Source organism: Juglans microcarpa x Juglans regia, chromosome 5S (assembly GCF_004785595.1).
Source record: "Juglans microcarpa x Juglans regia isolate MS1-56 chromosome 5S, Jm3101_v1.0, whole genome shotgun sequence".
NCBI lineage: Eukaryota > Viridiplantae > Streptophyta > Magnoliopsida > Fagales > Juglandaceae > Juglans > Juglans microcarpa x Juglans regia.
The window spans coordinates 11,955,315-12,027,403 of NC_054603.1; the positions used below are offsets into that span (position 1 = coordinate 11,955,315).

At 36.8% G+C, this 72,089-nt stretch overlaps 1 protein-coding gene and 3 pseudogenes across 1 annotated transcript; all 4 read left to right on the forward strand.

Annotated features, from left to right (window-relative positions):
* The first annotated feature begins 16,401 nt into the window (after positions 1–16,401).
* On the forward strand, positions 16,402–24,965 carry LOC121267099 (annotated as a pseudogene).
* A 1,220-nt stretch (positions 24,966–26,185) lies between these two features.
* LOC121268531 lies at positions 26,186–30,682 on the forward strand (annotated as a pseudogene).
* A 10,104-nt stretch (positions 30,683–40,786) lies between these two features.
* On the forward strand, positions 40,787–51,405 carry LOC121267100 (annotated as a pseudogene).
* A 9,773-nt stretch (positions 51,406–61,178) lies between these two features.
* LOC121268032 (class V chitinase CHIT5b-like) lies at positions 61,179–62,580 on the forward strand. The gene has a single exon (XM_041172134.1). The coding sequence runs from the start codon at positions 61,415–61,417 to the stop codon at positions 62,564–62,566; it is 1,152 nt and encodes a 383-aa protein (XP_041028068.1). The 5' UTR covers positions 61,179–61,414; the 3' UTR covers positions 62,567–62,580.
* Positions 62,581–72,089: the final 9,509 nt, after the last annotated feature.

Below are 72,089 nucleotides of genomic sequence, written 5' to 3' on the forward strand. Positions count from 1 at the left end.
TTATAACCAACATACTGAGTTTAGTATAGAATATTTTGGGTCGAAGTGTGGGCTGTCCGGATTGTTATTTGGCTAGTTAAGTTTGATTAAACTCGTTGAATTATGGTCTAGAGTTTGAGTCTTGAGTTGTTTAAGACCAATGGTGTATTGTTGGACTTTAATATTTAGTTTATATTATCTTATGAATAGGTGGCGAGACGGATAGAGACCGTATTCAAGTCCTAGATAATACGCTGCAGGAGTCAGGTAAGTGGGGTTCCTATGCTAGGTTTTATACAAGTTAATAAGACTGAGGCTGATTTTATGAAAAACTTGCATATTTTGTGTTATGTTGGGAACTTGTGAAAATAAAGATCAATCTCGGTCACTCATCTGCATTATTCATGAAATCTGTGTGAAAAAGGAAAAAAATATGTTTTGGCATGCATTGTGTAGACATGAGCTAAATTCTGTCATGTGTTTTCTGAAATCTGGAAAAAGAGCGATATTGAGGATATGAAAAGTTGTGCATTTATTTAGAAAGATGTTCTGGCTTTTGTGTTCAGCGTGTATAACTGTCTGATTCTGTTTTGGTACTCTGTATTATTTTGTTATAACATCTGAAAACCTTTGGCATGGTGTACTGGTTTTTGTATCTGACTCTGTCTCTACTTTGCTCTGCTCTGCTCTGTTATGCTCTGCTCTGTTTGGGTTGGTACCAACTTCTCTGTCTCTGAGTGCACCCACTTTGGAAACAAAGTGGTTTTATTGTGGTCTTTCCTGTGTGCACACTCGGGACTCCGAGAAGAATAAAGGAAAGATTTCACCTCTGTCTCTGCCTGGTTTGGCCACCGGGGTTAGCACAACCCTACCACGGGGGTGAAACATGGTCTCTGCTCTGTTTGATGCTCTGTTTTGATTTGACGATGATACTCAGTTTATGTTATGCCAAAGTACCATGGGTTTTACTTGTTTTAAAACCATCGCTCTGTTATTTTGAAAATATGTTTTGTTCTGCATGATAACTCTGGAAAAATATTTTGTTCTGGATACTCTCCTTGATAAATGCTCATGTTTGCACGCTACCATATGATTTCTGCTTACTGAGTTGTTGATGACTCACCCCCTATCACTATAATATTTTTCAGATGATGTGGTGAGTCCAAATGAGGACCTGGATTAGAATGCTGTTTGTGTCTAAGCTGAGGAGATGTTGGTAGAAGAAGGACTTATGGTGTTCATAGTTTTAATATCTTTGGGTTTTATATATGTCTTGAGTTTAGTAAGATTTATGAAATATTTAATTGGATTGTTATGATTATCGGGAAGTTATGGACCCCTTTGATTTATCTTTATTGCATTAAAGATTGTGTGGAGTTTGTAATGAGATTATTGAGAAGATTTGAGATTGATTTCATTTATGAAGTTTTTGGAGTTTATTCTTTGGATGTATTGGGAGATATGTTTATGAGTGACAAGTAGAAATTCTCCAAGCCACCCGGGTTTGGGGTGTTACATTGGGTATCAGAGACAGGTTAGAATTCTGCATACTATAAACCTAGGAGGTTTAGATTTCTGTGGGTGCATAGGATTGAATATTGTTGAAGTGAGAAGTCTTAGAATTCGCAGGCTTTGCAAATAACTATGAAGTGTGGTATTTCATAGGTCTATGAACTACATTCATGTTGATTAAGGTTTAGTTTAGTGGCAGAGCCTTCTTAAATACTCAGATGGAGTAAGATGTTAAATTTTGGAGAGATTGACTATTACTACCGTTGTGCGTTCCTCTTTTGTCTCTGTTATAGATATTCTTATATTTTTGAATTCTAATATATATACGTTTTGTTTTTACAAATACCACTAATTTTCTATGTTCTTATAAATTCTATTTTAGAAGCGATTTTTAAAAATTCTAGTTATTTTGTCAGGATGCCACCTCGTCGAAGAGAACGAAGCATGTCGGATCTGAATGCGATCGAGAACGAAAGGGAAGCAAACCCGAGTGCTTCCGACGTATTACGAGCAGCTGCACATCAGTTAATTGATGACCTTGTGCAGAATCCCACGGGTCGCCAGCGTAATTTCAATGAAGGGGGTTGTACTGTTGAGCAATTCAATCGTATGCACCCTCCTTTATTTGATGGGAGGGGCGATCCAACTTTGGCGGAGGATTGGATTCAGGACATTGAGGAGATTTTGCGAGTCCTAACTTGTACTGAGGAGCAAAAAGTGGCGTACGCCACATTCAAGCTTACTGGGGAAGCGAAGAGGTGGTGGATCTCTGAAAGATCTATCAGGGAAGTAGAGGGGACAGAGATAGTCAGTTGGCTGCACTTCAAGCAGATCTTTCTTGAGCGCTTCTTCCCTAGCTCTTTCTGTGAGGACAAGGCTATGGAATTTGCCACCTTGGTTCAGGGAACAATGACGGTACATCAGTATGCTGCTAGGTTTACTGAGTTATCCCGTTTTGCTACTTATTTGATTCCCGATGAGGAAAAGAAGGCACGCAAATTTGAGCAAGGACTGAATGAGAAACTGTATGTGCGTGTGGTGGGTTTCCAGATTCGGAACTTCTCAGAATTGGTGGATAAAGCAACAGTTTTTGAAAGAACCCTTCAAAGAAGCGCTGCAATGCATGAACAGAGGAAAAGGACTACTCCTACTGGGTACCAGTCTGGCATGGATCAGGGACCATGGAAAAAGAGGAATGAAGGTAGTAGTTCGGGAAAAAGGCTGGTTCAGAGTAATCAACAGCCCTACCAGTGTAGGACATGCAATCAAGTGCACTCCGGAGAGTGCAGAAAAGGGGCGGGATTGTGTTTTCGTTGTGGCAAAACAGGACACTACATCAGGGATTGCCCAATGCAAAATAGGAGCAACTAGACATTCATACCGCCACCTCAGAGGAATGAAGTATCGGCCCGGGGCAGCAATCAACGTCCTACTGCACCTGCTCGAGTCTTTGCACTAACACCTGGAGAAGTTGAGGGTAGGAATGATGTGATCACTGGTATGACTCTTTGGTTTTACTTTAAGGATTTATAGTTTCTACTATTTTCTTTTCTTTGATTGATTCTGGTTAAGACTTTGAATATTCTTGGTTCATGGATGAGTTTGAATGTGATCACAGGTACTCTTTCTCTGTTTTCTAATAATGCTTTTGTGTTATTTGACTCGGGAGCAACACATTCTTTTGTTTCCACGGCGTACTCTAGATTTTGCACTTTGGATACTGAAAGGTTGAGGAACAAGTTAGTGGTTGCGACCCCAACAGGAAATTCTGTAGTCTGTAGTGAGATTTTACCTGGATGCCCTCTTTCTATAGAGGGAAGACAGATCCCAGCAGATTTAATAGTTTTCCACATGGTTGGGTTTGATGTAATTTTGGGTATGGATTGGCTGGCTTTCTATCACGCCAGTATTGATTGTGCTAAAAATGAAGTGGTATTCAGACCCCCTAATGAAGGTGAATTTCAGTTCACAGGGTCAAAAGTGAGGTTGACTCCACCCATCATTTCTGCCATTCAGGTTGGAAAACTGTTGCATGATGGTTGTCAGGGATTCCTAGCCTGTGTGGTAAAAGCGCCAAAGGGGGAAGTGATGTTGGAACAGATACCTGTTGTGAGAGATTATCCAGAGGTCTTCCCTGAAGATTTATCAAGACTTCTACCCGAGCGGGAGGTAGAGTTTGCTGTTGAGTTAGTTCCAGGCACGGCACCCCTCTCGAAAGCACCTTATCGCATGGCGCCATCTGAATTAGCGGAACTCAAAGAGCAGTTGCATGATTTGTTAGATAAGGGTTTCATCAGGCCCAGTGTTTCACCTTAGGGAGCTCCAATTCTTTTTGTGAAGAAGAAGGATGGATCGATGAGAATGTGTATCGATTATAGGGAACTTAATCGGGTGACCATAAAGAATAAGTACCCACTACCCGTATAGAGGATTTGTTTGATCAGCTTCAGGGTGCTCAAGTATTTTTGAAGATTGATCTTCCATCAAGTTACCACCAGTTGAAGATCAGAGCTGAAGACGTGGCTAAGACGGCGTTCAGAACCCGTTATGGCCATTATGAGTTTTTGGTCATGCCTTTTGGCCTGACTAACGCCCCAGCCGTATTTATGGACTTGATGAACAGGGTGTTCCATGAGTTTTTGGATAAGTTTGTGGTTGTCTTTATTGATGATATACTGATATACTCCAAAAGCGAGACCGAGCATGAAGAACATTTGAAGTTGGTACTTGGGACACTCAGAGACAAACAGCTGTTTGCTAAGTTGAAGAAGTGTGAATTTTGGCTTGATTCAATCACGTTTCTGGGGCATGTAGTTTCGAAGGATGGTATTTCAGTGGACCCAGGAAAAGTGGACGCCGTGGTTAATTGATCGGCACCGAGGAATGTTCATGAGGTTAGAAGCTTTTTGGGATTGGCGGGGTATTACCGTCGATTCATTGATGGGTTTTCCAAGATAGCAGTTCCTCTCATTGCACTCACTAGGAAAAATAATACGTTTGAATGGACAGCAAAGTGTGAAGAAAGCTTCCAAGAGTTGAAACAGAGATTAGTGTCAGCCCCGGGGTTAACAGTTCCCACAGCTAGAGGCGGATTTGTTGTCTATAGCTATGCTTCTAGGCTTGGTTTGGGGTGTGTACTGATGCAACATGGGAAGGTTATAGCTTATGCCTCACGCCAACTGAAAGTGTATGAGCAGAATTATCCCACTCATGATCTGGAACTCGCGGCAGTCATTTTTGCACTTAAGCTTTGGAGACATTACTTGTATGGAGAAAAGTGCGAAATTTATACGGATCACAAGAGCTTGAAGTATTTATTTACCCAAAAAGAATTAAACATGAGACAAAGGAGGTGGCTTGAGTTGATCAAGGATTATGATTGCACCATTAATTATCACCCAGGCAAAGCTAATGTTGTAGCCGACGCTCTAAGTAGGAAGTCAGTGGGACCGACAATTGCAGCTATTACTACTCAGCATAGGTTGTTGATGGATTTAGAAAGAGCCGGTATTGAAGTCTTTTCTAGTGATACAAGTGCTGTCATGGCCAGTTTACTGGTTCAACCTGCTTTGATAGATAGAATCAAAGATGCTCAGAAAGTGGACTCAGAGTTGGTGAAGCTAAGGGAAGAGATCGGAAGCGGGGACAAACCTGATTTTGTATTTCCAAGGATGGAGTTTTGAGGTTTAGGAGTAGAGTATGCATACCTGCTGAGGATGAACTAAAAAGGTTGATTCTTGAAGAGGCACACCGTTCTTTGTACACTGTTCACCCAGGGAGTACCAAGATGTATCGGGATTTGAGAGAGTCCTTTTGGTGGAATGGCATGAAAAGGGAAATTGCTAAATTCGTAGAACAATGCCTGACTTGCCAACAAGTGAAGGTGGAACATCAGAGACCTACAGGATTATTACAGCCACTTCAGATTCCAGAGTGGAAATGGGAACATATCTCCATGGATTTTGTGACAGGTCTACCAAAGACCGTAAGCGGGCAAGATGCTATATGGGTGATCGTGGACGCTTATCGAAGACCGCCCGTTTTGTGCCCATTAAAGTTTCTGATAAACTAGAGAAACTAGTTGAACTGTATGTGCGAGAGATAGTGAGGTTGCATGGAGTACCGGTATCCATTGTGTCGGGTAGAGATCCTCGTTTTACCTCGAAGTTCTGGCGAAGCTTACAAGAGGCAATGGGTACTCAGCTAAGTTTCAGTACTGCTTTTCATCCTCAGACAGATGGACAGTCAGAAAGAACTATTCAGATTTTAGAAGACATGTTGAGGGCATGCTTGATGGATTTCAAGGGATCTTGGATGCAACATTTACCATTGGTTGAGTTTGCATATAATAATAGCTTCCAGGCTAGCATTGGGATGGCACCTTACGAGGTTTTGTATGGCAGGAGATGTAGGTCTCCATTGTATTGGGATGAAGTAGGTGAAAGGAAACTTCTAGGGCCAGAAATTATTCAGCAGACCACCGAAAAGATAGATATCATTCGGGCTAGAATGAAAGCAGCTCAAAGCCGACAGAAGAGCTATGCAGATAAACGCCGCCGTCAGTTAGAGTTTGCGATGGAAGATAAGGTATTCTTGAGAATTTCACCAATGAAAGGAGTTATGAGATTCGGAAAGAAAGGTAAGTTGAGTCCTAGATACATTGGGCCGTTTGAGATTCTTGATCGGTTTGGACCGGTGGCGTACAGGGTGGCTCTACCACCGGCGTTCTCGGGAGTGCATAATGTGTTCCACGTGTCCATGTTGAGAAAGTATATCCATGACCCCACTCACATCATAGATCATGAACCCTTGCAGATTCAAGAGGACATAACCTACACCGAGGAACCATTTCGGATTCTGGACAGGAAAGAGCAAGTGTTGCGGAATCGAACTATTTCTTTGGTTAAAGTATTGTGGAATAATCATGCTAACAATGAAGCATCTTGGGAATTCGAGGAAGAGATGCGAGTAAAGTACCCTCATTTGTTCGAAGGAAATTATTATAGCTTATAGCAAATTTCGAGGACGGAATTTTTGTAAGGGAGGGTGGATGTAAGGCCCAGTGGGTTGTGAAGCCGGTCTGTGCTTGAGGGCCTAGCCCTTACATTTTCGGTGGGCGAACGACGTTGTTTGGAGGGGTAAGCTTTTCTTTTTCCCTCCCCCGATTTCTTTTCCTTCTCTTTCGGCATTGCAGTTACTCTGTTTAGTTCTTTCTTTTCTTTCTCCGTAACTCTCTCCGTCCCACGTTTCTTTCCTTTTTCCTTTCAGTTTCAACTTCATTTCTTGTTGTTGGCATTAGTTTGAGTTTCCGAATCCCATGCCCTAGACCTCCTCACGTGGATTTCTGTTGCTGCGTTGCTACTGGTTTCCCGAGTGTTGCCGTCTGCTACACTCTGTTTTCCCTCCATTTTCGACTGGTAAGGGTTTCTTTCTCATCCAAGTTTCGGTTTCTCCTTCTGTAGCCGTGCGATTTCTGCTTCTTAGTTTTGGGTTTGGTTTATCTTCATTTTGATGCAGTATCTGTTTTGGCTGTGAGATTGAGTAGCTTTTTGTGAGTTTTTCTGGTTGTTGCGTGGTGAGTATTTCGGGTTGGTGTTTTTTCCTAGGTTTGGATTATTTGAAGTTTCATTGTAGTGGAATTGTTGGACTGGTGGTTGAGAAAATATTTGGAAGTATTAGTTTATACTTTATGTTATGGAGTTTGGAATGGAAAGAAGAGTGCTTTGTGTAGTGTAAACTGGTTATGTTGGCAAAATCTGCGTACTTCGCTCGAGGGGACTGTCGAGCGCTTTTCAAGCGAACAGCCAAATGAGCATTGGCTTGAGCGGACTGTCGAGCGAACCTCTCTGACTTGCATTCGCTCTAGCGGAGTGTCGAGCGAGAGTCGAGCGAACCTCTCTGACTTGCCTTCGCTCGAGCGGTCTGTCGAGCGAACTTGGCTCGAGCCAACTGTCAAGCCAACTTTCAGCAAACATTTCTTTTAGTTCCAAATCAGTCTCCACTTATAACCAACATACTGAGTTTAGTATAGAATATTTTGGGTCGAAGTGTGGGCTGTCCGGATTGTTATTTGGCTAGTTAAGTTTGATTAAACTCGTTGAATTATGGTCTAGAGTTTGAGTCTTGAGTTGTTTAAGACCAATGGTGTATTGTTGGACTTTAATATTTAGTTTATATTATCTTATGAATAGGTGGCGAGACGGATAGAGACCGTATTCAAGTCGTAGATAATACGCTGCAGGAGTCAGGTAAGTGAGGTTCCTATGCTAGGTTTTATACAAGTTAATAAGACTGAGGCTGATTTTATGAACAACTTGCATATTTAGTGTTATGTTGGGAACTTGTGAAAATAAAGATCAACCTCGGTCACTCATCTGCATTATTCATGAAATCTGTGTGAAAAAGGAAAAAAATATGTTTTGGCATGCATTGTGTAGACATGAGCTAAATTCTGTCATGTGTTTTCTGAAATCTGGAAAAATAGCGATATTGAGGATATGAAAAGTTGTGCATTTATTTAGAAAGATGTTTTTGGCTTTTGTGTTCAGCGTGTATAACTGTCTGATTCTGTTTTGGTACTCTGTATTATTTTGTTATAACATCTGAAAACCTTTGGCATGGTGTACTGGTTTTCGTATCTGACTCTGTCTCTGCTTTGCTCTGCTCTGCTCTGTTATGCTCTGCTCTGTTTGGGTTGGTACCAACTTCTCTGTCTCTGAGTGCACCCACTTTGGAAACAAAGTGGTTTTATTGTGGTCTTTCCTGTGTGCACACTCGGGGCTCCGAGAAGAATAAAGGAAAGATTTCACCTCTGTCTCTGCCTGGTTTGGCCACCGGGGTTAGGACAACCCTACCACGGGGGTGAAACATGGTCTCTGCTCTGTTTTGATTTGACGATGATACTCAGTTTATGTTATGCCAAAGTACCATGGGTTTTACTTGTTTTAAAACCATCGCTCTGTTATTTTGAAAATATGTTCTATTCTGCATGATAACTCTGGAAAAATATTTTGTTCTGCATACTCTCCTTGATTAATGCTCATGTTTGCACGCTAGCATTTGATTTCTGCTTACTGAGTTGTTGATGACTCACCCCTTATCACTATAATATTTTTCAGATGATGTGGTGAGTCCAAATGAGGACCTGGATTAGAATGTTGTTTGTGTCTAAGCTGAGGAGATGTTGGTAGAAGAAGGACTTCTGGTGTTCTTAGTTTTAATATCTTTGGGTTTTATTTATGTCTTGAGTTTAGTAAGATTTATGAAATATTTAATTGGATTGTTATGATTATCGGGAAGTTATGGACCCCTTTGATTTATCTTTATTGCATTAAAGATTGTGTGGAGTTTGTAATGAGATTATTGAGAAGATTTGAGATTGATTTCATTTATGAAGTTTTTGGAGTTTATTCTTTGGATGTATTGGGAGATATGTTTATGAGTGACAAGTAGAAATTATCCAAGCCACCCGGGTTTGGGGTGTTATAGTTGTGTCTTTATTTTTTGCCTTTTTTCTTATGATGAAACCCATAATTATAAGTTGCAACTTCTTTCCAATTTCCAGTACCATTAATTTTGCTTGACTGCTTCACACACACACACACACACACATATATATATATATATATATATATAAACTTAATTACTGGAACCTCCAAAGTATCTGCAATAAATTGATTTTCTAGCCTACCAGTATCCAGATTAGATGTTTGCACAAATTCAGCCCAGCCTGTGTTTTTTACTTGCACATTATCTGCATAGTAAAGGCATGCATTTAGGAGGAGTATGTATATTCGACCAACCTGAATTTCATGATATTAACTTGAGTTATTTCTCATTTTTCTTACCTATTTTGTCTCAATATTCTAAATGATTACTGAGGAATTTTGAATTCAAATACAATACAATTGAATTTAATAATCAAGCAATTACATAAGCTTTTATTTAGATATCAGGAGAACTACAGTAGTAAACAGGAGTTCCTTTACTGTATGTCATTTAATATGATTATACAACCTTTGTTTGATGAGTATGTTAATTTAATACATGAATATGCATGCTACACGTGTTTTTTATAAAAAAAGTCCATACAAAGCACCTTTGACAAATGATACACGGTACTAGTAATAACATCCACCTGTCATTCACATTTATATATATATATATAGAATCTATATATCATTAAAATGGTGAATGTGCCTACATATCTTACAAAAGTTAGCTAATTGTTAGGTCCACTACAAAAAGGCATGCATACACGTGTATTCCCCAGCAATGCCAAGTGTTCTGCAACAAGGCTTTAACAAGGACTTTCTAGACTTGTTACACCAATTAGTACAAATGCCCATGCTACTGTCAAGTATTGGAGTCAGTATAGTCACATAAGATCCCAGAGTAACGTACATCACGACCATGCTTTCCTAGATAGAACCAGCTGCACCTGCGTTGGAGGAGGTTCAAGCTAGGTGGGAATTTCATTGTAATTGATGCAATGAAAGTCATAGGAGAAAGAGGTCCTCTTATTTGTAATGCTGAATATTTCTGTTGTACACCTCTTGTTGAACCAGTTTATGACTGCTGAATATTTCTGTTGCACACCTCTTGCTGAACCAGTTGACTGCTGAATAATATTTCTGCTTCACACCTCTTGCTCCTTCATCAGAAATCAACTCTAAGGGTGTATATTCTCAAGGTTAACCATTTTGTCAACAACATCAACTTAGTAGGGCTTTTTTTGGTTGAATGGTTTTCCACAACTTCATATAGTACATTTCCAGCAATGTTTATACTAGTAGGATGTTGTTAAAGTATTATTTTTGTTAAACTATGTATACTGCTATTCAACCTCACAACTTCAGTATTAAGAGTTTATATGAGCTTATTGGAGGAACCAAATTATGTACATGCAGTTATAATGATTCAATCAAAGACAGGGAGAGAGCGAGGAATAGCTACTAGACCAAGGAGACAGGTTTTGCCTCCAACAAGACGACACCCACAGCTTGAATCAGCAGCCTGGACTTTGAGGGATGAAGCTGCCGTGGACTCTGATGACTCCACTCTCCAGATGAAGTACCTTCATCTTTTCCACCTAGTACTCCTGCAGAGGTGAATACAACAGTTGAGGGTAAGTTTCCTTCTTTTCCACATCCAATTTCCTATTCATGATAAACACCTTAGGATAAGATTTATACATAGTGGTCTTACTGTTTGTGTTTCTGGGTTAGTACAAAACACTAGTACATGTGGTAGAGGTGTAGCGAAGGGGACAGAGTTTGAGAGGATTAGAAAGTAAGGGAAGATACCACTTGAGATAAAAGATGGCAAGATAGGCCCATCATGCAACAACAGAACAGTCTACACAACAAGAGTGACATGGATCGTGAATCACAATGCTGAAATGAGGCATGTTAGCTGGAGTGTCGTGGATGAAAAAGAGAAAGAGGAACTTGTTGAACATGTTCGAGTATGGCTTTCCATCTTGAATTATTGATATACATTTTTCAGTACTAGTTGAATAAGTAGTTAAAAAGCTAAATATATATTAGCTAGTCAAACACAATATGCAGTTTTCATGTGTGAAAAATTTCATAGGGATTGAAGTATAAATAGTGCACTAAATTTTAAAACACAAACTATGAATGTTACAAGCTAATCTAAATATATATTAGCTTGTAGAACACAATTTGCCTATGTTGTTAGTACTCTGTGTACAATGTTAACTTGTTGATGATTCTTGCAGCTTGCATGAGTAAATTCACATAATCTTAGAAAGACAGTAAATCCAAAATTCATGGGGATTGAAATATAAACAGTACACTGAATTTTAAAATACAAACTATGAATGTTACAAGCTAATCTAAATATATAATAATTTGTAAAACACAACCTGCCTATGTTGTTAGTACTCTGTGTACAATGTTAGCTTGATGATTCTTGCAACTTGCATGAGTAAATTCACATAATCTTAGAAAGAAAGTAAATCCAAAATTCATGAGGACTGAATTAATGCACTAAATTTTAAAACACAAACTATGAATGTTACAAGCTAATATATATTAGCTTGTAAAATACAATCTGCCTATGTTGTTAGTACTCTGTGTACAATGCTAACTTGTTCATGATTCTTGTAGCTTGCATGACTAAATTCACATAATCTTAGAAATACAGTAAATCCAAAATTCATGGGGATTGAAATATAAACAGTGCACTGAATTTTAAAATACAAACTATGAATATTACAAGCTAATCTAAATATATAATAGTTTGTAAAACACAACCTGCCTATGTTGTTAGTACTCTGTGTACAATGTTAGCTTGTTGATGATTCTTGCAGCTTGCATGAGTAAATTCACATAATCTTAGAAAGAAAGTAAATCCAAAATTCATGGCGACAGAATTAATGCACTGAATTTTAAAACACAAACTATGAATGTTACAAGCTAATCTAAATATATATTAGCTTGTAAAATACAATCTGCCTATATTGTTAGTACTTTGTGTACAATGTTAGCTTGTTGATGATTCTTGCTGCTTGCATGAGTAAATTCACATAATCTTATAAAGACAGTAAATCCAAAATTCATGAGGACTAAATTTTTAAGAATGCACTAAATTTTAAAACACACACTATGAATGTTGCAAACTAATATAAATATATATTAACTTGTAAAACACAATCTGCCTATGTTGTTAGTACTCTGTGTACAATGTTAGCTTGTTGATGATTTTTGCAACTTGTATGAGTAAATTCACATAATCTTTGAAAGACAGTAAATCCAAAATTCATGGGGACTGAATTTTTAACAATGCACTAAATTTTAAAACACAAACTATGAATGTTACAAGCTAATCTAAATATATATTAGCTTGTAAAACGCAATCTGCTTATGTTGTTATTACTATGTGTACAATGTTAGCTTGTTGATGATTCTTGCAGCTTGCAGGAGTAAATTCACATAATCTTAGAAAGACAGTAAATCCAAAATTCATGGGGACTGAATTTTTAACAATGCACTGAATTTTAAAACACAAACTATGAATATTACAAGCTAATCTAAATATATATTAGCTTGTAAAATACAATCTGGCTATGTTGTTAGTACTCTGTGTACAATTTTAGCTTCTTGATGATTCTTGCAGCTTGCATGTGTAAATTCACATAATCTTAGAAAGACAGTAAATCCAAAATTCATGGGGACTAAATTTTTAACAATGCACTGAATTTTAAAACACAATTTGAATGTCACAAGCTAATTTAAATATATTTTTGCCTCTAAAACACATTGTGTCAGATTGTTAGATCATGTGACACAATGTAAGCTTGTTGATGATTTTTTCTTGCATGAGTTATTTCACATAATCTTAGCAAGATCAGTAAATCCAATATTCACGGCTGAGATAAATAATTCAATGTGTTTCATCATCAGTTTTAGTACATGTATTGAGTTTCTAACACAACCAGTATTGAATTAGTTTTCTTTATATATATAATGGTCCATGGGTTTGTTAACACTATGGCATTGATCATAGGCTAACTTTGTCTTAGATTGGACTAAGAAAAATCATCGTCGGACAATCACAAGTCAACTATCTAGTGCAAATGACGCACTTCATTATAAGCTACACAAAAAATACTTAAGTTATGCATCACATGAGGAGGCAGTAGCTAATGGAGGTGCGTTGATAGAGAAGCCATTATGGGAGTGATTATGCAATCAGTGGGCGAGTGATGATTTCAAGGTAAGCATGTGTGGCTGTTTTTCTTGTAGAATTCATATGTCAAAAGGTAATATCAGTGGCTACTTAAATAAGAAAAGGAAATTGTTTATCTATAATATTCCCCACATCCTTAGTAATAATGAAAGTTCCATTAATTGTTGTTGATGGCAATCGACGTATGGTTGAAAAAAGCTGTTAAATTTTCTATTTTATTGTAGAAAATGTCCAGCCAAAACAAAGAAAATAGGCGTAAGCAAAGGGTCAACCACACAAGTGGAAGGACTTCGTTTATTGTACTAATGGAAAGAAAGATATTGAGATTATATAATGTCCAGGTTGTTACTTTTTATGGAAATTAAATTTTATTTGCCAAACTATGCTAATGTGGTTGGTATGCCTATATGTTCATGTTGAAGGACAAGAATCTAATTGATTTCTACAAAGATGTGCATTGGTCGAATAAAAATGGGAGATTTATCACACCAACTATGGAAGACAATTATGTGAGTAGATCCTTGTTTGTTCATAAGTAGCTGGTTGATTCATTATATTCTTAACTGTTTAGTGTATGAAAAGTTCACTATCTAGTGTTAGCACATAAGTATGGAACTTAGTGGACAAGTTTTATGGTTATATTATGTTCATGGTTTAAGTTGTTTTGGCCACAGAATCAGATGGTTCAATTGATGAATGCCAAAGACCTAGATGTTCACACAGATGAAGCAGTAGCAACCATATTCAGGGAGGTACTGGGACATAGGTTAAGGTATAACAGGGGACTTGGCCACTCTGTTATGCCCGAATCTACTAAAGTGGCTGGAGTGTCAAATGAGAAGTATGAACGACTTGCTGAGGAGAACGAAGCAAATAGGACAAATGCAGAATATTACAAAATCGGGTTGAAGAGATTGAATGTGGTTTCAGGATGATGAGAGAGCATATGCGGGATTATGAGCAATGTGTAAACATGAGAATGTCAGAAGTGGAGATGGAATTAGAGTCTCAGAGAGAGACTCAAACTGCAATTCCTTAGCCAACATTTCTGCATGCCAGCAGTTACTAATTTTGTATTTTGACCTACACTTTTGTTGCAGTTTTGATGAAGGGATATTGGGGATGTTGATAATATAGTAATACTTTTGAAAATGGATTAATTATATTCTGATCTTGGTTCAGAGGGTCAAGGATGGGAGGTAAATTGGTTTCTTGCTCTATATTGACTGCATGCTACTAAATTATTTGATGATGTTTGGAGAGGTCATCTATGACAGATTTAGTGACCTTTCTAGATGATTACCATGTAAAGTGACAACTGTTACATGAGCGTGTTGTCATGTTGATAGAATGCTAAAATGGTACTATGTAAATCTGTTTGCATTGTTAAAACTGACATAGATTACTCTATGCCATAGATTACTCTATGGCAGTTTTAACAATGCAAACAGATTTAACTAATTTTCATGAATCAAAGGGACATTGTTGGATATTGATAGATTTAAAACATTTTGTTGAAAATCTGTTTGCAATGTTATCCAATTTAATCATTACTTGGGGTGGTTTTTGGGAGGTTTAACTAGAACAAACTGTGATTTACCTACTACATGCTAAAAGCAATGACTCATATATTGACAGTAAATGGTACTTAATCCTATGGGTGGTCGCTAAATTGGGTAGCAAATAAATTTCAGTTATACCCTACTGACTTGTGAAGAGGTTTTTAGGCATACGCAAAATGCTTTCATTTGAGGAATTGTGTTATTGCAAAGCACAAATATTGTTCTAGTGCAATAGCAGGATATGGTGAAATATAGATAGGAATAATTATGTATGAAAGGCATATATATATATATATATATGAACTTACTGTTGTTATATATACATGACAGGGTTCTTATAAAGGCAAGGCATAAATTTCAAATTCATTTCTGCATGACAAGATGGTATTGCTTAAAAGAAGTACATGGCCCTGTGAAGAGTAAGGTAAACAAAATAAATATCCATCAAAAAAGGCTTATGGAAAACGACATTCAATCATTGGGAGTATATTGACATGCATGCATTATATGAATTGCTTATTAAAACAATTGAATTTGAACCACACTCATCTCCACAAGGCAATGAAGGAAAAATGAGACACTATTCCTGGTGATGGAGCAATCATTTTGTAGAGTGTTTTAGGCTGCCCAACACACAACAAACAACAAAATTTGTTTATGTTTGGCAATTGAAAGTACATGGAATGAAGATGTGATTTTAATAACTTAAAAGCTTAACCATGGCTGCATTTTCTGAAATGATTTTTATGCCATTGTTGTTGTATTGGAACAGGTGATCAATATTTTACCATCCAAGGGCAGTGGTGTTTTGGATTTGCATCCCAAGACCCCAAAGAACTTTTAAGTTTAAATTTTCCTCTGTAAGTAGGGTATGTACATGTAGAGATATATAGTAGGACTGCTGGCATGTTGAAATAGCAAGTATGGATCAGAATTTTGAGATCACTGCTAAACTATGTTATGGACAAAGTTGAATGAAAGAGTAATCTCTAGCTGAGATATTTCACATACTGCTTTCAGCAAGAATGTAAACGATTAAAGTCTTCAATTGTAAGCATGTGGTAGAACCTATAATTGCATGGTTGATTAATTTAGGCCTATATATATATATATATATATATGCAATCTCCTCTCTGTGTCTGATATACACACACTGAAATATATATATATATAGGCCTACATGTTGGGATATATATCATGTTCAAAACCAGATTCAAGCCTATATGTGTGTGTGTGTGTGTGTGTGTGTGTGTGTGTGTGTGTGGTTGCAAAACTAGATGATACACCATTTTTGAAGTGGATTATATACATGTGCTTGTGTGTGAAAATTAACCCTATATATATTGTGCAAACCCAATGTGAGAAAACAGACATGATTAGTTACCTAGTGTCAAACCAACGTGAATGTACATGCATGTAAGTTCACGCTGGTTTGACATGTTTCCACAGATTAGCCATAGCCCTAGCTCTGCTTATGATCAATCACGAGGCATGACTACATTACCATTTCCACAGATTAGCAGAAAATTAATTAAAATTAAATTAGGTCCATTTGCCCTTGAGAGTTCAATAATAATATATGATTGCTTTGCCTAAAGAATTGTAAAAATGTAGAACCAAATTTGCTAAGAATATGCGAGAAAATATACTTCTGGGGAAAAAAATTCTTACCAAGCGCCGAATAACCTGGGTTGCAAATCGATCTTCCAATTCTGCTGCGGCAACATGGGTGGATGCCGTAAATTGGCTTCTTTGGTGTCGATTCGTTAGTAATCCCCGGCGAGCATTCAGCTGCAGGTAAGTGTGTTGGGCGAATTTGAAACTACGGCGGTTTGGGAGAACGCCATAAAAAAACTCGTCAGTCTCTCCAAAATCATGTAAGTGCGACGATAATATTATTGCCGCTAGTTTCTTTGGCGCATCTGAAATCGTCGAACGTCAAAACCTCTTCTCGACAACTAGAACGCTCGCAGGAAGAAAGTCGATTTATCGGCGATTCCATCGACTTAGGATGTTTACTTTTGCGGAAGTTATCGATATTGCCTTTCTATGCAGGAAGATCGACGGGAAGATGCAAATTTTTCGGCGGCTTCGTTGCGGCGAAAAACAGAGCAAATGTCACGCTTTCTTACTAGCATTTGGCTTGCGATGTAAAAACCGTGGCTTAATGATTTTTGCCACTGTTTTACCTTTTTTCGGGGCGAATATTGGTCGCTACAAAAACTGGTAAGTGTTGTAGTTATAATCTTCACAAAAATTATTTCACGGTTCACAAAAATATTGAAATTTTACAAAATTTTAGAAAGCATATGGGAATAAATAAATTATAATTTTTTTTTTGGAGGGGGGGGAATTTCTATATACATGGAATTATGAATAAAATTTAGGAGCTATTTTGAATTTTGAAAAACTTTTGTGGGGCCACTGCCATTAATTAAATAATGAACTCGTTAATAATAAAACTTGGAGAAAGTATATATAATCTCAATAATGAAATGTATTTCTTCCAAAAATGAATTAATCAACTAAACAATTCATGAACAATAAATTCAAATTCGTTTTAAAAAAATAATTTATGAATATATGAAATAAAACCCAATAATAAGCCAACTCAAGTTAACTTGAATACAGCTACTAAAGCTGTCTTTCTAAGCATTTGGATTATTTAGAAAGTCTCTCATCTCATCATTATATTTTTTTCAAATTTTTATATAAAATACAATAAATAATTTAACTTTTTCAGATCTTAATTTAATTTTTTCAAATCTCAATAATAATGATAATATTAAAAAAATATTTTTATCTTTTATTTAAAATCATCTCATCTTATCTCATCTTTCAATTCAAACGACTCTTAAAAGCACTTTCAGCAAAGCTACATGCACCACTATCAAATTCTCATCGTTAAATGAAGAATCCAAAATGGTCGAGGGCTTTCGAATTTTCCCATAAAGATCAGTAATTTGTGAGATGATGTTTGGAATAAGGCCAGCCTTGAGCCTTGCATGGAAGCTGTCACCAGTGATAATGGCAGAAAATCCGATTCTTTAAGAATCCCTCCATCATACGAAATGTCATAATTTTGAAGTTGAAAAGTCTACTATTAAATTATAAGAAATACTTTAGATATAAATAAATTATATAAAATAATTTTTTAAATTAAAATAATTTTATATGATTCATTAAATTATAAAATTATTTTTATTATAAAATAAATCTAACAGATTAAATAAAATTATATTAATTAATTGATTATTTTTATATAACTGCTTTATGATTATAACAGTCATCTTAAATTATAGACTTTTTTGATTGCGTATGCTACACGGAGTGGATAAACTCAAGCCAACGGCCAATTGGTTCTTTGCCCAATAGCAGGGTCACCATCGTAGATGTGGAAACATGTCGTTTTCAACGTCTAACAAGACCGAGTTAACTCGACTTTAAGGTTGCCGTGCACCATTTAAGGGGTTAGAAAATGTAGATATTCCACTCAAAATCAACCACAACTTTTAATTAATGGGCATGTCTTTTGCATTGACCAGAGGTCTAAAAATCAAGGATATTGGAGTAAGTAGTCCCCATGAATTTGACAACCTCCTTTGGCTGTATATTATTCCTGCAGGCTGTCACACAACCTCCATTGGCATATGATGAATAACCCTATCATTATCTAATTAAGGGGCTAGAAAATGTAGATATTTCAATAATAAATCAACCACAACTTTTAGTCTCGACTTGAATATAAGATTTGATGGGATAGTTTTAGATTAAAATTAAAAGTTGAATAAAATATTATTATAATATCATTAATATTATTTTTTAATAATATTATTTTTATTATTTTAAAATTTAAAAAAGTTAAATTTTGATCATTTGAAAAATTTGAATTGTTTATTGTATTTTATATGAGTATTTAAAAAAATTATAATAATGATGAGATAAGATCAGATATATAAGTTGAGATAGTTTTTCAATCCAAACGGGGCTTAATTAATGGACATATCCTCATATATCCTCATATATGCCCATTAATAAATCAACCACAACTTTTAGTCTCGCTTTGAATAGTGAGATGAGATAAAATGATTTTAGATTAAAATTAAAAGTTGAGTAAAATATTGTTATTATTATTATTATTATTATTATTTTGAAATTTAAAAAAGTTGAATTGTGATCATTTGAAAAACTTAAATTGTTTATTATATTTTATATAAAAATTTGAAAAAATTGTAATGATGTGATGAGATATGTTGAGATGGTGTTTCAACCCAAACGGGGCCTTAATTATTGGGCATATCTTTTGCATTGACCATATGTCGAAAAATCAAGGAGAGTAAGTAGTCCTCATGAATTTGACAAAATGGGCATGACAAAGGTAATGCCTTGTATATTAGTCCCACAACCTCCATTGACATGTGATCACAACCTTATCATCATCTAATTAAGGATTAGACACAATCCGTCGTGATCAGAGCAAGATATTTTTTATAATTTTATGACATGTTTTAAAAGATTCAGCTATTTTTTAAACATCTTTAAATATTTTTAAAAATAAAAAAAATCATAAAATCTTTAAAAAATACTTCATTAGCCATTAAGTAAAAAAAATGTAAAAAATTAAGGTCATATTTGGACATAACTAGAATTCTTAAAAATTCTCAAAGTTTTTCATAATATCATTATTTCTGAAATATCTTCAAATACAAAATATTTTTTCTTTTTAAATTTTTAACTTTTTCGTCTAATTAATTACCTAATCATTATTCAAATAAAAACTCAGTACAACTTTTACAAACTTAAAAATAAAACACAAAAAACAATACAACTTTTCAAATTTTAAAATAAAACTAATATTAAAAAACTTATTTTCAAATAATTTTTTAACTATATAATTTTTTTATTCAATATTTTTCTAGATTATAATAAAAAATATTTTATTTGTGCAAGACTTAACATACAAAATATTTCTCTTATTTTACAATATTTGCAATATTTTTCTTATTTTCATAATTTAAAAATAAGAGAAATATTACCATAATTTAACAAGAGAGATTTTAAAGAAATATTGAAATATTTTGAGAAATATTTTATTTTCCATTTAAATTATGGTAAAACATTTTGTATTTAAATGATGTTTCAGAATTACTAAAATTATGAAAAATTTTGAGAATTTTATTTTAAGGAGGGTGTCATTTTTTTTTGGTTTTTGGTTTTATATATTTTGAAAATATTCCTAAAATTCACAATATCAACAAATTAAATACTTATTTAATCACTAAATAATAAAAAAAAAATCGAGAGAAATGGTTGGGATCCATTATGGGATCCCAACCACTTCTCTTAAATCAGCTAGCTTTTGGGTTTTCAATAATTTTTTTTCTTTCATGTTTAATTGGAAGAAATTAGAATTTAATATTATATTTTCTTTTGAAAATTTATAATTATCTGAATAAAATATATTTAATAAAAACTCCATGTTTAACTTGGTATTTAGCTGCACAATACGTATTTCAGATACTATTTAAAACTTTTTAATATAAGTTACTGTTATAAAACTCAAAATTGAGGACTTTGGAATTTTCCCATGAAGATAAGCGGAATGGGACAGGTCCAAGAATTGCAAGCTCACTAATTTGTGAGATGATGTTTCGAATGAGGCTAGCTGTCACTCACTAATGATAATGGCAGAAAATCCGAGTCTTTGATCAAGATCCATCCGTCACAACGAAACATCGTGAGTTTCAAAGCTCAAATATCTACTATTAAAGTCTCGTTTTTTTTTTTTAAATGAGATAAAATAAGATAAGATGAATTAAAATTAAATTTAAAAATTTAAATAAAATATTATTAAAATTATAGTGACTAATTAATGGTCATCGATCGTGTCCTCTGCATTAACTAGAGGGTCTAAAAATGTATTAGAGCGAGTAGTCTAATCCAATGAATTTGATAAAATGGATATGACAAAGTTAATGCATGCCTTGTATATTACTCCTAGCTGTCACAACACCTACTGGCATGTGATCAACAGCTTTATCATCGTCCAATTGTAATCGTCATGGTCATGACTAGCTAGGACAATATTTTTTTTTTATAATTTAGATATTTTGAAAGACTCTAAAATAGGGGTGATACCCGCCCCCTACGGGGCGGGGCCACCCCTCCCCCGCCTCCCGCCCCCGCATATGCGGGGGTGGGGAATTTCTCCTCGGACCCCGCCACCGCATAGCGGGGGCGGGGTCCCCCGTCCATTAGGCCAGGGTGCGGGGGTGGACCCCCACCCGTCTGCACCCCCCGCACCCCATACTGGGCCTTAGGTCCAGTACATTTTTCTGGGCCCTAAATGGCCCAGAATCGGTTTTTGGGCCACTTTGAGCCCAGAATTTTTTTTTTGGGCCATTTGAGCCCATTATTTAGATTAAAAAGTATATAGATTTAAAAACAGGAAATATATATATATATATATAATCATATATTGAACTATTACGTTATTAACTAATTAAGTAGTAATCATCACTAAGGCAGTACGGCACAATGCTAAAATATTTTGTTTACAATTATACAAATTAAGAGAACTAATAAACTATTATACTATTACAAACTCCTCTAAAAGAAATAAATATTACAAATTGTGCAATTAACTATTGTAGCAACATTACAATTAATTATAAATTAACAAAATCATAAATTTTCAATTTGATCAATTTGATTTTGGGGTGGAGCCGTAGCGGTGAGTTCACTGAGTGGTGAGTTATGTCGATTGCTGTGAGACTGAAAATCAAAATCATAAAAGTCAATAAGTTATAAAACCTGAAATATTAATAAGTTAAAAATAAAACAAATTAGAATTAAAAAGTTATAAAGATGAAACAAAATTTTAAATGCAAAAAACAATTATGGAAGAAATTGTGCAAACCATGACAATGGATTTTTATGTTTAAGGGTTTTGAATTCTAGGGGTTTTCCATGCGAAAGCATTTTCAAAACCTTAGACACTCATATTCACCCTTATTTCGAGACTAGGGTTTCTCTAGTCAACTTCTAATGTGTATTGAATATATTTTTCAGATATGTTATTTTATACATTGGACTTTTGATGAGATGCTATGTTTTCATGGTGGTTTTATTGAAGTGGTATATGAATTTGTTTTGTGTTTTGGCAAGTATGATTCGACTATGTTTACATGTATTTGTCATGTGATTGCATGTTCTAATATTTTCAATCCATATTGCGAGATGCATATTGCTGATTGGGATATATTTGTTTCGGTTTTTACATGTTACTCAAGTATGATAAAGTGTAACATCATGTGTTCATGTCTCATGCATTTGAGTCTATGTTTTCAAAAGGAAAAGGTCAAAGTACATTTTATCATGATCCTAAATGCTAGGACGGGAAAATGCCTTAGTGGAACACTTTGTACACTCTAGAGTATTTAAAGTCAAGTGGAGACCCCTGAGTCGATTAAGTACAGTCGACAGGCCTCAAATGGTTCCTTAGGGAAAGGATACCGGAGCGAGATTACACCTAAAGCTAGTGGGTGTCATACGGTGAAGTCGAAATAAGTAAAGTGCCATAAAAGAATATGTTTATGTTATGATATAGTCACCTTGATCAAGTAGATTGTTGATTGATGTGGTAACTAGCGGGGAACACATGGCTCTTAGGGGAGCCGTGAGGTATCCAACCATATGAATTATTAAATGAACAAGGCATTTGAGCTCCATGTTATGATATGTTATGACATGCGATGATATGTTATGTTATGCCATGATATATTATGAAATAATATGAAATGGCACAAAAGATTGTGATATGATCACAATATGTTATGAAATGATAATAATGCCATGATATGTTATGAAATGATAAGAATGACATTTTTTTTTTTAAAGAGGGCGGAACCTCTACATTTATTAGAAGGCCTCACTTAGGTGGAGGGAAACCTGTGGTACATAAATAGATAAACGAAAAAGCTAAAATGACGGAACAGTACATCAGAAAAAATGCAAAAACACAAAATCCTCCTAACATCATGCTATTGTTTAATAGAGGGAAAACCCAAAGCATCTAAACAAATAATACCCCTCAGTGATCTTAGTGATTGTTTTGGTTTCGAGTAGTGCTAATATTGTTCTTCTCCTAGGCTCAGTCTGGGTGTTGTGTTATTTGAGGAAGAGAAAGGTCAAATCTATAGGTAATTTCTTTTGTCCTAGTTGTAACTCGGACTTCAAATAATACCCTGCTTAATTCCACATGTATTGTAAATTGATATCTTTAAACATTTTTTCTCTTATTCTCTTCGGTTACAGGGACTGTACTGAAGGAAAGTAAAGGACAAGAAGCCAAAGTAAATGGTATAGCAACTACTAGAAAATTAAACACCAATGTTCTGGATCTTGAAGTCTATAGTTATGCTAATATCGAGATGGCTATGAATAAATTTTCATTTCAAAATAAGCTAGAAGAGGGTGGATATGGTCCTTTTTACAAGGTAAACTTTTTTGGTGCTTGGTAATCTATAATTAGACAATGCCTAGTTATCAGATACTGGGCTGCTGCATATATGCTGCATGTTCTACCTTTATAACACTAACCATGGATCGGTGTGTATGTTGCAGGGTGTACTAGCAAACAAACAAGAAATAGCAGTGAAAAAACTTCCAAAAACTTCAACGCAGGGGTTTGAGGAGTTCAAGAATGAGGTTACACTTACAGCAAAACTGCAACATGTTAATCTTGTGAGAGTTTTGGGATTTTGCATCGAAAGGGATGAACAAATGATTATCTACGAGTACATGCCAAACAAAAGCTTGGACTTCTACCTCTTTGGTAAGAATCCTATATGTTCATAATTAGCATAATGTAATTTGTTTTGCAATGTTTCTTAAGCTTTTAGTGTTGAAAGTAAAAACAAATATTCATGCCTCACTTGTGCCCCAGTTCAGCATATATGAAAGTGGTGGCAGCTGCAGTATGAGCAAAGAAAAATTTTGTATTCTTGGTGGCCGGTGCCATCCAGAGTTAAGCTTAAATATAAATCAAGGTGAACTTAGCTTTATCTTAAGCTCTAGAGGGGTTTGACACTTAATTTTCTGGTTCTGAAAATACATGTGAACTGATTAGCATTTTGCTCCTTTGTTTAAGTCATTGCTCTGGAAACTGGTATTTCATTATTGAATTGATGCAAATAGTGCCAGGCGATTTCTTTTGGATTGGAAAAAGAGGGTTCATATAATCGAAGGGATTACTCAAGGACTTCTATATCTCCAAGAATACTTAAGATTGACAATAATTCATCGAGACCTGAAAGCTAGCAACATATTACTTGACAATGAAATGAAGCCTAAGATCTCAGATTTTGGTATGGCAAATATTTTCAGTAAAGATGAACATGAAGCAAACACTGGCCGAATTGTGGGAACATAGTGAGTATTCTTCCCATTAAAGTTGAATAATTTAAGCATTCTTTTCATCCAAGACTAATTGTTGTATAAAATTTACCAATGCAGTGGTTATGTTTCGCCGGAATATGTTAAAAAATGTTTATACTCTACTAAATCCGATGTTTACAGCTTTGGAGTTCTAATCCTACAAATCATAAGTGGCAAGAAGAATGCCTGCTTTTATGGTCTAAATAAAGATTTGAACCTCCTCGAATATGTAATTTGGTTCAACACTCTCTTCCATAATATATAAGTACGAACAAAAATCAAATTTAGCTTATCATGGTCAGTAACATTAATGTATGGGGAATTTTCTGTAATTTCAGGCATATGACTTGTGGAAGTCAGGAAAAGGCAGTTTATAGATCCATCTCTAGATGATATAGTGTCATCATGTAAACTAATCAGATGTCTTCAAATAGGTCTTTTATGCATTCAGGAAAATGCAACTGATAGGCCATCCATTTTGGAGGTTTTTTCAATGCTAAAAAGTGAGAGTTCTGTTCTTACAATCCCCAAAATTCCTACTTTTTCTACAAAAAGAAACGGAGATGAGGGAACTAAATCTCAATTCCAACTAGAAAATTGTTCCGTCAATGATACAACAATCTCCCAAATAGTAACCCGGTAATTAAGCAAGGAGCCCTTTCTCTTCTAAAATATAGTTTCATAATTGGAGAGAAATTTCTGCATATTCTTAAGAGAGAGATGTATACATAAAAGTATATGTATGTACTTCTTTCATTGTACCAAAAAATGCATGCTTATTTTTTTTAATAAGCAAAATGCATGCCCATTGACTAATACTTTATACATCTTTGGTTTTGTTGAAATAATAATAATAATAATTTTATTCATCAAAAAGTAATTCAAAGACATCTTTGTTTTGCAATTTCCCAATGCCAAACTTGGTTGGATTCTTGCAAGAAAATTCAACCACCGAGTACATATATATCATCAACATGGGAAATCTATATTGCTCTCTCATGACATACCAATTGGCAAATTTGTAATCTTCAAAAAAAGAAGAAAGCGACAAGCCACCTGCTAAGAGGAGCTTAAGGCCCGAAGATAGAAATTTGTGTACAAACAAGTTTTAAAACACAACGTTTTAGTTTGATTTGACCAATAAACTCAACAAGAGAAACCAGAATTATAGGATCAACACAGTCGACGAGACCTTGAAATGTCTGTAAATTCGAACACAAGTACTTATTCTTTAACGATGAGAAATAATATATATAGTTTTGGATTGTGAAAGTTTTGCATATATTTTTTTAAAAATGATTAAATTTAAGATTTACTTAAAAAAATATATCTTTTAGTAATAGACATCACTTTTTATTATAAATATAATTTCTTATCATAGAAAGAATAAGTACTGGTGTTCAAATTTATAGACATATCAACGTCTCATTGACAATGTGTAAGTATTGCATACTGCTTTTCAAAAAATATTAAATTTAAAACTCAGAATTATTATTTTTTTAATAATAAATTCAACATTTAAAAAAAAAATACACAAAATTTACATACTATAATACTTTATCTAAGAAAAACGATGGCCATTGATGCTTTAATTTTAATTTTACTTATTAAAAAAAAAACAATGGCAAAACCTCGTAGCGACACGTCACGAGCGAGAATTCTGAGTTCTTCTAGAATCTGCAGAGAATATCATCTTCATACGAAAACCTAACTATCTAAGCCAAAAGTCGTTGTAGGGTATTGGTGGAGGTGCTGCTACCAGCTTGGCCTCGTTTGTTTTCAAGAAATATCTTATTTCATCTCATTTTATCATTATAATTTTTTTAAATTTTTATATAAAATAAAATAAATAATTTAACTTTTTCAAATCCTAAAACAAAAATAATATTAAAAAATATATTCTAACAATATTTTATTCAACTTTTTAACTTTAATCTCATCTCATCTTATCTCATCTCTGAAAACAAACGAGCCTTAACAGTTCTGTATCTTGAAGCATAAAAATCTGCTATTCTCATCATTTCATATTACCCTGCTTTGCTGTATGCAGAACTTTTCTTCTGCAGAATTCTGCTGGAACATCTCTTTCTTTGAGTGCTGGATTTCGTCACCTGCCTTTGGGTAATATGTGTTGACAATATTCTTCTATGTCGTCCAAACTGGCCACCCTCTTCCTCGTCATCCTCTTCTATCTCCCTCTCAAATGCCACTGTTCAACCCCACAATCTTGGGTCAGAGCCGGCTACTATTATTCGGGTAGCGAAACCGTCATTTCCGATATAAATTCTAAGCTTTTCACGCACCTTATATGCGCTTTCGCTTACATTAACTCCTCCACCTACCACCTCTCCATCAACTCCTCCACCGAACAACAGTTCTCTACCTTCAACCACGCAATAAAAACCAAGAACCCGTCCGTTACAACGATTTTGTCGATATGGGTCGGCAGAGAGCATTTGTTAATCTTCTTCTCTATGATAAACCAGTCCTCTTATAGAAATTCTTTCATTCAGTCTTCCATAGAAACAGCTAGGCTTTATGGGTTTCAAGGTTTAGACCTTCGTGGGGTTTTGCCAAACGGAAGTAGCTCGGACATGGCCAACTTCGGTACCCTTTTGGACGAGTGGCGAGTTGCTGTAAATTCTGAAGCAAAAAATTCAAGCAATCCAGAGTTACTCCTGGTCATGGCCGGCAATCGTCTGCCAGCTTTGGGTTCAGTGATTTACCCAATTGATTCCATGAGGAGGAACTTGGATTGGGTACATGTAACAGCGTACGATTACTATTTGCCTGGAAGGGACAGAGTCACATACTTTCATGCAGCTTTGTTTGGCCCTTCGAACATGGCTAATACGGATAATGGCATAAATGAGTGGAAGAGAAGAGGTTTTTTGCCAAGCAAGTTGGTCTTGGGGTTGCCTTTCCACGGCTATGCGTGGACACTTTTGAGCCCGCAAAAGAATCCAACGGGTGCAGCCTCCGCGGGTCCGGCTGTCACCATCGACGGTTCCATGGGCTACAAGTTCTTCAAATCGTTCCTTAGAAGCTTTGGTCATGAAGCAGCTTCCGTGTACAACGCTACTTCAGTAGTGAATTACTGCACGGTTGGGTTAACTTGGATTAATTACGACGATGTGGAGGCTATTAGAGCTAAAGTTTCTTATGCAAAACAAAAGGGTCTGCTTGGTTACAACGTGTTTCAAGTCGGCAATGACGACAATTGGGTGCTTTCTAGAGCAGCAGGTTGGTTACATTCACACATTTACATAGCACTTCTTAGATTCCATGTGGTCTGTTTCTTTTATTCCTTTGTATTGAGGAACAAAAACGAACATCGTTACAATTGTTCATTAGTTTTAGCGAAAGAGATTCCATGTTCTGTTTTCATTTCTTGTTTAAACCCACCAATGAGCCATCAACCAAGGTGTCACAAGGATTTTTTTTTTTTTTTCAATTTTTTATTGCTTACCATGTATCTGTATTTGAGAATGGTTAATGAAGTAAAACGATTATAGCGGACTTTGACTTGGTGGATGTAGGCTAATTGGTCGAACCACGTAAGCCTCCTATCTCCTTAATTTTTCTGTTCTCTTGCTCTATTACTTTCCAACATATTGAGCTTGTACTTTCCACATTAGGAGATTGATGCATAAGAACTGAAGTGAATGCCAGTGAAAATGCTGATGCCTCTGTCTTGCCTCCACACTTAAATTTTGGTTTTAAGCCATAACAAGATTTCTGCTATCTTGGGGGCAGAGATGCCTGTTTCTGAATTTGGTCAACACTGTGTACTCTTAGGTCTTCATTATCTGCTTGTGGTCATTTTCACATATTATGCATGCTTCAATGAAAGAAACCTAAAGAATCTTGTTGGACATTCTAATATCATCCAACTACCTCTGCAGCTCAAGTTGAAGATGAAGATCAACAGAATAAGAGAACGTCATTGTTTATAATTATCTCTGCAGCTTTTGCGGCTGTGATATTAATGAGCACTATTGCGTGTTACTTACAGGGGAGAGGTAATTTTTCGTACTCTGAGACCACCATTAACCATGAAATGAATGGAACAACATCCACGTATTTATGAGGTGGAATTACTAAACATTTTTGGCCCGTCTTTTTTTTATTATTATTACAGGTTCTATAGATAGTGCGAAAAGATTCTTGCATAAAGTAAAAAATAATCTATCAGCTGCTGAAGATTTTAATAGCAAAGCTTCTAATCTGCAAGTATTCAGCTATAGTTCCATTAGAGCAGCTACAAATGACTTTTCAAGTGAGAATAAGCTTGGAGAAGGCGGATATGGACCTGTTTACAAGGTAACATTTGGCAATAGATCAATGTAATGCTTTATCTGGAAGGAAATTTTTGAAACGCATTGTCAAATGTTATATAATGAACAACAAAATCTCATCTCAGAGTAACATCAAGCCAAAGACACAGAGCAACCTTTTAGCTGTAAACCATAGTTCATCTCAGCCTTTTAGAACGATTCTCTCTACCATTGCCTTCTGCCACTGATTCCTCAATTCTTCTTCATCAGTTTCTCTCTTTTTTCATCAAATTTCTTTCATGATTTATTCAGGTTCCCATTTCCTTTTTCTTTAGAAGGCAGGAAAGAAAGTGTCTAATTTACCTCTCTTCCACTCTGTTTTCTTAATTCTAAATGGGATTTTGCTACAACAATTTTAATGGTGAAAATCAGTTATGGTGATACAGTTTTCCCATGACATTATTATTCATTCTGTTCATTACCTGGATTGATCTGTTGCTGGGAACAACTATGCATTACTAAACAACCTTTGAAAATCTCTCAACTGTGTAATGTTTATTAGTTTAAAACCACATACCAGATAGGCCATTTGTCTGAACAGGAAGATGGGATTTTATGAGCTTTTCTTTTAATTATCTTTATCTCTTGATAAACAGGGCTGACATCTGCACAATGAAAATGGAATAGACAGTTGCACATGTTTCTGTTTGTGCACACTATATTTTAATTGATAGTGATATGAGATACTGTTATAGGGGTTAATGACTACCTATATATATATCTATACATACACACACACATGTATAGGGCCCAATAATAATCAGCACTATGAGTGGCTCTTTATACTATCTTTGGCGGGTGGTACTAACGAGGAATGTGGGTTTTCTTAGGGTAACTTACAGAAGGGACGAGAGATAGCAGCAAAGAGACTTTCAAGAACTTCAAACCAAGGCCTTGAAGAGTTCAAAAATGAGGTCATGCTTACCGCAAGACTTCAGCATGTAAACCTAGTTAGAGTTTTGGGATATTGCACCGAGAGGGACGAAAAGATTTTGATTTATGAATACATGCCAAACCAAAGCTTGGATCTATACCTCTTCGGTCAGCAATTTTTTATGCTTCCTATCACAGTTTATATATAATGCTGAAAAACATATTTTTGTACTCAAAAGCTTAAATGGGTCTAACCAAGAAGTGTTGTGATTTTCTTGCCCCTGCTCATTTTAAAAACTAATCAAGTATTTATTTAACTTGTTGCAGATCCAACTAGAAGGTTGCTTTTAGATTGGAGAAAACGTGTTCACATCATTGAAGGTGTTACTTAGGGGCTTCTATACCTCCAGGAATACTCAAATTTTACTATAATCCACCGAGATCTAAAGGCTAGTAACATATTACTGGACAATGACATGAACCCTAAGATATCAGATTTTGGGATCGCTAGAACTTTCAAGAAGGATGAACATGAAGCAAACACAGATCGGATCGTTGGAACATAGTAAGTAGCATGCCTTTTCATGAAATTTGACCTGTTTTTTGTAGTATTCATTTTTTCACTGTTACATGCTCTACAGTGGCTGTGTACCTCCCGAATATGTGAGAAAAGGTATATACTCGACGAAATACGACGTGTATAGTTTTGGAGTGCTACTTTTGCAAATCATAAGCGGCAAGAGGAATACATGTTATTGCGGGACACATGGAAATTTGAACCTCTTAGAATATGTAAGTTACTCAGTGATTGTCCCATGATTTTTCGTGATATCTGCAATTATCATTGAAAGTCTTTTTGACCTGCAAGGATGAGTAACTGTTGCAGGCATATCAGCTGTGGATAGAGGGAGAAGCGTTTGAGTTTGTTGATCCATCACTGGATGATTCATCTTCTTCTTGCAAACTCCTAAAATGCATGCAAGTAGCTCTTTTATGCGTCCAGGAAAAGCCTGTTGATAGACCTACCATGTTAGAGGTTTCTTCAATGCTCAAGAATGAAGCTGGAACCATCGATAGTCCTAAAAAACCTGCTTTTTCAATTCAAAGAGATGAAAATGAGGAAGGAAATTGTCTTTTGCAGGAGAACTTGTGGTCGGTCAATGAAGTGACAATTTCCCATATGGAACCCCGATGAAAAGAATTGTATTGTTTTGATTTCACGACTTTTTGTTTGCTGAAAATAAAAAATCCAGTAATTTTAGAGTCGTCTCTACGCGTACAAAACAACAAAGGCAATGCTCTTTTGGTCAACATTTCAAACAACATCGTATCATAAGCTTGAATACTTTTTAAATAGGAATTGGGCTAACAATTATGGTTAACTAGCTTATCTGTATCCACACTATCACTACATCAAGTTTTTCTTTAGCATTCCATTTCAAAATTTGAGTCGTGGATTGATAGAGTGAGTTTGTGGTTTCAGCTAAGGCCAGATCTCTTCTTGAACTCGTGGTTGGAGGGTAGATTGGGGCAGAATGCAGGATCCAGTTTCAACGTGAAGTTGGCGTAGCGGAAGGTATTAAAACAGAACAAATAGAAAATCTGTGTTTCCTACGTGCAAAGGAAGAAACAACACAGTAATACTTTTGTTTTCTTTTCAATCAAAAAAAATCAATCCCCATTACAATGCTCAATCCGCATATAAAGAATGGTAGAACAATTAAGGAAACTTATTCGGAATGGAAAGGAAATTGCTGTAAAGTTAACAACTAAGGAAACTTTATCCGAAAGGAAACAAAATCTGTTGAAACTAAAGACTCGGCTATCTTGATCTCATTTGGAAAACTACTGCAACCTTCCACCATTCATGGCTGAATTTTCTGGTCCTTCTTTGATAACTCGCGTGCTGCATCAGATTCTTCCCCACTGTGGATGAAGCTCGGCCTCGAGCTGTGTTCAGGATAGAGTAGTTCATCTGGTGGATGGTACTCGAAGATATCTGCCACATTGAAAGTAGAAGAGATCGACATATTATCAGGGAGGTCAATAACATATGCATTATCATTAATCCTCTTGACAATCCGACATGGACCAAACTTTTTATTCTGCAACTTGTTGTAGGTCCCAACAGGAAAACGTTGTTTGCGAAGATGAACCATCACCAAGTCCCCCTCCTAAAAAATTTTAGCTCGCCTATGTTTGTCTGCTGCTTGCTTGTAGCGTGAGTTAGCTCTTTCCAAATTAAGACGAACATTCGAATGGACTTGCTGGATTCTTGCTGCCATGCCTTCTGCTGCCGTACTAAATCCAGGAAGTTTAGGAAGAGGAATTAAATCCAAGGTATGCTTCGGAGGTCGAGTATAAACAATTTCAAAGGGTGTCTTCCCAGTTGATCGATTAACCATGTTATTGAAAGCAAATTCCACCTGCGGAAGGCAGACGTCCCACTGTTTCGGTTTGTCCCCTGAAATGCATCGGACCATGTTTCCCAATGTTCGGTTGGTCACTTCCGTTTGACCATCCGTTTGTGGGTGGCAAGTGCTGCTGTACTTAAGACTCGTGTCAAACTTCTTCCAGAGGGTGATCCAAAAATGGCTGAGGAATTTGACGTCCCTATCTGAGGTGATCGACTTCGGAATTCCGTGAAGTCGCACAATCTCCTTAAAGAAAAGGTGGGCAACATTAGATGCATCAGCTGTCTTTCGGCAAGGGATAAAATGGGCCATTTTTGAGAACCGGTCGACAACCACAAAGACCGAATCCACTCCTCGTTGAGTTCGTGGGAGACCAAGCACAAAGTCCATACTTACATCCTCCCAAATGTTTTCTGGTACAGGCAGGGGGTGTATAATCCGGTATTTGGTGACTGCCCCTTCCCCACTTGACAGATAGGGCATTTTTGAACAAATCTTCCCACGTCTCGCCTCAGTTAGGGCCAATAGTAACGTTCGGCCACTAAGGCTATAGTCTTATCTCTTCCCACATGACCTCCCAGACCACCCCCATGCAATTCACGCACTAAGTGTTCACGCAACGATGACCGTGGTATGCAAAGCCGATTGCCCCGAAATAGGTACTCATCTTGAATGTGGAAGTCAGTCGCAGGTTGCTTAAGTTTACACCTCCTCCATGCCTCTGCAAAATCTTCATCCTCCACATAGAGGTCCTTAAGCTGTTCAAAACCAGTGATCTCAGTCCGTAGGGTGATCAAGAGCTCTCCTCGTCGGCTGAGAGCATCCGCAACTTTGTTGTGCTGACCAGACTTGTACTTAAGGACCATGGTAAATTTTTGTATGAATGTAACCCACCTTGCATGCATTCGGTTCACATGGTTTTGATTGTTGACAAATTTCAGGGCATGGCGATCACTGTATAGTACGAACTCACGTTGGATTAGGTAGTGCTCCCAGTGTTTCAACGCCCTAATGATTGCATAAAACTCTAGCTCATAGACAGTCCATTTGCGTCGTGCCTCATTTAGCTTCTCACTGAAAAACTCAACAGGTCTGCCTTCTTGTGAGAGAACGGCCCCAATACCGATGGTGGAAGCGTCGCACTCCACTTCAAACAACTTCTCAAAACTGGGTAGTGCGAGAACAGGGGTTGTAGACAATTTCTCCTTAATGGCAGCAAAACTCACGTCCTGGTCTTCACCCCAATGGAGTTGCCCCTTCTTCATACATTCCGTGATAGGTGCAGCAAGGGTGCTGAAGTTTCTAATAAAATGCCGATAGAAGGTGGCTAGCCCATGGAAACTTCGGACTTGGGTAATGGTGGATGGACGGGGCCACTCCCAGATGGTTCGGACTTTTTCTTCATCTACATGCACCCCTTCCTTACCAACGACGAAGCCAAGGAATAACAACCTGCTGGTTAGGAAATTACATTTCTTCAAATTGATGTACAACTTATTTTCCCTCAAAACCGAAAGTACTTCCCTCAAGTGCTCCATGTGTTGCCGTTCATCTTGACTGTATAAGAGAATATCTTCAAAATACACGACAACGAACTTGCCGATGAAAGGTTTGAGAGTTTGGTGCATGACTCTCATGAAAGTGCTAGGCGCATTCGACAAACCGAAAGGCATGACCAACCACTTTGTTTTGAAAGCTGTCTTTCACTCATCTCCAGGTCGAACTCTTATTTGGTGGTAACCACTTCTTAAGTCGAGCTTCGAAAAGACCTTCGATCCTGCAAGCATATCTAACATATCATTCAGTCGTGGTATAGGAAACCTATACTTTACCGTGATCTTATTGATGGCGCGACTATCCACGCACATCCTCCAGCTACCGTCTTTTTTTGGCGTAAGCAACGCTGGGACAGCGCAGGGGCTCATGCTTTCTTGAATGAGTCCCTTTCGTATGAGGTCCTCTACCTGGTCTTGTAAGATCTTGTGCTCGTTGGGACTCATACGGTAGTGAGGCAGATTGGGGAGGCTGACGCCTAGTACCAGATCAATGCAGTGTTGAATGTCACGCAGGGGGGGTAATCCGGCGGGTAATTCCTGCGGAGCAATATCTGAAAATTCCTCTAATAGTTGCCGAACAGGTGGAGATGACTCAGAGACTGCTTCCTCTGCTCTACCTTTCACAACCAGTGTCAAGATTTCCCCACTCTCTTTTGCATCAATTAAGAACTGGTCCTATGGCACAGTGAGGAAACTAGCTTTCTTCTCATGCACCGTAGCATCGTGGGGTCGTTCTCCTGCAGGCAGCAACACTACTTTCCGTTCATGCCACCAAAATGTATAAGTATTGTCGCGCCCCTTATACGTGGCGTCCACATCGTACTGCCATGGCCTCCCAAGTAACACGTGACAGGCATCCATCTCCACAACATCGCAATCTACAACGTCGTTATAGAATTTACCAATTGAAAATGGAATACGACAGGTGGAAGTTACTTTTGTTTCGGCACCCTTCTTGATCCAACTGATTTTTTAAGGTTTAGGATGCTTCTCCGTATTCAGCTGTAAGGTGGACACCAACGCCCTTGATACGATATTTTCACAGCTCCCGCTATCAATGATCAAGTTACAAACTTTTTGATTGACGGTGCAGCGGGTTTTGAATATAACATGCCTCTGAGTATGATCTTCCTGTTTCGGCGCCAAGAGTAGCCTCTGGATAACACAGTTGACCAAGTCCCCTTCATCCCCTTCAACGAACTCTCCGTCCTCTTCTGATTCATCGTCACTCTCCTTCGTTGGATCATCACCATCCACCAGGTTGACAGACTTACGTGCAGGACACTCATTGGAGCGGTGTCCTGGTTGGTTGCAGCGGAAACACTTTCCGGCTATTGGTTTGCTGTATGGATTTTGACTGGTGCCCCCTCTCGTCCCAGTCAGGATAGTGTTGGCCTTAGGAACCTGGTAGTTATTTTGTGTCCGCTGGTCACGGCTGGACGAAGGAAAGTGTGGTGAATTCGACTGAGTTGGCGGCTCAGCCCCTTTAGTTGATGGTGTGAGATTCGGTGCTCTGGTAGGGGGACGGGAAAGCTGTGATTCAATCTTCATGGCTAAGTTGACTGCTTCCGATAGGGTCCATACAACGTGCAGTGTAACTTTATCCTGTATGGCAACGCGTAACCCACCAATGTACCTCGCCACTTGCTGCCCCTCAGTTTCCGCAAGGTTGTTCCGAGAGTTCAGGCGATAAAACTCCTCAGAGTTCTCATTGATGGTCCTAGCACCTTGTCGGCAATTTTGGTATTGCTGATAGAGAAGTTGCTCATAGTCTGGTGGAAGGAATCGTGCTCTCATCAATCTCTTCATTTTAGGCCACACGCGGACGGGTTGTTTACCTTGGCGCCTTCGGTTATTCTGTGTTTGTTCCCACCAAGCAGACGCTCCACCGCGTAGCTTATAGGCCACCAATTTCACTTGCTAAACCTCTGGTATCTGCATGTAGTCGAAGAAGTTCTCTACTTCTAGGAGCCAATCAAGGAAACTTTCGACATGGAGATGTCCGTTAAAACACGGTAAGTCAATTTTAATCTTGAAGTTGGTATTACCGTCACGAGTTCTTTGATTTCCTCCTCCCACCAAGTTCTCGAGTTCTTCATCACTGGAGGAGTTATCTCCCACATGGTCTTGCCGTGATGGTCTAAATCCTCTGCCCCCACCAGGCCTCCTCTCGTTTTGGTCCCTATTGCCCTCCATATGGACATTAGTGATAGACCTTTGAATCTCTTGTAGCATGCGCTCGATCCCTTCAAACCGTTCTTGGTTTTGTCGATTTTGTGCTTGGATAGATTCCCAAAGGGCCTGCGCACCAGGACCCTCATTCTGGGATTGATTGTTTTCATTTCTTGCCATTGAGCCAGGCGCAACCTTGCTCTGATGCCAAAATTGGCGTAGCGAAAGGTATTAAAACAGAACAAATAGGAAATCTGTGTTTCCTACGTGCAAAGGAAGAAACAACACAGTAATACTTTTGTTTTCTTTTCAATCAAAAAAAATCAATCCCCATTACAATGCTCAATCCGCATATAAAGAATGGTAGAACAATTAAGGAAACTTATTCGGAATGGAAAGGAAATTGCTGTAAAGTTAACAACTAAGGAAACTTTATCCGAAAGGAAACAAAATCTGTTGAAACTAAAGACTCGGCTATCTTGATCTCATTTGGAAAACTACTGCAACCTTCCACCATTCATGGCTGAATTTTCTGGTCCTTCTTTGATAACTCGCGTGCTGCATCAGAAGTGTTGGTGGTTGAGATGTTGTGTCAGGTTTTGAGGGTAAAGTTGGTTGTAATACTGCTTTTGATTCAACAGCTTAGCATTCCAAATGTTCCTTGCGGGCAACCTCAGATTCTTAACATCCAATGGCGGAGACCCTTGTTAGGATGGGAGAAATTGAACGTGGATGGGAATATTTTTTGTGAAATTACCGTTTGTCCCAAAATGTTAAGTGGATGAAAGAAGGTTGATTTAGTTATTTATATCTTTAACACATTCTAGGGAATTCAAGATGGCGGGACCTAGTGGTTTGGAGTTACTTTAGGGACTTTTCTGGAAACTCTTTGGCAGGATTTGCATCTCTTTATGGGCAGGGCATCATCACTTGTAACACTCCGCTTTCTAAAAAGACATTTTAAATTTTCGGGGAGCCAATGTGCTACTACTAAACTTAAACTTAAAAGCTTTTATTTTTAACACAATGTCAGATGTGAAAAATTTTCATAAATAAAACAAGCTTTAATAAATACTGAAAATCCAAAATAAAGTTTGCGGAAGTACTTATTTAAAAAAAATACAGAAGTATCATGTGCTTATCAAAATAATTTATTTAAACTTTAAACCATAGAAATAATTATAGCATAATCTGTCTAGGCATCTGCCTCGCCTCCCGGGGTCAAGTCCTGTCCTGCAGTCTCATCCCCATAAATATCATCACCTGGGTGGTTTAAAAACATAAAAACAAACTAAAATGAGTCGAATACTCAATAAGTAACACATCATACACTAAACATAATAAACATAAGATTTCTTGAAAAACGTACATATTCATAAATATATACATAAATAACATGAACAAGAATATTAACTTATCTTTCACTTATCATAGGCCGTTACCTATTGTTGACCCCCGTGAGTTAGGGTTAGCGAATCTAAATAGATTTTGATTCTGCTCATGGCCGGACTGTGGAATCCATACATAAGGAAGACATATTGGGTGCACTACCAGCATGCACGACCTGGCAATGCAATATGCCCACAACATAGGTACCGTCTTCATATCATAACATAGGCTGTTATATATCTTTTCATAATCATACTTGCATACTTGTCATTTCATAGATTTCAAAAGAAATCACATACATACTTGTCATGTCATATTATAGATTTCAAATAAAATCATATTCTTTCATAAATGTCGTGATACATGTTTCCTCACATAAATTCATGACTTTTCATAAATAATTTTTTGCATAACTTTCACATAAAATCATGCATGACTTTCCATAACTATTTTAATGCATAAAGTACCTCATAAGATCATCAATTTTCATAAACCTTCGCATAAAATCATGACCCTCATAAATCTTTTGATACATAACTCCTTTCATAAAATCATGAGTTTTCATAAATAATTTAATACATAATTTTTTCATGTAAAATTATGGATTTTCATAATTTTATCATGTCTTGAGTACGTAAAAAGAGGCTTCCAATAGAGAGCGTACATGCATAATATTTTTATAAAATACATGTCGTTTACCGTACATACGTGTAAGGGTATGATCATACTACTTACCTTGTAGCGTTAATCCACTATTTTCGGCACGTAATCTATCGCCTATAAAATAAACACGATAAATTTCTAATTAAACATGTATTTTTTTTTTTAAACCTAGAGTTAAGGCTTCATTATTATTATTTTATTTTTTAGTTTTTATTTTTTTATTTACTCCAAGCACATGTGTTATAATCCAAACACTATTACTATTCTTATTTTCCTCTTCATAATAAAACTCCTAGCTACCGGATTTTATTCTATAAATTTCAAATACGCACGAAATCTAATCCACTTCCATGCACATACGTTTCTTCTCTTTCTTCACTAGGGTTTTCACTGGTATATATATAGAGCTAGGCTCATTACGTCCAACCACCAGCCTCCTCCTCAAGCCGAAACCAAACCCACACTCAGCCCCTCTAGCACAGCACAAGGACCCCGAACGGAAGCCACTTGTCTTGCCGACACCCTCCATAACGCTGCCCTCCACCACCGTCGCGCAGCCAAGCCTTCACGGGCACCGCACAGAACCACTCAACCAGCAAGTCTGTCATCGAAAGAGTATTCTACTAAATTATAGATTAGTATTTAAATAATTTAGATACTAGGATTTATTGATTTGTTTAACACTATCTTTTAGATTGTGGATTTAATTAAGTAAGATATTAGTACTTATGTGTTTCCAAACAAATTAGTGATAGTTATTATTTCATATAGGTCTCAAGTTACGAAATGTTATTCAAGAAGAAACGCAGCGAGGTAAGTAATTTTATCATAAATTAGGATCATCATAGTTCAGTTTATAGATAATTATTATCAAGCCAGTTCATTTCCAGCCAATTATTTATGCACCACTCATGTCATATGCAAATATGTCATCCAGCATAGCATACGATTTTGTCATTCTGCATCATGTTTAAATTCAAAAATTATGATTATGTATGTAATATGTCATGCATCTCATGTGTATAAGAAACGTGAGCCATCTTAAATTCAAGTGAAAGATAAGATCAGATCAGTTAATAAGATGGTCATTCAGATGCATGGTACCAATGCAGTTCAGTTTCAGGGTGGATGTGTAAGCCATGAACTCAGTCGTGGTCCACCATAATATGTCAGAATACTATCAGCGGCTCCCCTTACGGCCGTGGGATGTGGGGCCGATGCACAACCTCGCACACATGGTTAAGTGTGTTGGCCAATCAGATAAATTAGTTAAATCAGATAAATCAGTCAGTTAAAACAGTCATGCATAGCATAAGCATCAGTATGAATAGTCATGAATTTAAACTCTCAGCATGAAAGTTTTTATGAAAACCTTATGTTTATTATGTTTACGTTGTGACAGATTTCTTATTGAGTCTTCGACTCATTTTAGTTTGTTTTCATATTTTTAACGACCCAGGTGAGGATGATGATCACGAGCAGGCAGATCAGGATTAGAATGAGCAGTTGTTTTCGTTTCAAACCTTTTAGAATAAAATTTCTTTGATGACATAAATTTTTATTCAGATTATTCATCTAATATTTTTTTAAGACATTTTTATTAGACAGTTTTTCTACAAAATAAATCTTAATTTCAGTTATTAAATATGAGATCTCTTGCCGGGTTTATTTTATGAAAAACACGTGACACTCCTAGCCTACGGGAAGGGGGTGTTACATCACTCCAGTTGAAGTAAGAGGTGTTTTTGATGGATTGAATCTCTGTATTAGACTGAGTTGGTTCTATGTAGTGGTTGAATCTAATGCTCGGGAAGTTGTGAATTGGTTATAAGGAACTGGTTGTGTTCATTGGGAAGTAGTTGATGTATGAGACAATATTCTTGCTCTCTGCTACAAGTGCCGTTGGCTTTGTTAAAAAAGAAGAAGAAAGAAATGATATTCTTGTAAAGATTTCAGAGTTAAATGTCCAGTTCTGTCATGTTTATAGGGAAGTGAATCAAATTGTAGACTATTTATTTTGAACTGTTGTATAGAGATGTTTGTTCCCACCTTAATGAGAGTAAATTATATGAAAGATTTCGTTTTTGTTTTTGTTTTTTTTTTTTTAACAAAAAAAAGCTTCTGCTCTTTAGAGCTAGACAGATCTATAGACGGGCAAGTGAGGAGTAAGCTCACGTTAATAACCTCAGGTATGGTGTCGTATTAAACCAGTTACGTGCCTAACATGTCTCTGAATGTGCCAAGAAAAAGAGGGGCTTGCACAGAGCAATCTTGGCCTTTGTTTTCTTATACATTGAGTTGTGCTATAGGCTGTTAATGTGAGTTTCAATTGAGAGCATGAAAATCTCATCAAGTCACCAACCCTTTTTGGTTTCTTTCGTGGTATTTGGAATAAAGGGTTGTCTATGCTGGACTTCTAAAGGAAATCCTACTTATTTTCTTTCAGGCTTACCTTAGTTTTAGTCTAGTTCTGTAGCAAGGCAAGGAACAAGTTCCATCATTCCTAGTCCATGTCTTACTTTTTTAGTTTTCTTTCCAGCTACAGGAGAAATTGGAATTTAGATTATAAAACCTAAATCCATAGAACGTAGACAAATTGATCAGGCATTGACTGGGAAGTTTCCCCTGCCAATTTGTTATTGGCAGGTGTTCCTCATGTTATGAGGTCATATCATTTCCCGTTCTACATCATCCGTTTGTCTCTTATGACAAAAAAACTCTCATTCTCTCTCCATTATTCAAGAGGCAATTGGCTATTAAAGTATCAAGTCAGGCAGATAGTACTGCTATAGGAATGAAAGCCAAAAGTCTAAAGCAAAGAAAGCTGTTTAATCAATTTGACACCAAACCGAGCAAATTAATTCGTTTGTTGACTTGGATGAAGTTCTTCACAATCATAAAACAAAAAGAAAAATCGAGAGGGACCTGAGGTAGCATCGCTATACATCAATGCAATTGCAGTAAGACTTAAGGGAGGAGATAGTCTAAAATATCAAAGCCTCCTGGGACCGGCAGCTAACCGTGTCATCCATCATAACTTGGATTTCTTTCTTACTTACGTATCAAAGCCGAATTGATGTCCTTAATTTTCCTATATGTTGTTCCTAATCGTATGCTTTTCACATGAAAGAAGTGTTATCAAACTCTGGTAGGAGTTATCATCTAGCTTTTCTTTCATGAAGTCCATCAATATCATCCTCCGCTTGTCAATATATTTGTCTTTACATTTGCGCTATTCTGATGCTCAAACTTGGATCAAAGCCGGTTACTGGTATGCTGGCAGTGAGTCCCCCATTCCTGACATTAACTCTGCCTTGTTTACACACCTTATATGCGCTTTTGCTAATGTCGACTCCTCCACATACCATCTTTCCATCCCCTCAGCGGATGAGCAATACTTGGCCAACTTCACCAACATTGTAAAACGCAGGAACCCATCCGTTGTCACACTTCTTTCTATCTGGAATGGACAAGTTGCAACAGCTCAATCCATCTTGGGTGACAAAGCTAACACTTCAGTATTGTCTTCAATGCTCAGCCAATCTTCCCATAGAATATCTTTCATTCAATCTTCAATAAAAACAGCAAGACAATATGGTTTTCAAGGCATAGACTTGTTCTGGCTTTGGCCTAACACAGCCTCAGACATGACCAACATGGGAGTTATGTTGGATGAGTGGCGAGCTGAAGTGAATTCTGAATCTAGAAACACTAGCCAAGCACAATTGATATTGACAATGGCTCTTCGTTACTTGCCAGCTTTCGAATTCGGGAGTTACCCAATTGACTCAATACAAAAAAATATGGATTGGGCTCATATTGTGGCATATGACTATCATCTGCCTTCAAAAGAGAACTTTACACATGCTCATGCTGCTTTATATGATCCGTCAAGCCATGTCAATACTGATAATGGTATAAAGCAGTGGTTGGCTAAAGGGTTTCCAGCAAACAAGTTGCTTTTAGGTTTGCCTTACCATGGCTATGCTTGGGCGCTTGTGAATCCCAAAGAAAATGCTATTGGTGCACCATCATCAGGGTTGGCCGTAACAACAGATGGAAGCATGAGTTACAAGTACATCAAGTGGTACATTCGAAGTTATCGTGCAACATCAATATTTAATGCCACTTATGTTGTGAATTACTGCATTATTGGATCCACTTGGATTAATTTTGATGATGTGGAGTCTATCAGAACTAAGATTTCTTATGCTAAGGAGAAGAAGCTACTTGGTTACAATGTGTTCCAGGTCATTAATGATGACAATTGGGTGCTTTCTCGGGCAGGTACTCAGAAATTTATAATGGTTGTATTTTGTTCTTCTGCAGCTTTGTTAGGAAAATTGCCTTAGAAGTTCACAAAAAAGCAAAATAGAGCTCATTTTTTGGTTTTTCACTGACATCTAATAATTAAATTCACATCTCTTACAGCAAGAGGGTCTAACGACCCCAACAGCCTGTTTGACAAATGAAAAAGTGTGTTTTATATGACAAGTCTTTAGTTTAGGATTTTGGCTGATATTATGTGGTAATCGGAAGTTCATAGTAGGAATAGCAATTTGATGACTTAGGCCATTTTCAATAACCTTAAATGAGAGCTCTGTCATACCAGAAGTATTAGAACTCTGCACCTGACAAAGAGCTTGAAAGCAACTCAAGTATCCACGCCATTATTTTCACCCAAGTTGAAGAATACCCTCTTGTTATGCTTAAATAAGTTGGAGGTTGACCCTTTTGATAACTTGAGTTTGGTTTGGAGACACTAAATTCAGAAATTGAGTAAGACCTAGCTTGGAGGCACCAGTTTGGTAAAAGTATTATAAATGCATCTTCTAATTTTCTCATTGCAGTGCTTAAAAAATTAATATGTATGTGTGCGCACGCAAACATTTTTGTTTCTGTTAGAAATACTAGATCAATGTACACAGCGGAAGCGATATTACCTCATCGTAAATATCTAGGATCTAGTGCGGTTGTTCCACAGATTCTTCGTCATTGTTGTTGTTCATTCACAATCTCCCATATCGATGATGGAGTGTGCTACGTGGCAATACCAGAGCAACACCCACATATTCCACAGTCTAAATGCCGAAAACTAGAGAGAATCATTTGAGAGAGAGATTTCATGTTTTTGATGCAAGTGTACTCCAAAGGGGAGAGGGGCTATGTAAATAGCCCCTCTAAGTGTAACCCCCGGCTGGCCCTTAATGGCCAGTTATTAAGTCTCATGAAGTGGTTTAAGAACCACTTCATAACCACCAAGAGAAGGTGAAGGGGTGCCCACTATGGGTGCCCCTTTCTTACATCTCCCACTCACACATAGTGGGCAAGACCCCAGGTCTGCATCCCTCAATATATCTCAATCTTGTTCATACTGACAAATAGGCCGTGTGACCATCGAGCACATCTGTAAAAGAAAAATGGGAGCACTATACCAAATCTCTCCTAGAGAAGACCAGCATAGCAACATCCCTAAAAACCAAAAGTGTCTCGTTATGCCCCGACTCATTTGGTCACATCAAACTAAGCATTCCTAATCCCTCTCGAGTCCAACTGACTCAGAGCAATGCTCAATCTCCATAAAACATGATGTATTCACAGCTATATTGCAACTCCCAGGAAGCAACATAACTTGCCGGCAATGAGTACACACCATTATCGATGTGTTACCAAATAGTCTTCCCTTCGCGCTCATGTCATTTAGTTTTAGTTTAGTCGCTTTCCCAGCAATGCCTCTTTAGACCGCATCATTCATGGCCATAGATAATATGCCAAAGTAGCAGACACTAAAACATCAACCTCGTGACATAGTCAAAGGTTTCCTAAGGGCATAAATAAATTAAGGTCATCAAATATAACCTACAGGACTCACACGGTGAGGAAGCAGGGAACCATTCACTCACCTCTACTATTGGTCACAAAAGCACATGTAGTATGAAATACATGCTACGGTGAAGTTCTCTTTCCAAAGAAAGAGCGTATATCTATTCTCAATTCACCGTACAGATTTTAGTCTAGTCGCTATCTCAGCGCCTAACCCGAGTCCCTCCATTTGCTCGCTATCCAAAGCGCCAAAGAGGATCTCGCATCTGGCTAAACCACAGGCTACATGGTATGTGGGTAACCATGCACGATCCTTAGACCTCATCTTAGCTCCCACTAAGGCAACATATATTTTGTGTCTTCCAACTTATCCCTCTCTGGACAAGTACCGAGTAACACATTGTCTCATCTTTGCTCGCTACCTCTTTGTAGCGCCAAAGGCGATCGCTCGTGTGAGTGAGCCGATCTAAGCCTGTCAATATACCTTTTTCACCATAACTCCTAAATTTATGGTGAATGTGTGTGCATACCAAAGAATGCTTCCAATCACGCCACATGATCATAGAACATATCAATATCATGTGCATGACGAGCAATACTGTGAGGTACAGAGAAATCACATGGTCAACAACAAATTATTAAACCACAACTCTCAAGTGGTGTTTAATGACCATTTCTCTCCATGCTCATTCTAATGTATAGTAACTTTCCAAAACATGCTCCTACCAAGAGACTCAACTTTTACATGTAAAAGTCCTTTGCACAATCATGAAATCAGCAATGACTCATCGCGAATCTCATTTAGGTCAGACTCACAATATAAGCCGTAGATTCTAGTCAGCAAGTCTAACTGCGATTTTTAAGAATCTATAAGGTGACCACAAATGTTATTCAGCAAACTTAATTTGCGACTTCAAGGTTTCACAAAAGCATGTGAGATAACCATAATCTATTTTTCATTAAGGGTAAAGCGATTAGGGCCTTTGCCCCCAAAGACAATCATAATAGTCTAATCATTACTTTTAATGACAATCGCATCACAAACTCACTTAACAAAGTAAGTCATATTTACCCTCTAACAAAAAACTTAACCTCTAACTCCCATGAGCAAACCATAATGGAAACATCTAACAATATAGACAAAACTAGATTCTTTAGTATTTTTCATCTCATTAATTGTCTATAGATTTTGAACAAGCGCTCATAGAAACTGTTTTTTCTTATAAACAGTCTCACAAGACATGAAGCCTGAGCTACTTTTCACAAACCCATGTCCATTACCTCGTAGTATGGAAAATCTCTTTTTAGGCGACAATTAATTATCTAAGATAACCAGTTCGCAATATCTCTTATGATGACACTTTTCTAATATTGTCAACAGCATCCAAAGAACCCCATTTTATTCAATAAGTCGTTTAAAAAAAAACGACTAGGTACATTGGGTATCTTTAAATAGATGGTTTGTTTAGGTCGCATGTAAACAGTACCAGCAACATTTATTCGCTTTATGTACCAAAATAGTACTAGCAATAATCAGGCGCTCAAAGTACTTCATGCCTAAACATCACAAAAGCTAACCATCAAATTCTCCTATGAGAATCAGCTATTTAACACTTTCAAGAAAAGTTTCAATGAATATGCGATCAATGGCTATCTAAATGCAACTCAATTAGTGCCAAGAGATGGATCTATACCTCTATCAACTCCACTTTACCTTTGTCAATTAGATCAACAACCCCAAGTTGGATCATATAAGTGAAGCGAATCTAAGATTCTATGTTGGGATTCCTACTATGTGAATTCAATACCTTTAGCGGAGCCATATTACAAATATTTTCTTCTAGTCTCTAAACGACGAGAGAATATTGATATAAAGCTACCACGCTATTTAAGAGGATCCTTATATTCTATAACTTTTGGGAGTCACTATCACTAATGGTACACCTTAACTCAAAAGTATACTCCCACTAGCTGTTGAATTACTCCCACTATTTTCGGCGATCTTATATAAAAAGAATTTTGAAAATATTTTGGTTAAGGTAATGTGGAATGAAACGTGATGAAAACGTTATTTCCAAAAAATAAGTGTTACAAAAAAAATCCACAATTCCCCACCCTCGCCGAAAATACGAGTAATTTACTTGACTCAACCAAAAAATGATTAAGCTTAGATCCTCTCGATTTTTAATAGAATTCACGTTTGCACAAAAATAATCACTCAGCCTTTCTCGAAAGCGAATGAACTCGATCTAAGGACGACAAATAAGAATTACGGCCGCAACCCCATATTACATCAACCCAAGTGTGATGTAACAACTGCTTTGCGCCATAACACCATTCTCAGCAAGTCAATAAACTGCGAGATAATTGTTCTCATCATATAACTCCTACGATTGCGATTTTGAAAATATTTTAACTGAAAAATATATTTTCCTAAAAACAAATTTTGGATCGCATTTATATGATGAAACAATATTTTTATTATCTAAATCCTTAGTGTGCATGTATAGGAACTTTCACATAGAAAATGCTCATATTGCCTTTTCTCTTTGACTCTTCTAAACCAAGGAGAGGGATCTCATTAGCGAAAAAATCTTCAATTTCTCAAGCTTCACACCCATCATCCTATGCCTTCATGGCATATTTTAATATATCATTTCCCCACTCGAGAAATAATATCACTGAGTCAATGAGTGACCATCCAACTTCTAAACCTCTAGAAATTCTCACTAACACCACTGTATGAGTCTTAAATCAAATTAGGTATAGACTTCTTTATTATCGCATTAAAAGCACTAAAAAAATCACTTTGTGCAAAAAAATGCAGTGTGTGACGTTTTAGTCGCTAACTAGCAATATTTCTTCATTTCTTGCATACTCAATATTTTTCATATTCTCCAATCCACTATAGGAGAGAAAAGAAAAATTTTGTAAGAAATTATTTTAGCCTAAAACTAGTTTTGCATCAATGCAACCACGAGCAAGATTTTTAGACTTAATTTAAGTCGTACCTAATTATTCAGACTTTTGCCACAGTTACCATGCAAACTCCAAGCTGCTTGGTATTATTACTCTCAACGGGTGCTCCAAAGTTTATATATCTGCAAGAACCTATTTGTTCTCGCTAGAGAGAAATAAAACTTGAGCAAGATTACCAGTGCTAGTACCACATAGAGGTGCATTGATAAAAACTTTAAAAAATGAATGTGCCAATTAAGAATGTCCTCAATACTCCTGCACACTCAAATTTTAATGTCCTGACTCGCCAAACAAAATAGCAAGTAGAGAGGGTATATACTTATCTGTGAGTTAATCTAAGTTGCTTCAAGATTATATGCTCAACCTCAAAAATAAGAGCAATTAATCTTTGCGTTACAAAAACAACACGCAACTTCTGTTATTACCCACAAGATTCAAAGGCAAAATAGTGGGTTAGCTCTATCTGACAGTTGATCCCATCAACTTTCATAAAAAATTATAGTGCAAGCGTCCTACGCGCACTCTAAACCTTTTAGAGGTTTCACAATAATGATGGTCTAAGACAATCTGACACTCATAATAATCTTTATTCGTTTCCCATTACTGCTCATGGAGGAGATTAATGCGACGATTAAGTCGTATAAATAATCTCTAGGCTTTTTTCATAGTTATCTCAAAGTTACTAGACTATGCGCATCTAATTGCATACACATTTTAGAAATTTGCCGCGTTAATCTAAGTCAGAACAAAAATAATTAATACACGTCGCAAGATCGAAAATTCGCTAAGCTTCCTAATCATCTCTTGCGCCTCAATGTCTAATTATTAATTTCTAACTTAATTTTCGCGCAAATTTATATCGTATAGGAGATTAATTACAAATCAATCTCAACCATACTCCCACTAGGATAAGCAATCTACCGAGTTTAGTCACAAAAAAAAAAAAAAATTTCTTCTCTGATCGAAGAAAATCATTTGAGCCAATCAGAAGCATGGACTAATCAAACCCGGGCTACTTAATCCTCTAATTTATCACATTCTAAAAAATTGAAGACAATTCTAAAAAAATAGTCTAACAATATAAGTGATAAATTAAGCTCACAATTACATGCAATCACAATACATGTATTAAAAATAATCACATCACATTTCATCCAAATAATTATTATTCACAAAAATAATAATCTAGGCAATTTATAACGTAAAATAAAATGCCAAAAAAAATGTGACAATAAAAAAATATCATGGCAAGCATGTATTTAATAACCATAATCACATGCAAAAATATTTCAATAAAAATTTTATGCCATAATAACATGCTGAATAAATAACTAAAATTAACATACACACTAACAATAAGCTCTAGCCCAATGGTTGAGCTTATTGCCCTTGTGTGTGAGGTCTTGGGTTCAAAACACCACCCAAGTATTTTGTCAAAAAAAAATTGTTCTTAGACAGCCAATGGGCCGCACCTTCTTGGGCGCCCAACTGCAAAGCAGGCCTGTGCCTGCTGGGCTCACGGCCCAAATCTACAAGCACCTTTAACGTGATGTGATACGGGCCGGAGTATTTAAAAAAATGGCCCAAACTAAAAAAGTTTTTTTTTTTTTTTTTTTTTTTGTTTTGTTGGAAAAAGATACATGGGCCGGGCCGAAAAACTTGATTTAATAATAAACAACCCATTTGTTTTACTGTCTACAGCCCAAAACAAAAAAAAACAGGCCCATAGCCCAAGCCCGTATAGAAGAACAATTCATCTGGTTCCTCAAATGTAACCTACGGTTACTATTCATCATCTTCCTCAACGGTTACAGCCTACAGTGCATGTAACGAAAAAAAAAAAAAACTCGAAACAGCAGCTTGTAACCGCTGCCTGTTGCAGTGGGTGGGATTAACCAAGACTCCAAAGGTCCTCCAAGCCATGGCAGCGCCGCCCCCATTCAGTGGGTGGCACTGTGTACAGCGCTGCGCCATGGCAGCGTCACACAGCTGCGTGCGATGCGCTGTGCAGCCATGGGCGACGTCCCAGAGCTGCAGTGCTCGTCGCCACCCTCCTTTAGTGCCCAAGGCACTGCAGCCTGCAGCAGTGTTACTTGCTGCAGGGCTCGGTGCGCTGCTGCTCAGCTCAATACAGGGTGCAGCTTTGCACCTGCGCTGCCTATCCGTGCATCATTATGGGAAATGCAGCACCCAATCGGTGCTTGTCGTGCAGCACCAAAAACAAAGGAGGTTCCGTGCTCTGTGCGCGGCAGCGCTTGCAACACCACCATGGTGCGCGTTGCTCTGCACGCAGCAGAGGATAGTGCCTCCGTTAAGGCTTGCGCAGCTCAACATGTAGTAGAGGCGGCCATGCATGCCGTTTATTCTGCTGCACCACCACAGTGGGCACAACACTTTGCGGGCTCACGAGTATGTACCGTCGCAGCGAGGTGTACCAACCCCGTTTGGTCTGCGGCATCATCACATGGTGCCGCAGCACCTCAGATGGACGCCGCTGCCCTCTGGCAAGCGCACAGCACCAAAGTGCTCCAATCACCTATGGTTTGCACTGTGTAGGTGGCATATCACAGCAGCCTTGGTTAAAAAAAAACAATCGTGCGGGAAAATATTTCAGCAAGAGAAATCACAAAACGCACATCAAATACAAATCGGGAACAACTGATCGGGCTCTGATACCAATGTTAGAAATACTAGATCAAAGTACACAGCGGAAGCGATATTACCTCATCGTAAATATCTAGGATCTAGTGCGGTTGTTCCACAGATTCTTCGTCATTGTTGTTGTTCATTCACAATCTCCCATATCGATGATGGAGTGTGCTACGTGGCAATACCAGAGCAACACCCACATATTCCACAGTCTAAATGCCGAAAACTAGAGAGAATCATTTGAGAGAGAGATTTCATGTTTTTGATGCAAGTGTACTCCAAAGGGGAGAGGGGCTATGTAAATAGCCCCTCTAAGTGTAACCCCCGGCTGGCCCTTAATGGCCAATTATTAAGTCTCATGAAGTGGTTTAAGAACCACTTCATAACCACCAAGAGAAGGTGAAGGGGTGCCCACTATGGGTGCCCCTTTCTTACAGTTTCAGTTTCTGAACTGCAATGACAGCTCAAGACGAAGAAAATGGTCATGGAAACAAGCAAAAGTTATTGTTAATAATTCTTCTTCCAATTGCTTTGATCATTATCCTTGTAGTCTTCATGATGTGTTGTGTACAAGGCAGAGTACTGAAGTTAAAAGGTAAGTGCCATCAACAATCGAGTTTGCCATTAATATCAATGGAAAGGAGAGGTACCCTTTTATTAGAATGACATAATGAGCTCAAAAATTTCTTTCCTTTTTTTTCCATCGTTGGTTATAGGCATAATTCTTTTTGGCCAAAGAGGTCTATCTAGACCCACAGCCAATCCACCAGCTGCTGAAAATCTTGATAGCAGCGTTCCGCATCTACAAGTGTTCAGCTTTTCTACCATCACAGCCATTACAAATAACTTTTCAAGCGCAAACAAGCTTGGGGAGGGTGGTTTCGGCCCTGTGTACAACGTAACGCATCACTTCCATTCTAATTCTTTTATCTGAAGGATTAGGAATATTGGCAAAAAATTGATTTTGGGTTTAGATAGTGATAGTAAAATGTATCTTATAAGCTGATGATGCAATGGCTAGTACTTGTAAGTCTAGCTTAGCAGACAAGCTAACCATTAGTTCAATGTTGCCAGGGTGAGTTACCAAGAGGGCAAGAAATAGCAGTGAAGAGACTTTCAAAAACTTCCACTCAAGGACTTGAAGAGTTCACAAATGAGGTTACTCTTACCGCCAGACTCCAACATGTAAATCTAGTTAGACTTCTAGGATTTTGCGTAGAGAATGAATAAAAGATGCTGATCTATGAGTACATGCCAAACAAAAGCTTATTTTTCTACCTCTTTGGTATGGCATATTGAAATTTTATGCCAGCATTAGTGTCACTCTTGAAAACCTCAAGAATTGAGAAATTTTAAATTTATGGGATCATGAAAAGCGATGATTCCTTTGCTTGAGTAGTACTCTCCTTTTTTGCGTTTGGCTAGACTTATTATGGGTATCGACTAATTGCTGACAATTTTAATTTCCTGCAGATCCCATCAAAAGGCATATCTTAGATTGGAGAAAACGTGTTCACATCATTGAAGGGATTACTCAAGGGCTTCTATATCTGCAAGAATACTCAAATTTTACGATAATTCACAGAGATCTCAAAGGTAGTAACATTTTACTAGACAGGGATATGAATCCAAAGATATCGGATTTTGGTATGGCTAAACTTTTTGGGAAAGATGAGCATGAAGCAAACACAGGCAGGATTGTTGGAACATAGTAAGTCCTCAACTCGTGTATGTTTCTTGCAAATGTTTATCTTGTTAAATTCTCAGAATCTCTGTTGACATATGCAATGCAGTGGCTATGTTCCTCCAGAATATGTTAGGAAAGGAGTGTACTCCATGAAGTATGATGTCTATAGCTTTGGAGTTCTGCTTCTGCAAATCATAAGTGGCAAGAGGAATTCATGTTCTTATGGACCAAACGAATCATTGAGTCTTCTAGACTATGTTAGTAACACTTCATTAAGCTAATTTCATACGATTTCAAGATTTTGCTTTCGATATATAAAGATAAGGAACATGCATGGGATTTTTGCGGGCGTATGAGTTGTGGAAAGAAGATAAAGGCATGGAGTTTATTGATCTATTACTTGATGATTCCTCTTCATCTTTCAAACTCATGAGATGCTTGCAAGTAGCACTCTTATGTGTCCAAGAAAATCCAGTGGATAGACCAACAATGTTGGAAGTTTATTCAATGCTTAAAAATGAAGTTGCTCCTATTCCTACACCTAAAAAGCCAGCTTTTTCAATAAAAGCTGATGAAATTGTGGGGAGCAGTTCTCAATCACAAGAAGGAAGTTATTCGGCTAGCAGTTCGCAAATTTCCCAAGTAAAACCAAGATGACCAGACCAGCTTTTGTTGGAGATCATGATTTACCCTTTTTGTTTGTAAATTCCAAAAAAATTGGCAACTTTTCCTTCTTTCGAATTCTTATCAAGTATACATCAGTACTCTGAGTCCTAGCAATGTTGTGTACGCTGAGATGGTAGCTGTGCGTGCAAGTGGCAGGCATTGCAAGTCAAGTCATTTGACTTGAGTACGCAGCTCGAAGCATATATATTGAAGCCAATTCCAATTCCTTTTGCTTATTTATTCATGTCCAAGTCCATTGTTGTAAGTAATGTCTAAGTAAACTTCTAGAGAGAGAACTTCCAACTTCTCTCCAAAAGACCTCCTCACTCCGAAACTAGCTTGAGGGGTGTGTGGCAGCTTTGGGTCCTCCCCCTCACTTCCTTCCAGACCTTATTTTTCAGTCTTTGTTTTGTTTTGTTTTTGTTCTATGTGTTTTTTTCTGGTCTAATAAAGGAGGAACACTCTCCGGTGATCTAGTCTCAACATCATTTTTGTCTCTGTTCTCCTTCTAGTTTTCTGAGGAAATCCACAAAACTCCTGCTACACAATATCCCTGACCCAACCCACAACCCACAAATCCACACTCTAGATTTTCGGTGTTGAGCCGCAAGGACCAGGATGGGTGTTTGAGATGGGTGGCCGGTGCTCGAGCCGATGGTGCCGAGCTGGTATGGGCGCAACCGGTGCGCTTCAGTGTGGGCGAAGCCAGTGCTGGGCGAGAGGGACGATGGAGGAAGAATGTCACACGCTCCAGGGAAGATTCTAGAATCAAGAAGTGAGAGAGAATTAGAGAAGAGAGGAAGTATCCAAATTGTATTTGTATTCTTCGATGCCTCAAATTTACATACTGAGTCCTTTTTATACATTTGTATTCTAATGTATCTAATGGGCCCATAATGGGCTTACATGCTTATTTGATTAATATGCTTCTAATTCCCAAGGCTCGTGCACTTAAGCCCAACACTTAAGCTCACGCAATTAAGCCTCACTACCGTAGTTCTTCTTCACTTCTGAATGTCCCAGACTCGAATTGCCTTCTCACATACTTTGCCCTAGCCCGTGACATTACCCCCTCCTCAAAACACCTTGCCCACAAGGTGTGGGAAGGCCACCGCCAGCGAGTGAAACTCCTCCCAAGTGGCATCCTCAGCGATCTGACCTTGCCATCTGACCAACACCTCGACAACAACTTGATTATTATGCTTCCGAAGTCTTCTATTGAGAATCTCCACTGGTTCCGATTTGATGATGTCTGAGACGTCTACGGGAGGTAATTGAGGAAGAACCATCACAGATGAGCCTAACTTGTGCTTCAACTGGGACACATGAAATACCGGATGAACCTGAGATGAAGCTAGGAGGTCCAAACTATATGTGACAGTTCCAACCTTTTGGAGCACTCGAAAAGGTCCGTAAAATCTCGGAGCCAACTTCAAGGAATGACGCTAAGCCACCAAAGATTGTCTGTAAGGCTGCAACCTAAGCTAAACAAAATCCCCTTTCGAAAAAACATGTTCCTTCCTTTTAAGATCGGCAAACTTATTCATCCAATTTTGGGCTCGATGCAGGTTATCCTTCAACAAACAAAGCATCTGATCTTGATCTAGTAACTGTTGATAGACTTCAGCCACACGAGTGGTCCTTGGCATGTATGACACAAGCCGAGGAGGTGGAACCCCATACAAAGCTTGGAATGGAGACATCTTCGTGGATGAATGCACTGGGGTATTATACCAATATTCTGCTAGTGATATCCATTGCACCCAATCTTTCGGTCGGTCCCCAACAAAACATCTCAAATAATTTTCTAATGCTTTGTTCATAGCCTCATATTGCCCATCTGTTTGTGGATGATAGACAGTGCTGTGACATAGCTAGACATCATGAAGCTTAAAAAGCTCCCTCCAAAACGTGCTAGTAAACACAGGGTCTCTGTCTGAAACAATAGACTTAGGGAAGCCATGTAACTTGAAAATATTCTGTAAGAACAATTGTGCAATTGTCGTAGCCATGCAAGCGTGAGACAAAGACACAAAATGACTGTATTTAGTTAATCTATCAACCACCACCCACAAAACCGAATGACCTTTAGAAACTGGTAGGCCTTCAATAAAGTCCATCGAGATATCTGTCCATGGTGAATCTGGAATAGGCAGGGGCTGTGACAGCCCATTAAGTAAAGCTTGTTCCACTTTGACTCGTTGACAAATATCACAACTTTTCACAAACTCCTTAACAGCCTTCTTGAGCCCTGGCCAAAAAAAATTTCTTCTCACTCTGTAAAGTGTTTTATCCATACCAAAGTGTCCTTCTGCATTGCTATGAAGCAACTGTAAAATCTTCTAAATAAACATAGGATCCTTGGGTAGGTAAAGTCTATCATTATAGAACAGTAAGTCTCCTCTCACAAAAAACTTAGAGGAAGAAACTTGGCCTTCAGTCACCTTTTTAAACAACTCCTGTAAATCCTTGTCTCTAGAATAGCTCTGTTTGAGTTCAGTAAACAACTCATAGTAGGAAACGAAATAAGACACAAGGAAACTGATTCTTCACATTGCCTTGAGAGTGCATCTGCCACTCTATTATCCACTCATTTCTTATATTCAACAATGAAATCATAGCCTAAAAGTTTAGTAATCCACCTTTGTTGCATAGGGTACCCACCCTTTGCTCCAAAAGGTACTTTAGGCTTGGATGATCAGTCTAAATAACAAAGGACTAACCAAGTAGATAAGGCTTTAACCTTTGAACTGCTGACACTAGGGCTAGCAATTCCTTCCCATAGGTAAATAGGGCTAGGGCTCTACCCTTCAAAGCTTGGCTGAAAAATGCCACAGGTCTGGATTCCTGCATCAGAACAACCCCAATCCTTATATCCGAAGCATCACACTCAATAACAAAGCCCTTAGAAAAATCAGGAAGAGCCAAAACTAGTGGTTGAGTCATAACCACCTTCAACTTCTCAAAAGCCTCTTGTGCTTCAAATGACCATGCAAAGCTGTTTTTCTTGAGTAGGGCAGTAAGAGGAGCAGCTGTAACGCCCCGTCCCAGAAGGTCCGGAGAGTTAACTTATGTCGCTAAAAATCATTTTCCATCCACATAGTACATAATCAAAATTTTCTCTATCTCACAAACTACTCATTAATTCACATCAAATACTCCAGTATAATTAATCCAAGACAATACAAAATCTTAATAAAAACATCAACCTCCCAACAATTCATATTATCAGAACGCAACAAACTTACTGAATAACAAAATCCTCAATACTCATGCAAACCTCATATACTTAAACCACTATTCTTAACTCCTCTTACCTATGCTCCATATTCTTGATCCTCAACCGGAATATTCAAATCATCTGAAAATATTGGAGATAAGAGGGGGTGAGTTATCAATAACTCAGTAAGCAGAGAACATATACTAGCGTGCAAGCATGAGCCTTTTCAGAAAGTTCAGTATGCAGAAACAAAACATTATATTTTTATATGCAGATCTCATACACCTGTTATAAGAAAATCAGAGTGATTTTTCAGACTTTTTAGACTCAAAACTTAACTGTTCATATTTAAAGACACTTTCTATATTCAAAGATCATTTTCATATTCAAAGACCATTTTCATATTCAACATCCAATTGTTCATATTCAAAGATCCGTTTCATAATCAAAGACCTTTTTGGCATTCAAAAACTATTTTCATATTCGAAAACCAACTGTACATATTAAATATCATTTTCATATTCAAAATCGCTTGGGCATAACATAACTGAACCTCTTCATCTTATCGTATCATATCATATACCATGTTTAACCCCCGTAGTAGGGTTGTGCTATCCCCGGTGGCCAAACCAGACAGTATCATATGGTGAACTTCCCATTTTTCAATCTCGGAGCCCCGAGTGTGCACACAGGAAAGAACACGTAAAAAGACTACTTTGTTTCCAAAGTGGGTGCACTCATATCATATCATATCATGGTGGTACCAACCATATCACGTGAACCAGTATCATCATATCAGAACCCTATTTAGAATCAGATTCAGAATAGATAAGTATGCCAAAGGTTTATTATATCCATATCATATCAAAACACGTGCGAAACATATTCATATCCTTTCCATTTGATCAAAAACGTATCAAAATCATTTCATATCACATGTATAAAAAAAAATATCTCAATGATATCATATTCGCTCTTTTGCATATTTCAGAAACATGTCAAATATTGGTCATGTCTACGCAATTCATGTCAGAAAAATATTTTCTCTTTTCCGTACAGATTTCATAAGTGATGCAAATAAATGACCGAGGTTGGTTTTTCTCAAGTTTTCATTTCATCACAAAATATGCAAAGTTTTCAGAAGGTCAACCTCAGTCTCAATAATTCATATAAAACCTAGCATAGGAATCTCGCTTACCTGGAATTCTTAGCTTTTCCAGAATTTTCCTCAAAAATGTCGAGTCGACTATAAATCATCACCTATAAAATAATCACGTAATTTCCATAAGTTTCCAATCAATCACATATTTCGATATTTAAGCCTAAACTTCTAAATAACCTATTTTAATTCCTCAAAACTTAAAACCTTCATAATTCCAAAATATATCACCACTTTCTAAAATCTTCAATATCCACCGTAACCAACGTCAAACTCAAAACACTAATATTTAAACCCGAAACCGCCAATAAATCTCACATCATAAACCAATCACACAAACAACTCCATAATCCAATCCAACCGACCCCCTTACTCCTCGGACTCAGTCCGGTACAACCAACCAATTCACCGTAAATATGAGTTCGCGCAAAATACATTTAAATCTCAAAAGTTCTTTGAAAAAATACTTACAATGCTATAATATAATTTTTGAAAGATCACGGAGGTGCTAGAAATGGCGGCACAGTAACAGAACAGTGCAAAATGCACTGTGGCCGTGGGTCTTAAAAACCCACTTTTGAACGGGGACAAACCAAGACCCGAAATTGATAGGGTAGGGCTTAGGGATGTCGGTGAAGCTAGTGGTGGTGGTGGTTGGCCGTGGGTGGCGGCGCAACGGGTGGTTGAAGACCAAAAATACCCAAATCGAAAATGGGATTCGTTGTGCTTCACCGATGACGAATCGGAGTTGGGGTTGGGTGCATTGGGTTGCTAGGAGGTCGAGGATGAAGTGGTTAATAAATGGTGGCCGGTGGTGGCGCGACGGCGACGCTGGAGTGAAGAGAGCGCCGCGGCTTGGTGTGGTACATGGGGGCTATCGGCGGCGAGTTAAGGGCTGAGATTGGTGGGGTGGTGTCGCAGTTAGGTGGGGAAGCTGATGGGAGGGGCGGTGTCGCACACGGCGGCGCACAACGGCGACTGGGTGGAGAAGGAGAAGCGCACGAGGAGAGAGAGAAGAGGTGCCGCGCAGGAGAGAACTGAAAGGAGAAGGAAAAAAAAGAAAAAAAAAAGAAAAGAAAAAAGAAGAGAAAAAAGAAGAGAAAAAAGAGAGGAAAGAGAAAATGGAGGGAAAGAAATGAGGTCCAATCCTCACATCTTGGATCACAAAAATGATCCAACGAAACGATTTCAAAACAACAAGTACAATAAAATAATTCAAACGTAGTGATTAAAATGAAAATAAATAATTAAATCCAACAACAAGTTAATTTAATATGAAAAGAAATTTAAATGCATAACAATAATTAATATTATGGAAACATGTCAAATTTAATTTTCACAAATTAAAAATCATAAAAATAAACCCACTAAAGTCTGAAAATTTTAAAACAAGAGAACCAATTTTTAAATTAATAACAAATAATCATTCAATTAAAAATACACTAAAAATACGGGGTGTTACAGCAGCAGTACACCATTACTCCCTAATAAATTTCCTATAATAACCAGTTAATCCCAAAAAGCCTCTCAAAGACTTAATGGAAGTAGGAGCTAGCCAATCAACCATAGCTTGTAGCTTAGCTAGATCTGCCCTTACACCATTCGTAGACACCAGGTGTCCCAAATAATCAACCTCAGCGCAACCAAATCTGCACTTACTTATCTTGGCAAATAATTGGTTTTCCTTCAAAATATCTAGTGTAATCTTCAAATGTTGCACATGCTCAACCTCATATTTACTATACACAAGAATATCATAAAAAAGTACTAGAATAAACTTCTTCAAATAGGGCTTAAAAACATAATTCATCAAGGACTTAAATGTGGAGGGTAAATTAGTCAAGCCAAAAGGCATGACTAAAATTCGTAACGACCCTCATGAGTCCTAAAAGCCGTTTTAGGAATATCTTCATCCCTTACACGAATCTGGTGGTAACCAGATCGTAAATGAAGTTTAGAATAAACTTTTGAACCACACAATTCATCAAGTAATTCCTCTACAACCGAAATAGGAAACTTATCTTTTATCGTCTCATTATTCAAGGCACGATAATCAACGCACATTCTCCAACTTCCATCTGCCTTCCTCACAAGTAAAACTGGAGATGAATAAGGAATTTGGCTTGGCTGTATTACCCCATTTGTAGCAATTCCATGACAATTTTTTCAATCTCTTCTTTTTGAAAATATGGATAACGATAAGGCCTAACTGATACAGCCTTTGACTCACGTTTAAAATGGATAGAATGATCATGTGATCTATTTGAGGGTAGCCCTTTAGACTCAACAAAAATCTCCTTGTAAATAGACAAAAGCTCTTGAATAACTTGAGAAGGCTTTTCCACTTCTGGCTGCCCTTCCATCAATTGCAGCACTACCCTTTTTTTCTCCAACTCTCCCAGCTTAAAACTTGAAGACTCTTCCACTAATTTGGACTGCTTCAATCTTTCAACACAATCTGCTTGCCCAAATAGAAAAATTGCATAGTCAATTCTTCAAAATTCCACAATATATTGCCCAATATATGCAACCATTGTATTCCCAAAACAACATCACAACTGCCAATACTAAAACAACTGCATCCATGGTGAACATTGTTCCTTGTATTAACATAGGAACTATAGATCAGCTTCCCTCACTTACAATTTGCTCTCTATTAGCAACCTTCACCGTCACTTTATCATCTTTATTCAACTTAAATTTCACCTTATCCACCACTGATGGATCCACAAAGTTGTGAGCGCTACCAATGTCAATTAAGATCACCACCCAATTTTTCTCAATTCTGCCTTTAATTCTCATTGTTTTAGGCCCCACTGCACCTGTAATAGCATTTAAAGATATTTCAGGTTTCCCTTCATTCTCCATGACACATACAAAATTATTTTCTTCTTTCCCTTCAGCATTTAGAACTTCAGGAAATTCATCCACAATCTCTTCAATCAATAATAACTTTGGACTTTTACACTTATGGCCAGGAATCCATTTTGATTCACAATAGTAACAAAGGCCTTTTTCTCTCCTGTCTTTCATCTGAGACTGAGAAATTTTCTGGACTGGTAAACTAGTTGTTCCAGAATTTCTGTTATTGTTGTCAAGTCCAAGGTTCTTGTTAGTCTCAACACCATAACTCCAAGCTCCTCTAACTCCAACATTAGAGCTAAAACTCCCATGATTCCTTGAAAATTTCTTATTGACTTGCACGTGCTCTTCTTGTATCTTGGCAAGCCCATAGGCAGTCAAAAGTGATGTAGGACTAAACATCCTAACTAGTAATCTTATTTCATCTTTAAGACCACTCAAGAAACAACTTAGTTTGTAAGTTTCTGATAGCCCTCTCAATCGATTAGACAGAGCTTCAAACTTCTCTTTATACTCCTCCACTGAATCTGTTTGCCTCAGCCTTGTCAAGGCTTCCATAGGATCATCATAAAAATTAGCCCCAAATCTCATTAACAAGGCCTTAACAAATGTATCACAATCTGTCAAGAAACCAGATTCCTCCAAATCTTGAAACCAGATGAGGGCCCTGCCCTCCATGTGAAAAGATACTAAAGACAATCTTTGTTGAGGTACTATATTATGGTAAGCAAAGAAATGATTCACTTTGTACAACCATCCAGCTGGATCCTCCCCATGGAAGGTAGGAAAGTTAAGCTCCACATACCTAGTATGATTTCCATGTACAACTTCTAGATTTGATGATCTCTACTGTGATTTCCTACTGAAGACGTGTCACCATTTTTGTTGTGATTAACTTTTTGTATTTCTGCAGTTAATCCTTTCAATTGCATGACTAAGGACTCCAAAGTTCTCTGCTGAGTGTTGAAAGAGCGTTTCAAAGATCCAACCTCCATTTACAAAGCTTTCTAATGCGATTCAGTAGATTTCTTGAATGTAGAAAATGAATCTTGAGCGTATTCCTTCTACCATTTTTGAAGAAAATAGAGATTGATCGACAATCTCTGATACCAACTGTCACACACTCCAATAAAGATTCTAGAATCAAGAAGAAATGAGAGAGAATTAGAGAAGAGAGGAAGTATCCAAATTGTATTTGTATTCTTCAATGCCTCAAATGTACAGACTGAGTCCTTTTTATACGTATGTATTCTAATGTATCTAATGGGCCCATAATGGGCTTACATGCTTATTTGATTACTCTGCTTCTAATTCCCAAGGCCCGTGCACTTATGTCCAACACTTAAGCCCACGCAATTAAGCCTCATTACCGTAGTTCTTCTTCACTTCTGAATGTCCCAGACTTGAATTGCCTTCTCGCATACTTTGCCCTGCCGGAGTACCAAACACGTCCACAACATCCAGCATATATAAATAGTACGTAGTACTGCTACCATGTATATGGTAGTTGCACGCTAATGTGTTTATAATTTCTATATCTATTAATTCTCTCTAACACACTATATATATACAGAGAGGAAATTCCTTTAATTCGCAATATATAAGAAAATTTTATGAAATTAAAAATACTAATCTGTTTAACATTTCATGTTAATCTAGACTCATTTTAAACTCATCTTTGAAAAAAAAAAAGGATCGGAACAAACAAACTAGAACTTACTTTTATTTAATCTTTCAAAGGCATTTGATATTTATATATATATTAATTATACAATCTTGAATTATGGAATCGGTGGAAATGATCATAAATAATAATCAATCATAAGCAGGTTGAAATCTTGACTATTTTTTTAAAATGACTTATATGCTGCCCATGATCACAATTTGACTTTTATATGCATGAAATGATCTGATCATGACCGCTATCAGCCAACGAGGGAACTCAGTCAATTAAGGTTGTCTATTTTATATAACATGTATATCGTACTGCTCAAAATATGGCTTTGGATTTATATATAGAAGCTTTCACCTGGGGTTTTCTGGCCTGATCCGTCGTTAGTTCATGCCAGCTTCCACTTGTCGATCCCAGGATGTTCTCTAATTCATCCAAGCAGGCATATTTTCTCAGAAGCATACATTAATTCAGGACAACCAAAAACTTTCACCCACTAAAAGTTCACCCACTTTTCATGTGTACCTACATGCATATGATTAGTGTTATCATTTTAATTATTATATGTTTCTCAGACTTGATGATCTATCTGTTCTTTATAACAATTTCCATAATATAATCATGTACATCAAATTACGCATGATTAGACACAATTAAATGTCAAAATTACTCAAGAAATTGAGTAAGAATGTTATAAATATTCCTTAATTTCCTTATTATATACACGTAATTGACCAAACCAATAAGCCAATATTAGTTTAATTACCTGCAAATTATATATATATATATATTTATCTTTTAAATCCTGGAAAGACAATCCAGAAAATCAGGTCAAAGATTGGTTTCTGGATAAATTATCATCCTATCTGATCTCCAAGAAAAATTTAAAACATTATGATCACTACTAGAATCTCTACCTTTCATGCGCACTACAGTACATAAATACTGTTCTTTAATTTCTGGTAGAACCTTCCATAAACACATCCATCCAAACTTTTGAAAACTGGATGTTTTCTATATAATATTATACCGCCGGCCTCGGCCTCTTCATAACGGATCCACAACTTAAATCAGATCCTTCAAAATTATGGCAAGCCTTAACTTTGTGAACTTCCTTCCTATTGTATTCGCCTTGCTCATCGCTGCCGGACGTGCCACGCCGATGGCTGGTGCCTCGTCGATGCCGGTGGTCAAAGCGGGTTACTATCCTTCATGGGTTTTGGATAGTTTGCCACCTTCAGCCATAAACACATCATTGCTTACCCATGTCTTTTATGCTTTTCTTCTGCCTAACAATGTCACCTTTGAAATTGACATCTCGGATTCAACGGCCACGATCCTCTTAAACATCACCACCACCCTCCATCACAAGAATCCCAGCGTGAAGGCTCTTTACTCCATTGGTGGAGGAGGTATCGACCCAGATCCTTTTGCTCCCATTGCCTCCAATGTCTCATCTCGTGGAACTTTCATACATGCAACTATAGAGGTTGCACGCAAGTATGGGTTTGATGGGATTGACCTTGACTGGGAATTCCCTCAAAGCCCACAAGAAATGAACGATTTTGGCCAATTACTAAAAGAGTGGAGGCATGCAATCCGAGAGGAGGCTAAGGTCACAAACAGGCTTCCTCTATTGCTCACAGCCGCCGTGTACTATTCAGCAGACTTAACGGATGGTAGTAGCCGCTCTTACCCGGCGGCTGCGATTAAGGATAACTTGGATTGGATCAATGTGATGTGTTACGATTATCATGGATCATGGGATACTTCAGCCACGGGGGCTCATGCGGCATTGTTTGATCCACAAACTAATCTGAGTTCAGTTTATGGGCTTAAGTCGTGGATTCGTGCTGGGGTACCGGGAAATAAGTTGGTTATGGGCTTGGCGCTTTATGGTAAAACATGGAAGCTCAAAGAACCAAACTCACATGGAGTCGGAGCACCAGCCATCGGCGTGGGTTCGGGAGATATGGGTGTGCTGACTTTCTCACAAGTGATGCATTTTAATAACAGGACCAAAGCCACCGTGGCATATGACGTGGACACAGTTTCGGCCTATTCTTATACGGAGGAGTCGTGGGTAGGGTATGATGATGCCCTATCGACAACAGGGAAGATTTTGCTTGCTCAGGCGCTTGGGCTTCGAGGGGATTTCATTTGGGCTCTCACCTTTGACAAGGAATGGACAATAACCGCACAAGGTACGTATATATCTTCTTTTTTTCATATCGTATAGTGCCATTTTTTTCATTTTCGTAAGCAAATTGGTATTCAATGAACTATTCAATATTCATGAGTCATCATGTACGTACATATAATAATAAGAAAATGCTACTTTGGTACTTCGTTTTGACACTTTATATAATTTTATTTTTTATTTTTTATTTAATAGTTAAGGAAGTAACTATTAGTATATTGATTTTTTTATACATTTTAAAAATGTTTTAAAATTATAAAAAAAATATAAATAAAAAAAATTAAAAAATAAGAAGATAAATTTATGCTAGGTGGCATGCTCAGCGGTCAAGGGTGACAGCTTAGCACTACTAATAATAATATTCATGATCATTAAAGGGTATTAACATTTTTTTTTTTTTAATTTCTTGGCATGTAGCTTCAAGGTCATGGATCCTTGACAAATGATATTGGAGCTTTGTTATTTGGCATGTTGTCTGTTGGAGAATATCATCATCATCAAGTCCTCACGCGAGAAAAACTAAATAAAAAAAAATTAGTGCAGGCATGCTGCGTATTGCCATGGAACCCCACATCACGGCCATGACATTCAATCTGCTTGTAAAGCAGAACCATTAATATCCAGTGGTTTTCGATTTATTTAGTAGTTTTGTAGTAAATTAAATTAAAGTCAACCCAATCCAATGCATCTTATATATATGTTGTGTGTGTGCCAGCTTAATTGTTCTAATTAAAACTGAGATCATCAGTTAATTAATTAGCAGCATGCAGCTGCTAGCTAATTAATTTTGGAACGACACCAAGGCTACCTACACTACAATAGAATTTGTCTTTTATGACTGACAAAACTGTCACAAAAAAATGAGCAAACCGTCACATTGTGACAGTTTGAGACCGTCACCATGCACGACTATCACCTAAAAGGCATCACAGAATGTTTTTTGTGACGATTTACTATTCAATTGTCATAATTTTTTTTTTTTTTTTTTTGTGATGGTTGGAAGTCTTCTGTGAGGTGCAACGTTCGAACATAATGATTTTTTGTGATAGTTAAAAACCGTCACTGAAAGTAACGTTCACACGTATAAACCGACGTTCGAACGTTAACCCCACTGATAAACATTTGCACGTAAAACATTGACGTTTGTTGTTTTGCTTTGCACAAATGATATTTATGTCTAGAAGTAACAAAATTTAAACTTTAACTCAGAGATGTTTGAATGTAGCATTCTAATGTTAATGGAGTAGTGTTCGAACGTAACATTTTTAACGTTTGGATGGAAATTTTTTGTTCGCATGTATCTATTCTAATCATCTGAACATTGTGCCTAACGTTTGAACGTTTTGTTCAAATTTTCTGGTATTTTGTTCAAACGTGAACTCATGTTCAAACATTTATTGTTTACATGCGAATGTTATGATCAGAAATAGTAATTTGATAAAATTAAAAAGCATACAAATTGTTTCATATTACACCATAAATGTAACAACTAATAATATCTTATAGAGTTGCAAAAGTAAACAATAAAAGTTTATAATAATGATAATGATAATGATAATGATAATGATATATTAATCATTTCTTCTTCTTTCCTCGTATACTGCGATCCTGCTGAATTAACTTAACATGTTCCATCTGGACCGTCATCTCCCTTTGTATTTATTCTTGGACTTCAATTCGTATTCTCTAATCGCAGTCTCTTTATTGCTCCTGCAAACGTGTTTCTAAATCAGACTGTCACGATAAGAGAGACTCCAACTCCTGCTGTCTCGACTTCATCTGCTCAATTTCTTGGCGTGCTGCATCTAAATCTTTAGTAAGATTGTTAACTTCCGAAGTCAAGGTCTTTGAGAATGAACCGACACGCTTAAAAGAACGTCTCAAACCTCTTACCAAATCAGAGTTGATCTCAAGCACTTGCATGAATATGTTTATGTCACTAGGAGATGATTCCTTAGAGGCTGATTGGTCTCAACCATTTTTTCCTACAATTATAGAAAAAAGACACTATAAGTAACATATTACAAAAAATAAGGATTCAAACATAATATGAATTCACATGTTGCATAATTTATTTATAGAAAATAACGTAACTTATATAATTATCTTTAGCGACATGATCAATCCACTCACTGTGCTCATCAGTGTGAGTAGTAGCATAAACATGAATGAAAGAGAAATTTTCAGGATCATCATGTTTCTAACAAAGCCACATTAGTAATTTTAAGAAATAATATTAGTACTCAAATAAAATAATATGATAAAAATGAGTGAGAATTAATAAGTTCTCAATTACCATTTTATCAGCAAGACGTTGGGATGACCTTGAGCCGGCGTGATGGTGGATTGTCAAAGTCATTCTATTATATATATTGATAGAACTTAAGTGCAGCAAGAGAAATTAACAATGTTAAATATAATATACGAAACCAATTATAATGTCAAATAACTTACAGGGAATAAATCAATAATACTTGTTAATCTAGACTTACGAAAAGATCACAACACTTCCTCCAATCATCTAACTTCATTTTTTGAAAAGGGAACTGAACAGCTTCTTCCAACATCTCAAATTTCTTGAAGTGGTCATAGCATCATCCCTTGTGATGACGAAATAATGTAGTCATCAACTCGTTCATAGTTCTCACATCCTCGCTACGGCCAAAATTGAGGTGTCCTAAGAAGTGCATTGCGTCAAAAATATGAAATCAAAACATCTCAAAAAAAATTTACTAAGTATATAAACTGACCAGTACACGACTCCAAATGTGATCATTCACCTCATTTGGAACATCTCTCCATAATTGCACATAAAATGGGGTATAAGCTCTGACTAGTGTACTGACATAGGAGTAAAGCAATACTGCACTGTCGTCCACTCCTCCAGTAAAGTTATCAGGAATGTTGATCTTGATTTTTTCGTGCCTTCTATTTCTTTCCAAAGCAAGGCCACGTGTGTAGCCATGTTCGAGACGTGACAAGGAAACAACTATTATTGGAGCCTTGCTATTTGGCATGTTGTCTATCGGAGATCATCATCATCACCATCAAGTCCTCACGATATAGAAAAGCTAAATAAAAAAATTTGTGCAGGCATGCTACATATTGCCATGGAACCCCACATCACGACCATATACACTACAACAAATTAGGCTTTTTCCCACTAGCGATTTTGTCACAATTAGTCTATATTTGTGTTGGAAATAACTTTTTTCCACCATTTTAAGTCATAGCTAACTCTTCAGAATTATGTCCTAATAGATAGTACTTAATCCTGCAAGCGAAATGTTCATCGGAAATAAGAGTATTTTAGAGATTCTTTTCCTTGCAAAAGTGCAAACTTTCATTGCAAAAAGTATGTCAACCATGGTTAACTGTGGTCGAAAATACTTATCTGTCGTGGTGGAAATCGCAAGAAATATATGTCGTGGTCGAAAATTCTTTTCCAATACACTAATGTCGGTAATAATATATTATGTACTTAAGTAGAGCTAAAAGCAAAAGAATCATAAAGTAAAACTAAAAAAGCTTACAACTACAAAAAAGTAAAACTAGAAAAGTTTACAACTGCATTTGACCACATTGACTAAGTACACATGTATGAAAATCTCTAGGCTAACAAATAAGAGACAACAAAAAATTGAAAAACTAAGAGACGACACAAAGCACATCACCTATGCGCAATTAAAATTCAGTCAAATACAGAAAACAAACTAGATGCTCTAATTCAGGAGAACTTCTGCAATTTCAACAGCTCACTTGTTCTAAAACCGATTTTGTTGCTTGTTTGAGAATACACAATATACAAAGCACTTCAAACAAAAAATTGGGTATAAATGGATGTGAAAATAGTCCATGAGTATTAATACATGTTAACATAATATTCATATATGGCAGAAGATATATGCTAAACTACAAAGCAACCCATCCAAAAGGTATATGTTGAACTACAAAGCAACCAATCAAAAAAATAACTATGGGCAGAGCCTTTAGAGTATGAGCATCATCAACATCAATATAACATAAAAATATTAACCAAAACATATGACATCTATTGTACAGGGAGCAAAAAGAAACAAGTCATACCTTCCGATAACAATTTCTAGATGAACGTAGGAAGTAACGCTGCAAAATAAAGCTAAACAATTGTGAGTAATTTACTAACAATGACTAAACAGGATCACAACAGTACCTTGTTTAATAAACTTTTCATTAATATCAATCAATCATATGGATAGCCAACTAACTGGGATGATAAACAAATAAATAGTAAAACCTACCAACTAGTATTATTTTGACATTGGTCAACAACTCTATAACAATTACAAAGGAGAAGGGCCAGAGGAAAAATGAGAAATAAAAACAAAGGAACAGTGAGCTTGTCCTGAAATCAAGTTTCCCTTAATGCTCTAAAGAAATCCATCTCATGTTCCATACTAAACAATTGAGAACATGGCATGTATCTAAACTGAGTATACACAAAGGTTATAACATCAAAAGCATAGCAAGAAACAAGTAGCAGCCAGTACAAACTAAATAGAGAATCTATATTTCAACATGGACCTTAGTCCAAGGGAATACAATCAAGAGAAAGACATCATTTTCCATGTGGTTTAGTGCATGACCACATTCTACCACATTTAGGACGCATGTGGATACACAATCTAAAGAATCTTCACAGAATATAAACAATAATTTGTCATTGCTAAAATCATAACATAACTATTTGTATAAAATACACTAAAAAAAAGAAATAAATCATCTAAAGCTCAATCAGACATCTGAAAAATGAAATGAGCAAGATGAGCAAATAACATAACTATTTTCTTTTTATGTGCACACCATAAAAAGAGTTGATCTCCAAATATCAGAATACACATCCATCATCGTTCAGGATGAGAAGTTCAAACAAAACAGCATGTAAAGAAAATATAAGCACCCCCACCCAGACCCAATGAAAAAAGAAACATAAATAATACCTAGAAGACTTGCATCTACTTCTTCTAGATCATTCAAGTTCTCAGATTCAATGTATTCCACTCCAGAACTTCTGGTTTCTGCTATAGTATTAGCAATTTCATTACCATTAGTCTGAGGTGAAACAAGGGAGGCAGAGTTTTTCTTTTGGCATTCTTCAACATTCTTAACAGCAGTCCCAATGAACTGCTCGGTAAAACTCATTTTACTGGAGCTTTCATTCTTCTTCTTGGATCCAGGCAGTTTATTGAGTTCTCAAAGAGCTTTCATTGACATTACTTCAGCCTAGGATTCTTGTAACATAATAGTCATAGATTTGGGATATATAAGTAAATCTTTTATTTATTTTTCTATTATTATTATTATTATTTTTATAATCTTATCAGATTTTACATTTATTAATTTTAATAATTACTATTATAATTTTGTTTGACTTTACTAGAGTTTTGTTTTATTATTAATTCTAATAATTATTACTAGATTTTATCAGATTTTATGTCCCTCTAGAGTTTTGGTTTGAATTCAAATCTTAGTTCTTCCTATCTCCACCGAACCTCATCTTTTGATTTTATAATCCTAACTCATACTTATCCTTATCCCCAAACTTGGTAAATTCAAATCCTAATAGGAGACCAACTCATATCTGAAAACCTACCATATATCCTTCCTATCATCTACAAGAATCCCACGAAGCCCTCTGAAACAAACACGTCGAAGACCCAATCTCGTCTATATATATTCACATTCCTCCCTCGCAAAATTTACAGCAATCTTCTTCAAACCGATACGCACAAAATCTCAATCAAGCCACCTCACTGTCGACCACAGGGAACGTCGAATCCAGGAGATCAATCTCCTTTCTCGGTAAGGCTCTCTTTCTTCCCGCTAGTAATGAGATCTCTCTCTCCCTCTCTCACAGTTTTCTCTCACAGCTTTCTCTTCTTCTCGGTTTCTTCTTCGTCCAGACCTCTGTTTCTTTGTAAAATAAAAAGAGGCCGTTAGTTATGACAGATAATCATGAGTAGGTTGTTTTGAAATTACAGAACCTGCCATCAAAAAGTTGATTCACATCGTTACTTTTTCAAAACATTAAAAAGTCTCTAGCTCCTCTCAGTTATACTAATAGTTACCTTTTCAATATTTACAAAAATTGCCACTAAAAAGTTGGCCGTGTAACCCTCATGTAAGAGCCTTAGACTTTTAATATTTTTTAACCAAAAATGACCCTATTTTTGTTTGGGATGGGCTGTCTCGCATGGCCTTTTCTTCTCCAACAAATATTTCATTCCTTTGCTCAAGCCTTTTAGTTTTTATTTTTACTTTACTGGAAAGTACATGTAACTACAAGTTTGACAAAATCTTGCTTCAAGTCGTTCCCATAAATCCCGAGCCTCTGTTTTCTCCTCATGATATAAGTTGGGTTTTCTTTTTAGTTTCAATTTACTGCAAGTGTTAAATAAAGATGATTTCAAAGATCCCTTGATCCTTGATGCGTAAACCCTGAGCCCTCTACTCATGTGGGCTTGAGTATTTTTATTTGTTGTTGGGTTGGGCTTAATATTTTAAAGATGAGTTTTTACTTAAATAAATATATTAATCATAGACTTATTTTATAAGAAAGTGTTTAAAGAATTGGAAATATATTTTAAAGTATACTATTGAGCCTAATATTTTAGTTAATATTTCCTTTGTCTATTTAGTATGATTTTAATAAAATTATTATGTTATACTTTAAATAGAAAAATTAAGGAATATATTATGAGTTTTTGAATAATTATGTTAATAAAGGAAACCTATTTTAAGAATTAGGATTTTTATGACTTATTTTAAACTGGCCCAAGTTTCTACTAAATTATAATATGTTATTAGTATTTAAGTAATTTAAATACCAGGATTTGTTGATTATGGTGTTAAACAAAAGATTTATTTGACTATATTTTAGATTGTGAATTTAATTAAATAGGATATTAATACATGTTGTTCTTAGACAAATTTAGTGATAGTTAATATTGCGTATAGGTGACGAGCTACGAAATGATATTCAAGAAGAAGCACAGTGAGGTAAGTAAGTTAATTACAAATTAGGATTATCACAGTTCAGCTTATATTTAAGTATTATTCAAGCCAGTTCATTGACAGCCATTATTTATGCACTACTCATGTCATATGCAAACATGTCATTCAGCATATCATATAATCATGTCATTTCGCATCATGTTTAAATTCAAAAATTATAATTATGTATGTATTATATCATACATCTCATAGGTATAAGACACGTAAGCTATCTTAAATTCAAGTGTAAGATAAAATCAGATCAGTTAATAAGATGGTCATTCAGATGCATGATACCAATGCAGTTCAATTTTAAGGTGGATGTGCAAGCAACAAACTCAAGCGTGGTTCACCATAGTATGTCAGAATACTATCAGCGGCTCCCCTCGCGGCTGTGGGACGTGGAGCCGGTACACAACCTCACACACATAGTTAAGTGTGTTGGTCAGTCAGATCAGTCAATTAATTCAAATAAATTAGTCATGTATAGCATAAACATCAGTATGAACAGTCATGGATTTTAAGCTCTCAGCATGAAAACTTTTATGACAACCTTATATTTATTATGTTTACGTTGTGAGGGATTTCTTGCTGAGTTTTCGACTCATTTTAGTTTGTTTTCATGTTTTTAACCACCCAGATGAGGATGATGAATATGAGCAGGCAGGTCAGGATTAGAAGGAGTAGTTGATTTAGTTTCAGACTTTCTAGAATAAAATTTACTTTTATGACATAAATTTATTCATTTTATTCATTTAATATTTTTGGAAGACATTTTATTAGACAATGTTTTTACAAAATAAATTCTAATTTCGTTTATGAAATATGAGATCTCTTGCCGGGTCTATTTTATGAAAAACACGTGACACTCCTACCATACGGGAATGGAGTGTTACAGTGTGTGAGAGTGAAATCAGATCAGAGAGTGAGAGGAGTTGAGGGAAAAGCTTAACAGCGTCGATAAGGGCCACTAACGACGGCACTTGACAGTGGATGCACACGACGTGGTGGTAGAGGGAAAAGCCTTGACGGCGACCACAATCTCACGACCTACAAGCTCGGTGGAGACAGCCGTTGGCGAAGAGATTCTGGGGACCCAGGAAATCATAACATTAACGGAGATGAAAGGAAAAATTTTCACTTTCATGGAAGATGGAGATTATGAGTGTGGCTCGATCTATTGAGTAGGAAGTTTGAAGTGAGAAGAAATACGCAAAAGGGAAGTTTGAAGTGAGAAGAAATACACACGATTCATGTAAATATATTATCACCAACGAATTCCATCAGTAATGAATACATATGTCACCATAAAAACAATTATCTAGAAATCTTTTTCTGATGATTTAAACTTTGTAAAAAAAAGTTTTTAATTTTCACAGATTGTAACTCGTAACAAATAAAATAGTCCAATATAATTATTTGCGAGCGAGAATTTTCTGACCGCATGAATTTGATAGCAAAACGTAATTATTTGCTATCAAATAATATTTGCGGGAACTGTAAATTTTTTGTTACCAACCAATTCCGTCACTAACGAATGCATATATCATCGCAAAAAATATTATCTGCATTTTTGTTTTGATGATCTTAATTTTGTGGAAAAAAGTCTTTTATTTTCACAACTCATAACAAATAAAATGGTCCATTATAATTATTTGAGGCGAGAATTTTTTGACCACGTGAATTTGGTAGCAAAACATAATTATTTGCTACCAAATAATATTTGTGGGAACTGTAAATTTTTTATCACCAACCAATTCCATCACTAACGAATGCATATATTACCGTAAAAAAATATTATCTGCAAGCTTTTTCTGATGATCTCAATTTTGTGAAAAAAAGTATTTTATTTTCACAGATTGTAACTCGTGACAAATAAAATGGTCCAATATAATTATTTGCGGTGAGAATTTTCTTACCACGTGAATTTGATGGTAAAATGTAATTATTTTCTACTAAATAGTATTCGCAAGAAAAATTTATGTCTCAAAAATTACTATTTGTTGTAGTGATATGACATTCAATCTGCTTGTAAAGTAGAACCATTATATAATTTCCAATGGTTTTCGATTTATTGAGTAGTTTTGTAGCAATTAAATTAAATTCAACCCAATGATCCAAAGCATCTTTTATATATATATATATATATATATAGTAGTTGTGTGTCAGCTTAATTAATTGTTCTAATGAAAAATTGAGATCATCAGTTAATTAATTAGCAGCATGCAGCTGTTAGCTAATTAATTTTGGAACGACTGATCATTAATTGATCATGAGTCGTACTTTCTGGTAGTACTGCATGGAGTCTGGACTAAGCCAGTCTTTAATTGATAGGAGTAGTTAATTTGTAATCAGAATTTATTTTTATATGTATCCATCACAGTTGTAATTTTACTTTTATTAATGAATAAAGTCTATTTTGAAAAATATATATCTTTTAATTTGTTGATGATAAATGTATGTAGAATATTTTGTTGGCGCCGACAAACACAAAGGGTCCAATACAAAGTCATACTGCATCGGAGGTAGC

Excerpts from the sequence above, each read along its gene's own strand:
- LOC121268032 (XM_041172134.1), top strand. The coding sequence starts at position 61,415 with ATGGCAAGCCTTAACTTTGTGAACTTCCTTCCTATTGTATTCGCCTTG.